Source organism: Nothoprocta perdicaria, unplaced genomic scaffold, assembly GCF_003342845.1.
Source record: "Nothoprocta perdicaria isolate Ctin4 unplaced genomic scaffold, notPer1 scaffold_14, whole genome shotgun sequence".
Lineage (NCBI taxonomy): Eukaryota > Metazoa > Chordata > Aves > Tinamiformes > Tinamidae > Nothoprocta > Nothoprocta perdicaria.
In genome coordinates, this window is record NW_020454538.1 from 1,862,689 (window position 1) to 1,922,346 (window position 59,658).

A 59,658-nucleotide genomic window follows, 5' to 3' on the forward strand; every position below is an offset into this window, starting at 1 on the left:
GGCCGGGACCGGGGCTGCCGCGCGGCGCCTCGCGCTGCCTCGGCGCTTTCGCCGAGCCCGGCCCCCGTCTTGCAGGGGCTGCAGCTCAGGGAGCAAAATAATAATAAAATAACACTAATAATCGATGCTTATGGCCACAAAACTGCTCCTCTCTTCCATTAAATAATAATAATAATAGCCCAATAAAAAGAATAGCCCATCCAGAAAGCTGCAGGAGCACAAGAGTCTGTGCACTGTATATCAAGCCCTAAATTAAAAAAAGGGTTTTTTGGAAAACAAAACTTTGAGATTTTTTTAAATAAAATTTCACAGGCATTTCACCCACATTGGAAATGTTACTCTCTTAAAAATATATATGTATTTCTATATAGACACAAAAATTGTTCAAGACTTCAACATGTAAAAATGTGCTTGTGCAAACACAGCCTGGAGGCCCTGCAGGGCACAGGGTCCCCCGGCCTGTGCCCACAGTCAGGCCTCGTGCAGGGGGACAGGCTGGGGACCCCAGGGGACCCTGCAGTGCCCCCCAGCCCGGGAGCAAACCCAGCACCTGGCAAACCCGGCTGCCTGATCCGCAACTGCTGCTCCGTGGGGACAGCCGCGCTGGCACCTGGGGCCGGTCTCCGTCCCACTGCAGTCACCGAGCAGCGTTTGGGGCTTGCTGGGGGTGTTTGCTGGTTTTCGTGTTCTTTTTACACACTGGAGGGGTAATTCCCACTCAAACACAGAAATTAAAACACCTATACAAATAAAATAGAGATAAAAGCACCAGGCAACCCACAGGACCAAGGAGCATCGGTAAGTTTTTCAATTGTAAGTGCTAAGTTACAACAGAGCAGGAGCTGCACACTCACAATACTTTTCGGAAGAGTAGAAAGGTGCAACTTAATACAAAACTGCGCAGCAGCCACAATCTGCTGAGCTGGAAAACCAAAGCGTGGAGCTTTCCCCTTCTGACTGACACGCGCGGCCAAGACGTGCAGAGCTCATCTGATCCCGACAAAGCTCCACGAGTCAACGTTGGCATCAAAAGGTGCTCCCCTGCCTGCTCAGAATTTCTCGCTTTAGAGGAGACTCCTCAAATCGTAATATAGATAGCAATCCACAGAATAGGGTTCCTACTAGTAACTCAGAAAAAAAACCCATCTTTTTCAATCAAAATATCTGAGCTTATCATTCACCAAACCCCACTCTTCAGTCTTCTAAGAACCCTAACGCTTGGACCATGAGACCGACCATCTCAAGCTATCTTGACTGCAGTGCAGGTCATCTCACATTTCTTTCCTATAAGCACACACTGGTGCACCCAACATATGTCGAGGAGGAGCTCGTTGGGCATCAGCACCTTGTTGGGCACCATGAGTACCTTCTTCCAGATAATCAGCATCCAGCTGCTCAGTACAAGCAAGTTTTTGCTGCTCCCTGCCAGGAAAATCCAGAGAAAAGCATACTGCTATCAGACACACTTTCAAGACACTTTCAAATACAACCAACAAAGATTCTCCTAAAGGTCTGGAGAATTCTGTCAGCACTCCTTAATTTCAGCCAGTTCTTAGTGCTCATTAATAAAACACTAAATGAGGACAAACATTAATAGACTATGACTCAACTGGACAATGACATGAGATACGAAATGGAAGCTGTTAGTCCTTCTTCTACACCAGGAGGAGACAAGGAAAAAAGGAACAAAATATGGTATGCGAACCTTCTTAATAGAGCCAAATTTATATTACCTATTTAAGAACAAAGCAGGAGAATTTACAAGAGCTGTAAAAGCAAAGCCGTATTGATAATTAGACAAAATTAAACTTGAGCTTTCTAAATTTGAAAGTTAAGTAAAGCAGAAGAAACGCATTCATCAATTATTTAAAAATACAGTACAATCTCTGAATGTTTGCAATAACCATAAATATTCTGTTAAATTCAACAGGAAACTGCAGATTTTAACAAGTTCAGAAGATCATTAGCCTAGTTCTAATCTCCACTTTCACCATGACAACGTTTATATTATAAATCAACAGCTGTGACCTAATGTTGAAAACACGCCAAAAATATGCATAGATTGTATCAATATTTGCACATGCAACCTAGAACATAAATTAGTTGATACTCAACAATTAAACCTTCCTCTCTGAAGTTGCAATATTTAAAGGTTAAAGATTAGACATGCTCCCTCTTGTGTTAAACTAAGAATACATGGGATGCATGCTGTTTTCTCTGACATGATGGTTGCTTGGCCATCTGTTCCATTAAGCAAAACCTTTAACTTGGGCTACTAATGTCTGACAAATCTTCACTAATAATTCTCCGCTTTAAAGACTGATCCAGCCTGAGCACAAAACTCCATCTAAGGAATTATTCCTTAATTGCACTGCATTCAATTAGCTATTATATAAAGAGCACCGATAAGGATGATACATATAAAAATACAGTGCGAGTAAGATTTTTTGGACAGAAATATACAAAACTTGGTGAATTACACAGGAAGTCACATGTTTACTCACTACCACCGTTACATACAGGCCTAAAGAGTTAAGAAGTGCCAAGTTCAAGCTGTTTAGTCACAGAAATAAGGTGGAATATTAAGCTCATATTTAGAGAGACATTTTGTGTTTACAGGCAATTTAAAGCAGATTATGCAAATGTGATGCAAAGAATTTGCAAAAAAAAAGGAGTGTCTTTGCTACACAAAGGTGCTTGCAATCACAGCAGCAGCTGAGCTAAGTTTCCAGCCCTCCACAGGATGAGTTCAGGTAAACCAGTCCCCACACGGCATCTTAATGGAGTCAAAATCCTCCTTACACAAATCCTCTTGCAGAATCTGGCCCCAAGATCATGTCTGGACTTGCATGTGAAACCCAGGTGTAGCTAATACAGCCCATTTCACTAATATACATTTAAACAAAGCCTTTGCACCTGGTGCGGGCTGGGCATATTACATTTAAGCTTATGTTTGCTGATTGTGGTCAACACCAGGCAATGCCAGGGCAGAAACGCAACCGGGAGTAAACAGGAATAAGCAGCTTGCAGCCCAAATCCGAGCAGGGCACTCGCCTACTTGCGCTCACACGTTTTCTTCCATTCACCATGAGCCATTCGGGCCAGAGGGATGTTTTTGCCGCCACTGGCCCCACATACGTTGTGAGTAATGGTTATCTAGCATTTTAAGAAGCACGGCCCAGTTAAGAGGGGTTGCTCTTTGCAGCTGTCGGAGTGTTGATCTTTCTGGCAACGTTGGTGTTTCTCTACAGTCTCCTACTAAAGCAACACAGCCACAAAGTTAAGGAAAGGCAGCTACAAGTGGATAAGGGTTAGAGGTCTTCTCGCCCAGCACCCTGTGTGGTACCACCACCAGTGCCCAGGGCAAGAAGCTCTGCAGGAAGAAGCAGCTGTGGAGCTCGGGGATGAGAGGCCAGCAGCTCGCGGCACCTCGCCGGGCTCGGGAGGAGCCAAGGGACAAAACTCGTGCTGAGCCCCACGGTGCTGACAGCCCCCGCGGTATCAGGGCAGATTTTGCACCAACACTGAGAACTAATACAAATATATACACAGGTATATAGATATGATCATATATATAACCTAACAGAGTGTGTGGAGAAGCGAGCGGCTTCCCGAGCGTTCACTGCCCCGCCGCGCTGCGCGGGAGCGGGCCCTTCCCACGCGCCCGGCCGTTACGCGCCCCGTCCCGCCGCGGGGGCGGCTGCGAGCGCGGCAGGCGGCAGCCGGAGGGCACCCGCAGCCCCATCCCGGCAAAACCAAATAATTAAACGATTAATAAAAAGTTGAAAGCACCCAAACTCTTCCCCTTTTCTCCCCCCGAACCCGGTGCCCTCCCAGCCCCGGGGAAGGCGGGACCGGGGCAGCCGCTCCCGCCCGGGCGCGCACAGTGAGCGCGGCGCGGCCCGGGCGCGGCGCCCCGCGGGGCGGCGGCGCGCGGGGAGCCGGGGGGAAGGGCACTCACGCTGTCTCCGCTATTTAAACCGCTTCCCGCCGCCTCCGCCTCACTGACTCCCACTCGCTCTCTCCTCCCCGCGGAACTTACTAGGGCCCGGCCCCCCGCCCTGCCCCGGCCCATATACACACGGCCGCACGCCGCGCCGCCGCCCCGCCCCGCTGCGGTCGCCCATTGGGGCAGCCTCACGCCCGTCAGACGGGACGCGCGAAGCCATTGGCTCGACCGCCTGCCTGTCAAGGCGGGGCCCGCCTCCGGGCCCCGCCTCCTCGCCCCGCCCCCCGCCCTCCCGCGGCAGGGGTTGTTAAACGGCCGCTTCGGAGTCACCGGCAAAATTTACTTTTAGGTCCCGCCCATTTCGGCGCTGCTGCAGACGCTGATTGGCCCAGGGGAAAGGCCTCTCTATTGCGGCCATGTGTCAATCAAGCCCTGAACGCCCCGCCCGCCTCGGTGTCGTCATCCTACTCGATTTGTCCGCGCCTCCAACCGCTCCCGCCCATTCCCTCGGGTGGACCAATCAGGTGCGGCATCTCAAGCTTAGGAGGGGATGTCAAAGCGTTCGGGACGGGGGTGTGCGTAAAAGCCGCTGCTATTGGTGGATTGCACGGTTCCCGCGGAGTGTACCACGCGGTAGCAGCGGCGGGGGGAGGCAGAGGGGCGGCGAGCCCGTTGGTGCAGCCCGCGCGCCCCAGCCATGGGGCGGAGGCGGCGCCGCAGTTCCCGGCATGCCGCGCGCGCGGTAGGTGGCTCCGCGGGCGGGGCGGGCCGCAGGAGGGCTGGCGCGGGGGGGAGGCCGGTGCCCGCTCCAAGATGGCGGTGCAGGAGTCAGCTGCCCAGCTCTCAATGACTTTGAAGGTGCAGGAGTACCCCACGCTCAAGGTGGGTGCCGCGCCGCCGCTCGCACCGGCGGCGGGCGCCGAGGCAGCGGCCGCCGCGCTGGGGCAGCGCCGGCGGGGAGCGGGGCGCTTGTCCAGCCGCCCACCCCCCCCATACACACACCCACCCACCCACCGCGGGGGCCCCGGCGAGGCCGGGCGCCCTCCTCCGCTCCCGCCCCCGCGCCAGGGCCGCCCGGCACGCGCCGCTCTCCCGGGGCCGCCCGCCCCGAGGGGACGGGGGGCGGCCCCGAGGCGGCGGGAGGCGGCGGCCGAGGGGGCAGGTGGGTCCCGGCGCCGGGCCGGGGGGGCTGTGCCGTTAACGGCCGTTGTTATCGCCGCTATCGCGGTGGGTCGCTGGGCCGCGCCGAGCTCGCCGCTGAGGAGCGGCAGCTACGTGGCGTTGTTAAGGGACGAGGGGGAGGCGGGGTGGCGGTGGCACAACATGGATCCCCGCTTCCCTGGCTCTCCCCGAAGATGGAGCGGAGCTGCGGAGCATAAAGGGCCCGGCGGGGGAGGCGGCGGCGCGGGCCCTGCGGCAAGGGCAGCGTTGGCGCTGGGCTCCGGGGGGGTGTCCGGCGCCGGGCAGGGCGAGCGGGGGCCGCGGCCCGGGGCCGGCGCGGAGCTTTGTTCCGAGCGGCGGCCCCGCGCCCGCGGCGGCGCGTCCTTTGTGTGGGCGCTCCCCGCGTGCAGGAGCTGTCGGTGCCGGGGGAACTTTCCCCCTTTCTCTCCTTTCTCGGTGCCCAGCTCGTGCTGCGCTCCCGCAGGCGCGGGGCGTTGGGCTGTGTTTGTTTTGCAGCGTTTCTAGCCATGTTCTTGCTCGGCATGTCCGCGTTCTCCACCCTCCCTGCTGCCTCCGCTTGGTTCCCAACAGCAAGGAAAAGGACAAAATGCTGATTCCAATTTTACCTGCAAAAGCTTCTTTCCTGTCCGCTTCAAGTACTTTAACCTAGCAGTATCAGCCTCAAATTCTAATATATCTTTAAAGAGTGTTCTAGTCCTTCCGCAGCCGGAGCAATGTGATGGCATTTAATGGTAAGAAGAGCATCTTAAGGCTGCATTTTAGATGTGCGCAAGTTGTTATCGCAGCTCTGCTTCTTGCATTCCTGAAAAATTACTGGCAGGGAGAATCAGCGAGTTTTTGTTTTGTTGGTTATGACTTCAGATGAGTTGTCAGAGTGCCAGCCATTTAAAAGGTAGAGATTATTTTGGACAGAATCTTAGGATATTTTTCAAGGGCTCTTCCCTCAGACATCTTAACCAAACATACAGAAGAGAATGGAATGTTGTTTGTAGTATTGGGAAATTAAATATTTAAATAGGGGGGGAAAAAAAGTGAAACACCCTTGCAGTGAAACTCTTGAAACAATTACTTAGGAAAAGTGTTGTTTATTGATGCTTCTCAGTATTCATTCAACTTCGAGGTTGTTCCTGTAGTCTTTAATGGTATCTTTTTTTTTTGTTTATTTGTTAAAAAGAAACAAAAACTATCTGCTCCACATCTCTTGGATATATCTCCTTGAATGTTCCTGAGTCATATATCAAAATATTTTAGTAGTGCAGGTGAAAAGACAGCAAGGGGAAATGAGTGCTAGGACTAAAGTTCACAGAATCGTGTGCAGGTCAAATCCTGCTCCCTTCTGCAGGAGCCAAGTACCTAAAGCTCTCTGGGACTGAGCCCATGAATTTTTATTTCTAGCTTATTCCAACTCTGTGTGAAACTAATACATAGCATTTTTTTAGTGGTTACCTGTGTGACAGTTAAGATATTTTCTTAGGGCTTTGGGCATTGGTATTTTTCCCTCATGTGGTTAAAATATAAAAGATCGTCGTCTTGTATTTATATCCTTCCTGTTTCCTCCCTCTGACTTCCTCATGCCAACATCACTAGATAATAGTTGTGCAATAGCTCTGTGCTTGCAGCATGTTCCACGGGGCGCCTTCCAAACCAGAAAGTGCTTAAAACTGCAGAGGGAAATCCCTGACACGGAGCCCAATGGTGGACCCTTCAGCACTGGAAGTGCCCCAGCCGCTCACCAGTACTTCAGCTCAAGAGAAATGAATTGCCTTGTTTAGCTGAACCCGGGGAAGCAGTTAAGTGCACAGAATAATACTTAAATATTTTATTCTGCTGTTCTCCTCCCGCCCGTCTCCCTTGCCCCTTTGTCAAGGACAACAAGGTCCTATCCTTTTTCCAAGAAGATGCATGATAGAAATGACAGAAATTGTGCTGGTCTCTCCTGAAAGCACATAATGTGCAAGCCAGCGAGTTAAAACATGAGTGAATGCTGACATTGTTGTCACAGTTCTTTGCTGAAGCACTAATAAAGAAGTGATGACAGGAAGCTAGATAATTTGTCCATATCTTTAGAAGCATAAATAATTGTTAGATGGAGGTAGCTACTTGAAGAGAGTAAAACCCCGGCTGAAAAGAGGGAATACCTGGAAACAGGGATGAGCACTTCTGCAGACACTCTTATCTGGGCTGCGGGCTGGGGGAAGGCTCTGATAAGCTTTGGGTTTGCTGGGCTGAGTTGCTTTGGAGGCAGCTGATCTGAAGGAGAGCTAAGCACCTTCCCAGAGCTGCTGGTTGGCTTGGAGAGTTGGCAGCTGTGGGAAGGAAAAATATTGGCAGCAGATTTAATCCAATATTAATTTCTGCTGGAAAAGTTTATCTGATTGGTACAGAGCGGAACAGATAGGGAAATAGATCAAAGGCTACGTTGTTTCTGACCTGGGTTCACAGAGTTGCCCAAGTCGGAAGGGAGCTCGGATCGTCTAGGCTAAGCCTCCTGCTCCGAGCAGGGTAACCTAGAGCAGGTTGCTCAGCACATTGCTCTGATGTAAGTTCCCGTAATTTGGTTTGTTCCTGTGGCCTCTTGCCCTTTCACTGGGGGCCACTGGGAAGAGTCTGCTGGTTTCTTTACTACCTCTTATCAGGTATTTACACACATTGATAAGATTCCCCCAGGTCTTCATGTTTTTCCAGGCTAAACAGGCTTGGCCTCTGCTGCAAGCCCTCAGCTGTGCCCGTGGCTCCTCGCTGGCCTTGCTGCAGGTGGCCTGTGCTGTGTGTTGGGTTGGAGCACCCAGAGCTGGGCCTGGCACCTCCACTCGGCCTGACACAGCCCGGGACCGTCGACAGCCCCGTCAGACCCATGTTCCTGCTGTCCACCCACCAGGACTGCTGGTGCTGGGGTTTGTTCTTCCCCACGTGCAGGACGTTGCCTTTCCCCATCTGTTCCCATGTTTCTGCTTCCCTGGGCTGCCCTGGGAGTGGCAGCACCGCAGCCCTCCTAACTCTGCCCGGAGCAGTTGCTGAGGGGCCCTCTCTGCCGTCTTCTGAGCCATTAATGGCCATACCAAACAGTTCAGGCCCACTGCTTTTTCCATTAAGTCAGAAAAGGCCCAGGATTTATTTTGGCTTTCATGACAAACAAAATGATTGATTGTACTACTTGTTTTTTTTCCTTTATAAGCTTAAATATAACTTGTTGGGTTTTAGCTTTAGTTTTTTTTTTACTTAGACAAAAAAGTAGCACCAATGGCCTATTGTACTTCTGTCATATGAAAACTTTGACAGTAATATCAGCAAAAGCAATTCAATGAATGTGGTTCAGGCAAACTGAGGAGGCAGGAGTCGCAGAGCACTAAAGGGCACTTCAGAATATCAGCAGGCAGCAGCACAGAGGATCCCTACCTGACTTGTGAGTAGCTGCTCAGGCAGAGTGGTGAATCAATAACTCAGGTCTGTGCTAGCTCAAGTGGACAGTCCTGTGTCAAGCTGGACTCATCTTCAAAACTGGGGTACTCGCCAGCTCGCTGTACATTAAATGATGCTTCCTGTCTTGCAGCATGACGAGTCATGAGTCCATGTCAACAAAGCAGCGTGACGTGTCTCATCCTGCTGGGCTTCTGCAGTCAGCCTCACGTGCCGCTGTGTTCCAGGCAAATTCTGATATCCTGGTACTTCCGAAAGCAACTAGAGTAGGTGCTCGATTCAGAGAGATTTAGTCTCATTTATCCCCTGCCTGTCTCTCAATGAAATACATTTTACAGTGATTAATGAAGGAAGAAAACACAGTATAAGCCAGTAAATAGTAGTGTTGGTGTAAGCTGGGGATGCTGTGTGTTTATCAGTGCAGTATTGTCCCTGTAGGAAAATACTGAAGACAAATATTTACAAGCGTTTTGCAGCACAGCTCATGTTAGGTTCTGCAGCCTCAGTCCTAAATTGTTACTGCTCTTCACATTATGGGGTGCTTGGACAGGACAGTGCTCTGTGATCTTCTCTGCTTGACTTCTGTGAGTCTTTTCCTACAGAAATACCGCATCCTTTGGTGGCTGGTATGCTAGGGGAGGGTCTTGAAATGTAATTGTAAAATCAGAACATCTGGGAAATCTTTGATTATCTATATAGTGCTTTTTTTTTTTTTCCTTTCTCTTCCCTAGAGCTGAACAGTAGAGGTAAAGATGACCTGGTAAATGCTTGAAACTATCTTAGTATGTAGGAAGTGTTCACAGCTTTCTGTGATGAGTGGAATCTGTTCCTGGATGATATGGACCACCCCGTATAATTTTTTTTTAATCTTATCTCTCAACTTTCTAAATCTTTCACACCTTTTTCTTACAGTAGTTGATCCACTAATCAACACGATCCTGCATTGTTGGGACTGTAAGCATAGGGGAGAATTATTTTGGCCGATGTGTATTTGCTAATGTGATGTGCTGGTAAAATCCATAGCCTTTGTAAGCTTAGGAGTAAGCTTCATTATATCCTTGGGCTTCTGTAGCATGTAGCCCAAAGATATGCTATATAGAACTGTTTAATTACTCAGACTAGGAAATAGACTGGTTTGAGGGTTTTCTGATTCCATCTGATGTGCTTAGCTTATTTAAGTAAAGCAAAGTTTTATTGTGATGTTACAATATCCAGTAGATCTTCACATTATACATTCATCTCAGCTTTCATTTTGAGAGTGATCAGTGGGTAAAATTTAGTTGCAAAAGATGTTATGAGCTTCAATAAGAACTCAGTTACTTGAGATGATATATCAAATAGAACTGTGATCATTCATATTTTCTCATATTGAACTGCTGAACCTATAACCCTAAGTTGTTTGATGAAATCCTCTTATTTCCTCTTATTTGGGAGCAGTGTGGTTAGAAATGGGTTCCATAGCCTATATGTTATAACCAATATGATGGTGTTTGGGCTTTGCAAGCACAAGGGAAGATACACTCTTTCATTTTAGAGGTGATACAGTGATTAAATTGAACAAATAGAGATGAAAAGAAGGGCCTAATCAAGTGCAGGGACTTGTTCTGAACCCAGAGCTGCTGTGTGGCCTTAGCTTAGCAGCTGAGCTTACCCTTTGGGCAGGGGGAAAGCTGAGCTTTTCCTCTGCACTCAGATATTTCTACTGAAAGGAGAAACACGAGGAAAGTTCTCTCAAAGAGCTGGGCCCAAGGTGGCAGCTGTGAATGAGTGTAACGAGAATGACCAGTCTCTGAGTCCTCGGTGTGCCTTGAGGCAGGCCTCTAAAATGGCCGTCAATTTGCTTATATAAGGATGCAAGACACTGTTATATAAGCCTAAAATGGCTTTTCTAAAGCACTTGATGAATTTTGTTGCTGAAGAACTTGTGCAGAGATTTCTAAGGTGTATAGATATGTAGCCAGAAATATGTTGCTAGCAGTTTGTATCAAAGGATAATATTTTGAGGTACTGTAATTGCATCTCTCGTGTAAACATTTTTAGATAGCAGATGGATGGTTGAAAAATGTTCACCATTAATTCTGTCCTGTGCTAAATTAGCTGTTCTGCGTATTATAATGATGTTTTCTTCCTAGACACAGCTGTTCCTAAGTGTCCAGTACTGTTGAAAAGCTGCCATGTTTATACTTAAGTGTTAGGCTTTACATTTTAAAAACATGAAGAGTGTTTTAAAAAGCATTAATATTTTGTAATTAAAAAAAGAAAACCCATATAATCTCCAAATCAATGGAGGCTTGTGAAATTACTTTGTGTCTTTTGCTTTGTGAATGAACTCTGAGAATTTATATTCATGTTTGTGTCTAATTAAACCTAGATCTATCTATTCGTTATTCCAAGTCTTGCATTTCTGAAATATACTACTTATCCTTTTTCTTAACTTTCAGTTCTTTTCCAATTTTGCCTAAAACTAACAAAACATATTATCTGAAGGGAGTTGCAAATCAGATTTTTTTTTTCTGTGAGTAGGTCATGATATTGTTCTCACTTCTAGGTGAGTTCAGTGATTTATGGTGCTGACTGAACTCAAATAGTCTAAGAAATCCAGATGAAGAAATAAAGAATGCTAATCTTAAGAATTTCAGTAATTCCACTTAGAAGTGCTTTAATCCCTTTGAGGGGGGGCTTGCAATAATTTACTGTAGCCTGCCCCTTCTTTTCAAATACCATCATATGTCGTGTTTGTACCTTCCGCTATGTTGATGGTGAGCGTGATGAACTAATTTGGCCTAAAGGAAACAGCTCCACACTCAAAGGTGTTTCTTTGCCAAGTCACAAGTTCTGATACTTACTCTTGTTTTTAAATTACTTAGGAAATGCTTTATTCATAATGCTTTATTTATTTATTCAGTTCTCCATACTTAGCTTGCTCTTGCATAAGAGCTATGTGTCCTTGCTTCTGGTTTTTGAAAAAGTTTCCTCACTTCTCACTTCTTATCTATGGCCAGGCTTAAAATTTTACATTAAAATAGCATATGCAGTTTGTAAAAGCTCATTTATACCTCTTCTTGATTGGTTTAACTTGGAGACCTGTGGATTTATGCAAATCTCTGGCACTTTCTAGGTTTTATAAGCTAACACAGTTGAGAAGAAGAAGCATCTTTTCTTCTGGCCCTTGAAAGGAGAGCGTAGTTCTGTAATCGTTTCCCCACCTAATCTGGTAGGATTTTTCTTAAATCTTCTTTCCCCCTCCCCCATCTGACTTCACATGCTTCAGAGCTTTAAAAATATCCCTTTCGAGCACGCTTATGCCTGTAATGGGGATCACTTGAAAAAAAATGCAATGCAAATATTTCTGTGTTTTGCTACCGTGTGTTTTGTGTGGCAAGGAGTTTGATTTGCTTTCAGATGGGAGATTATAATGTGAAATAAGTATTCCTGCTAATAAAATTATGCCTTGACTTTACTGATAAGTTTCCTGCATATGAATTGGTACTGCCATAAAGTTAGACGTGGTTAACCTCTTTTCCCAGAGATTGAGGAAATCAGATGTTCTTTTACAGAACTGCAAACCTATGTGAAACACACTTTTATGCTGCCTGTGCAGATGCTCTGCCAAAATCACAGCTTTTAGAAATTAATCTTTGAAAATTCCTGCTAACAGGAGGCTAGGGAAAGATTAATGGATCTACTTTCATTTACAGAAGTACAAACTTTTTCCTTCCAGTTGTGACATTTCTTTCTGAAGTACTGCAAACAACTGAATGCTAACCCAGGTTGGACCTGCACTTGTATTTCCTTCTCCTATACGCAAACTATATACTCGTTCCTATATTAAAGTCCAGCACAGTTGCTGAGTAAAAAATGCTTTAGTGTTCTGACATGGTAGAAGGATTTACTCTTTGTGATGTTTGATTGCTGTTTTATTTGTGCTTCTTTGGTCTCAATCCTGCCAAGCAGGGAGGGAATTTCGAGTGTTTGTGTGATCATGTGGTACGTGTGACCCCAGAGTTGTTTGAGAAGCTACTGTGGTGAAGGACCAGCATCAGTTCAATACAGATGAATAGAAGTTTTGTGTTTGGGCTTGTCTTTGCTCAGACATGGATTTTTCATGGACTTTTCACAAAATACTGATTACAAAAGAAATATTTGCAGTTTATTTCAGTTTGACTGTGTCAGTTTGGAAAGCTTGTTGCTTGTTGGCCTGTACCTGTAGCTCATGATGTAGAACTACACTAAAGTGTCTTTGGTATAACACCCTAAACTCTTACATAAGAATGGGGAATGCAACAGTTATTTGCAAATAAGCTTATTTATCTCTGCAAAGATCCCTTTCTCCTGTATCCAGTCCTCAATATAATTCTCTATTTGCTGCTGCTAAATGTGTTTTTCTTCAAGAACATCTGAGGGTTTTTTGGTTTTTTCTTTTTTTTTTTTTCTCCCCAGGATAATTGTGAAAGGAGGACAAAACAGACTTTGTTTCAGTGCTCCTAAGTAAAGCCCTAGTAGGGAGCTTAGTACAGATTTCATTTCTATCCTCTTCCAGTGAACAGCGTATTGATTGATGCAGAAGTACTGCCCTATGTGAGTAAATACGAGATAATAGAGGATAGTTAAGGACTTTTGTAAAGGAGAGTCCTTTCAGGCAAAGATATTGAACTACTTTGAAAAAACAATAATTTGAGAAAGGGAGATTTTGTTAATGGTCTTTTCATGTTAGTGAATGTGTTTTGAAACCATCCCTTATTGGGAACCCCTGGGAACACTTAAGTAAAGAAGAGGGAAGCCCTCGCGTGCCTGGGGAACTGGTCAGGAGATGGGAAAGGAGCAGCAGGAATTAGTAGCCAGGCTCTGTAATGGAAGGAGATTCCTGTTCGGGCTCTGCTGGAGTCTCCCAGGATTGGTGGGGTTGATGTTACAAACAAGAGCAAGTCCCAAGTTTGAAGCACTGTAGAAGAGTCATTCGAGGCTTAAGGGGTAGATGAAATTGGTGCAGGTAAATGTAGAATAACAAAGTATGGTGGAAGAGAAACCAATCCTAATCTTGTGTGAAATAATTGACTGAAGTTATTGCTAGATGAGATCTGGAGGGTTATAATAAATGTTTTCGGGGAACAATCAGCTTAATTAGGGACAAAATTGTCATCAAAGTGGGAAGGTGGAGAAAATGGAGAGTGTCGTTATTCAGCTTTCAGTAAGAATTTGTGCTTTGTCACTTGCTTGAATAGTAGATGTTATTCCTGTTTTTTCCCTTCCCTTAAGTTGAAAATGGATGTAGTACAACTGGAAAACCTTAACAGAGAAGCAGAAAGAATGATTGAGTGGCTTCAAGGAATGAGATAGAGGTATTTCAGCCTTCAAAGAGACAGCATGAAGAGCAGAGAGAGTGCAAGTTCCCTTTTTCTTGAAACAAGAACAAAAGGGTGTCAAATAAGGCTAGCAGATAAGGAGTCAAAAACAAAGCAATGTTTAAAGCAATGTTTCTTCACACAGTGCCTAAGGCTGTGAAATACCTCAGCACAGGATGTTGCAGGTGCTAAAATTCTGCAGGTCAGTGACAACAAGCAGAGTTTATGGGAATGAAGCAGCCTGTGGCCTATCTGCTCTCAGTTCCACTATGGCTGAGACTAGGAGTTGAACATCTCAGGGGCTGGTTCCAGCTGGGTCTGCTGGGGCGTTGAGCAGAGGAGATAATCACTGCTCTCTACCCACTGACCTCACTCTTGCTAATGCGACCTGATATGTGGTTAATATTCTTTGCTACAGGAGCTTGTTGCTGACTTTGGTCCAACTTGTTGTCGCTCAGGATCTCTGCATCTTCTGCAGAGCTGCCCTGCAGCCGATCAGTCCCCAGCCTGTACTGATGAGTGCGGTGGTGGCTGGGCTCTGTTCTTGGACAAGTTGAATTTCTGAAGTTCATGTTGCCCTATTTCTCTGGCTGGTCAGCTTCCCCAGCAGCAGCTCATCTGTCCAGCATGTCAGTCACTCCCCCAGGTTCTTGTCCTTTCTAGACTTAGTGAGGAGATGCTCTGTCATGGTTTGCAGCTTGTTGATGACAAAATTGATATTGAAGCTGGTAGCATTCTTCAAAAATCAAACACTTATAACTGGCCACCAGTTGGATTTTAAACCACTAACTGTAATTCTTTGAGTCAGACTTTTCAGCCTGTTCTTCAACCATGCTATATTCTGGCCATCCAGTCCATGTTTCCCCCATCTGCCAGCAAGAGTATGGAAGGAGACCGTTCCACAGAGCTTGCTGAGCTTAGCAAGAATGCCAGTGCTCTCCTGTCTTTTCCTGTCAGGTAATCATCTCATCACAAAAAACAAACAGGGTATCTGGACTATTCTGTTCATGGTGGACCTGTGCTGGCTGTTCCTAGTGATCTTTGAGCTTGGAAACGGCTTCTGTCAAAACTTGTTCCTTAATTTTCCCAGAACTTCTCCATCAACTTTCTTCCTCAGAGGAACGGCTTCCCTGACCCTTCTACCTCTTCCTCTTGGAAGAGGTGTAATACCTGCCTGTTACAGTCGTTGAGGGCTTCCTCTGTCACCATGACCATAAAAATAAGAGCAGCCTTGCAGTATCACCATCAATATCCTCCACTCTGCTCCTATGGAATTATAGATCCCTAGCATCTCCAGCATGGCCTCGTATTTTTCACTTGGAGTGGGATCCTGGGGGGCTTGAGAGCAGAGCTGGCCAGTGAAGGCCACGGCTGCATTTAGGACTGACCGAATCTGGCTTGGCCTTTCTTGCTAGCTCACCTGCTCCACTCTGCAGATGGTTTTTCTTTACCTTCCCTGTGCTGCTGCTGAGCCTGTAAAACCCTTGTCATTAGGTGCTGACTAGGCTGAACTGCAGCTAGGCCAGGAGGTTGAATACAAAGGGCGCTGATGGGTGAGTGTTGGTGCTGGGTTTCCAGCCGAGCAGCTGTGGCACCGAATGCTTTTCCCCATCCTGCCTGGATGGCTCTGGCATCATTTCTGCCAAGAAGATGTTGCCACAACTAATCTTTTCTTTTGTCACCGTGTTCTTGCACTGTTGCTGTGTGCTCTGCTTGGGACTGGGTCTTCACTTGGTCCAGAAACCAAAATGCTTCACGGATGAGAAGCCCCATCCTGAACGCAGGCGCTGGGCTCTGTGTTACCGCTGGAACTTTGCGGCGTTCTCGGGATTCCCTTAAGCCGCTTAGCGGAATTCAAGATGCTAAAAGCAGCATCAGAAAGTCCAGCCTGGTTATCTGACCGCTACTGTGTCAATGCCACTCGGGGGATGGGGCTTAGTTGGGCTTTGATCATTATAATTAAGAAACTTGTGTGAAGGGAAAATGATTTGTGTTTTGCTCTGCCTTCCTGTATTGTTCAAGACCCTGAAAGATCCCTCCCTACGGCGTGTGCTTTAAGCCAGTTTCTGAGTGTGCAGAGGAGAGCTTGACTGAGCCCGGAGTATTTATGGACAGTCTGTTTATCTGAAGCATGGGCAGAGTATTTGGTATGTGCCTGTAGATGTATGTAGAAATTTTTAAGGAGAAAAATGAAAAATGTCATTAAAATGCTTGATAGCAACTGTGAAGATAAAGCGTGTGGTGTGTTCTGTGCTGCTGTGTAAGGAGTTAAGTGGTTCAACTTCATGATCTTTTTTTTTTAATAAGCTTTTAAGAAGCACTTAGGAACTACCTACAGTTTGTTAAATGTAATAGAACTTGTTGACTATCAGGTTACGATATATACAAATGTTTAATACTTAACATTTTCTAATTTTTATATTCATTCAGAGGAACCAAGAAAGTTTCAGTAAGGGACTTGTTGCAAATTTGATAGAAATATTTAGTAGATAATTTCAGTATGCTTAAAGATACTCAAATTTTCTGTCTTATGCAACTGTAGATATTTCCTTTTATAATTTGAACCACCTGCTTTAGCCAGCGTGTCCTTCATGACTCGAACGAGTCATTCCTGCCCTGCTGCCTTACTGGCATTTATGGACTGGAAGCAAACTGGGGGTGGGCTAAAGGTGCAGCTATTAACACCCTTGCCTTGTTACCTGTCCTGTTAAAAGCTGCCTCTGACAAAGTCCTGCAGTTGTTGTTTCCTTCTCCCTCAACCCAGCTGCCCAACCACGGTGGAGCTCTGTCCTGCTGCTCTAAGTAGTGTATTTTTCCCCAGTTTGCCTAGGTTGTTATAACTTAAACCTAATGAAAAGAAATTTTGCCTCAAGCTGGTCCTGTTTTAGTACGTACTGCAGCATCTGCAGCCGGGGAAGCCAGTGAGCAAGAAGTGGCATCGATTATTGATGCTGACCCAGGGCGCTGCCTGCGGACGCTCTGCGTCTGTGCTCTGCCTCCTCCTGTGTGCTCCGGGCACAGGGCAGCTCGGGTGGTTTGTGCACTCTCATGAGCAGAAGCTGCTGTTGAGCTCTGCCCCAGTGCGTTTCTTACAGCATTGCTTCAAATGTGCTTTGTGTTCCTTTTTATTCTCCACTTTCCCCATGTCCTGTCCCTTTAAAGCTGTGATTCCTGGTCTGCATTCTGCAGACCGGTCCTGTTCTTAAGAATAGTTGTGTAATCCAGGCTGGGTACTATAATACCTGGGAATAATGGTGAACTCTAATCTAGAATCTTCCCAGAATTGCCTTTTCCAAAGCGCTGCTGCTTTACTTTTCCTCCCATATTTACACACTTTATTGCAGATACTTGCCTTATTTGAGGAAAAAATAAGCTTACTGATGTAGTGACTAAAACGTGAAAGAATTGTGTGATAAAGCAAAGCACTTGGAGGAGATTGACTCTTTCCTGGGCTTCAGATGCTGTGTAAGCTCTGAGGAATCGAAGGATCAAGCTGCAGCCGGGGTGAGGTGCTCTCGAAGGCACTGAGGCACTGCAATTTCAAAATTCTGGCCTTTGTAGCATTAGTCCTCTAAGTAAGTGTAAAAGCTGCTTCTGAATATAGCTTACAAATATTTTTTCTAAAAATTACTACTTTCATAATGACAATCGTGTCAATGCAAGTTACAGAAAACTTTGGTAAGGAGTGCTTGTACAGATCATAAATTGATAGTAAATATTTTTAAGTTATTTTCCTTTGAGATATCACCTGAAAGTTACATTTGGCATTAGATTTATTTAGTAAAACCTAGTGAAACCTCCAGGCTCTTTTGCAATGAATATTCAAATCTTTGGTGGGGAGGAAAAGAAAAGGATGAGACAGCTTTAGATATCTCATGCACCTCAGCACGATATAAATAATATCTAAGGATGTCGGTGGAGATAGAAGGCCTAGTTGTTCTGAGCGTCACATGAACACGGGCTGTGCCAGCAATTTGCACGCCAAGAGCCCGAGCATGGGAAGCAGGAAGTGCTGCTGCTCTTGGGCCGATAAGAGACCGAGGAAAAGGAGATTGGCGCCAAGATCTTCAAACTGACCAGATTTGAGTCCAATTGCATTGATTGCTGCACGGAGTGTTCTGAAAAACACTGTCTCAAATTAGGTAGCCAAGCTGAGATACCTCAGAGCAATAGCAGCTTCTGGCAGCGTTGACTGAAGTGACTCTCCAGAGTGGCGTGGAAAGCTCGTTAGCAGAATTCTTGCAGAAATTAAGCATAGTAGATGAAAGTAACTGAGGGAAATAATTTCAATTGATTATAAGACAAGCTGGAAGGGGGGAAAAAGGGGGACAGAAATTGTCCTGGTGCTGTCTGGCACCAAACCTTGGAGTTGGGGAGAGAAGCTTAGCTGTTTGCAAGGGCACGGTTTAGAAGCAGTCCCTGCAGGGACACCTGTTGGATCTGTGCAGCCCGAAGGTTTCATCTCCTCTTTGGAAACAGAGAAGGAAAATAAGAACCAAAGACGGAATAAAAGGTGCTTATATATGCACTTAAGGGCTGCTCATGTCAACTTAAGCTGAGTGTAATTGTTTGTTTGATTGCTTTAATGTGGTTTCAGTTTCTTTGGGTTTTGTGGTGGAAGGGATTGGGGAGAAGATGGGTAAGGGAAAAGTTGTTTTAGCCTAACATGGCCTGTGACAGAGAATTCTTCCATCTTCTCATTCTCGTTTGAGATGCCTGAAACATCTCATACGTTGTTTTAGCTCTTTGGAGTGAAAGAGAATCCCTGTTATATCTCATGAGGAGCATCCTTGTGTTATGCCTCTGCTGGAGGTGATGCTGTGTCTTGTAGGCTGTGCAGAGGGTTGGGAGGCAAATACTCTGTGTCGCCTTCCTTATTCTGAGCGAAATCCAGTTCCTGACGTGGTGGTTGTGCAGCATCGTCCTTCCTTCTCGAGCGCAACTCAAGGATACAGTGTATGGCATACAAATCATTGGAAAGAATAAAAGGAAACTTTATATACTTGATCAGAAGTGATATACTTGAATGATCTATAATCAAACATATGCATGATATGTGTCACTGTGATGAGAGTTTCCTGGTTCACTTCAATATGTGGAATCTGGTTGTTTGCTGTTCTATTCATCAAAGCCATGATTTAGCTAGCAAGGCTCTTTCATTTGTATTATCTACACTGGAATGTCTTTGGTTTCAAAATTCCTGTTACCATGAGAGCTCTTAAATAATAGAATTTCTTATTTAAAGTACTTGGACTCTCTTTTGGAAGTAATATCATGGGAGCAGTATAAGAGTAAGTGTCTAACTTGAACTTGCTGTATAAAATACTGGAAGAGGTTTTATATTCCTCTCATCTTGGTGTTTTTAGTGGATGTCAGTATCAGTTTGATATGGGTGGTGATGATGAAGTCATGGGACAAGTAGGAGAACTGGAGATCTTCAGCACTTGTGTGGCTCCAAGTTAAGGAATGGAGTTGTAGATGAATTTAACCATCTATTAAGTTTAAGCTGTGTAGACTTTTTCACTAAAAGAAACCTTACTTACCTAGAGCTTTTCTTGGCACTTAGGGCACTGCTAGAGTTAATACTAAAGATTGGTCCTTTATGGAAAGAAGCAGGTAGATTTCTTTTTATTTCCTTAAGAACTATTGGAGTGCTATGTATAACTTTTTCTAATCAGGTATTGTGTGACTTGTCTGACATAACTTTTCTCTTGTAAACTCGCAAGGAAAATAAGTTTTTAAAATATTCATGTTCTGAAGGACGATCCCTTATTTGTAGCTTTCTCTTTTAGAGGCACGTTTATGCTTTCTGTTCTCCTCAATCTGTTTCCATTAGTGCTCCAGAATTGCTGCAGAGGAGGATAGGGGAAGCTGGTATTGGCAAAGAATCTGTCTCAGCTTTTATTTGCTGTCCATATTTAGTCATAGTCCTCTGAAGTGTCACCTGCTTGCTGAGAGAGCTTAAATAAAGGCTTTGGTAGAACTGAAGCTCGACTAATAATATGTTACCTGAAACTCAGATGTTTTTAACTGTATCAAATAAAATGAGACCTCTTAAATACCAGAGTCGTCTTGTATATGCTGTGGTGGTTTTTTTAGATACACAAATTCTAACAACCTGATGTTGCCCGTTTAGGTGCCGTATGAAACCCTGAACAAACGGTTTCGAGCTGCCCAGAAGAACATTGACCGAGAGACGAGCCACGTGACGATGGTGGTCGCAGAGCTGGAGAAGACGCTGAGCAGCTGCCCCGCTGTGGATTCTGTCGTTAGTCTCCTCGATGGAGTAGTCGAAAAACTCAGCGTCCTGAAGAGGAAGGTGGGTGGCCCTCAGGGTCGCTTTGTTTTTGCAGAGTTGAAATGTCATTCACTTCAATTTTTCTTTCAGGCTGCAAGTGTTAATGGCACCATGAACAAAGGCCTTAGAAAGCCCAGCAAAATATCAAACAGTCCTGTGTCTTGCTTCATTTGTGCTTACAGGATTTGACTATTAGTTCATGATTAACTGTAATGAATCTCAGTTGGGTGATAGGATTGATGTACACTTACAGCCCTGAAGAGGTATTTCTTACCTCAGAGGCAAGTCGATTTGTATCCGTTTCTTGTTGGCAAATGGAAAGGTCTGCACTGTTTGCTTTGACTGATCACTTCATGGGGAAAGCCAGATAGAAGATGAGTTTGGAAAATGTGCAACTCCAGCGGAGATACTGTGTGCATTGTTGAGGCTTCTTTGCAGAAATTATTCAGCATTGTTATTTGAACACTCATTTTTAATGCTAAAATTTCAGGTTGGAAGGTTCCTAGGGAATGTTAATGAGAGCATTTAAGCAAATCTTAGCAAGAGAAGTTGTTCTAACTGCTAAGCTCCAGCATTCGTCTAAAACGTAGCCAAAATTTCAGGCCCCTGTCACATTTGTGTTGATTTTTTTTTCTAAGAATAAGTTAAAAATAGTGTATGATATTTCCATCTAAAAGGATGGCTTACGGGTTTTATGCCCTGCTTGAGAGCAGTGATCTGGAAGTAAAACAAAAGGAAGCAGAAGTGTTTTGTTAATACTTAAATAACCAATATAAATCTTACAATGAGACTTCAGCTCTCGTGTGAAAGTGTCTTGGAGGTTCATAACGTGAAAGTAACGTCATGCGGGTTGATTTGGGGTTTTCTGCCTGGACAGGTTAAGGAGGTGCTGAAAAGCTGATATGCGAAGGAAGTCCTAAATCTAATTGCTCTTTTTTCTATTTGCTGTCTGAATTTGGAGGTCCTGAAACATGCATTTTCTTCGCTTGGCATTTGCCAAAAAAAGACTGCTGGTTCTGAAAGAGGTGTTAGCAGATGCTGCTTGTAGCGATACAATGGTGTGGAGGAGTAAGTTATGTTCTTGCTAAGCCTTTTCTGGCAGCAGGGATTTGTCTGAAGGCCTTGCGGAAGGTTTTTGGTGCAAAGCTCCATTTTTAGTAGTTGCTTGTTTGTTTCTGCCTGCCTGAGAACCTGTGGGGAGCCTCCCAGCTGTCCAGAAAGGACAATGGGCAAAGAGGAATCTGCTCCCACAGTGAAGCCCTCTGGAGTCCGCGGTCTGGCTCCTGCTCCGAACCCACAGCTCCAGTTGTCTGCTCTGTAGACTCTGCCTGGAGCAAAGTATAATAGCTTTCCACGGGGCCTTTACACCCAAGTGGGGTCTTTGTTTCCTCCTTTCTGCAGGCAGGGGTCTGCTCAGGGATCTGAGGTGGCCATTATGGAGTTAGAGGGTTCTCTTCTTTGACACCCTGCTTGCTTTTCTATACCAGAACAACTTTTCTACATAGCAGATTTCTTGGGTTCTGAAAATTAGCCTTTGGGTTATCCCTTTATATCCTTTAACATGCTTGTTCCCTCATGTGCTATTCATGGCCAACAAGGCATGTCCCGATAGTAATATTTGCATCAAGGGACTTAGAGGAAGATCTGCAGCCTTTCTGAAGGCATGAGGAGAATTGAAACAGTACAGGCTTTATAAATCCAGATACAAAACCCAAGTAAGAGGAGTCACATGCCCTTAGGAATGAGAAGGGACTATGCATTTGTGCTTACTTGCCCAAAGTTCTCCTAATAGTTTCACAGAATTCACAGAATATTTAAGGTTGGAAGGGACCTCTAGAGATCATCTAGTCCAACCTTCCTGCTCAAGCAGGCACACCTACAGCATGTGGCACAGGGTGGCATCCAAGCGGGTTTTGAAGACCTCCAGAGTAGGAGACTCCACAACCTCCCTGGGCAGCCTGTTCCACTGCTCTGTTACCCTAACAGTAAAGAAGTTGCTCCTCACCTGGAGACGGAACTTCTTATGCTTCAGCTTGTGGCCATTACCCCTCGTCCTATCGCTGGCCACCAGTGAGAACAGCCTGTCCCCTTCCTCCCTGCATTCTCCCTTCCTGAACTTATACATATTAATCATATCCCCTCTGAGCCGTCTCTTCTCCAGAGAAAACAGGCCCAACTCACTCAGCCTCTCTTCATACGAGAGATAGTTTCCCGAATAACTAACTCAAGTTATTGCTTCTTTGCTGAAGAAACTCGTGTAAAACAAATTGTTGTGATATGTTGCAAAACAGAGGCAAATTCTATAGAAAAATAAATCTCTCTAAAGATGTAATGAGTTTTAGCTAAAATATTATTTGTGTGTGTATGTATATGCTTGAATTTTATACAAAGAACCAGACTAGAGCCAGACCTAAAAAGGGGGCAAATGTTCAGGAGTTTTCTCTTGCATAGGTTCTTATTCAGTTGTTTGCCTTTTAAGTATTGATTCTGCAAGGACAAATCTTAAAATGAACATGTTCAGTAAAAGCACCTGGGATGAACCTGTGCTTTTGGGGCTGTGTTGTCATCCATATCATCATATGGATGACGCTGTAGCTTGAATAGCTTGGGTACTTATAGGGAGGGCTGCCAAAGCGCACCCCCCCCCCCGCCCCCCCAAGTGTTTAATCTGTAATGTTGGCAAATGTGCCAACCAAAATTTGCTCTTTCTGTTGCAGTGGCCATTCTGGTTTTCAGACACAAGGTAGTGAGTTTAAAGTCACCACTTAAGTCAGGAGGAGTTCAAACAAACAAAACCAAACAACAAGCATGGTTACACAGGGCATCTGCTACCTGCAGCAGCAATGTTTCCAGAGTACTAAAGTAAAATAATACTGGTTTAGCAAAGTTTAATACAAACAAGCATAACTTAGTAATTTAACAATGAAGGTATTTAGTGTTAAACTGCTATGAGTTCCTTGAGTTCAGTAAAGATGCTGAAAGGTTAAATGTTGATACCTCTTTCATTAATGCAGAGATTGATTAAAAGGGCTCCAGTTTATTAGAAGTAGTTTAATCTGCATTGTTCCCCAGCAGAACTTAACCAGCGTTACAGTAGTTTGAGGAAGAAGCAGGCTTGGTTTGAGATGCACATGCTTCCAGTGTTTATCTGAGCTACATCAAAGTTCGTATTTATGTGTGAGAATCTCGAAGCACACTGAAACTTTTGTGCTACCAAAGTGTCTTTAACTGAGGGGAAAAATGCCATAGAAAACACCTGTGCAATACGTAAAGAATGTTTACCATCTGTTTTTTAGTAAGGCTTAGGTACTGCTTTAAAAGGAACTGCTTTATAGAGTTGAGAATTCGAGTAGCTCTTAATTTTTTGCTTTAAATTGCTACTTTTTAGGCAGTTGAATCAATCCAGGCTGAAGATGAGAGTGCGAAACTCTGCAAACGCAGAATTGAACATTTGAAAGAGCACAGTAGTGACCAGCCAGCTGCTGCAAACATGTGGAAGAAGAAGCGCATGGATCGCATGATGGTGGAACATCTCCTCCGCTGTGGCTACTACAACACGGCTGTAAAACTAGCTAGACAAAGTGGTATTGAGGTTGGTAAATGTGCACTAACTTGGGAAAAATACAGTGTTTTTTAATGAGGAAATTGAAAAAAAAATTACAAATAATATAAACTATTTGCTTTATTCCTATAGCTGCTATTCTTAGGTAGTGAAGAGCACCTTTGTCCTTCATGTTTCTTTCGTGTTATTTTTATAGACTCGTCTGGTTTCTCTATCTGGTATAAGTTGTATGTAAAGTCAAACTTAGCTTTAGTTCTGTTAGCTTAACAGAAGTTAAATGTTTTTCGGTAAAATCCTTTCCTTTTTAGAACTTGGAATAATTTTCAGATGTCATACTGTGTGTCTTGTTAGAGACCGTTAGGCCGCTCATTAAATAGTTAGTAGAGCTTCCCATCTGTCTGGGCACACTTAGGTGACTTGTGTAGGTGACCAGCCTGAGCAAAATAACATATGTTGATCACAGGAACACCTGCTTGCTTATATCATCCTACCATCCTATTCTTCAAGGCATTTTTTTAATAGCCAGTAAATCTTATCTTGGCCACAGTAACATTTTTATGTGTCTTTTGCTGATTTTCCTATCAAAATCCTGTGGTGGTAGTTTTTATTTTCATTTATTATCTAGGATGTTTTGATTTTTTTTTATAATTGCTGATGGAGATGTTCAGTCATGTTGTCCAAAAATAATTTGGAAATCATACACCTCAGCATAGCCTCTTTATGCAAAGTACTGAGCCACGCTGTGGTCCTCTAACCGACAAGGATGAAGAAAATTTTAAAATTAAAACTTTTTTTTAAGTAGTAAATTATTATTAGAGAAGTCCTTTGGTAATTTTAGAGTATATTTGCTATTTGATTCTGTGTATTTTTTTTTAATGTCGAGTCATTTAATGTTCCTGACTCTAGAAGCTGTTCTAGTTAAAACCTTCCTATGAAGGCAGGAGCTGCTGTGAGATTAGTGGTGTTGTGAATTACTTGCCCTTTTCAGGGTGACATAGTTGAACACATCTTAACACTTCCAGCTACTTGACACGAGTGTTACTTCTATCAAAAAATAACTGTTCTTTGCGTTCCTTTTTCACAACCAGAGAGTAATGTAGATACGTCTCACTGCTCGAATCTTGTTCAACCAAAAGTGATTTCAGTCAATGCCAGAAAAGAAATGGCAAGTAGTGGTTGAATGAAGATGGAGAGGGAGGAGAGCAGATCGGAAACAGGAACATAATCATGCGCTTGCTCTATGTCCTTGCCACAGAGATGGCTGTGCCTGACTAAAGTTGCTCTGTGCCCAGGAATCAATAAAAACACCCAAGATGACTGGCTTCAGATCTGTGACTGTAGCTGAATGATCAGCAGTTCTTCTACTTTTGCTGCTAGACTCTTCTTTGTTTGGAGTAGGAGCCCATCTCCTGCTTAATCATCACGCTTCTGTACCTAGCAGATCTGCTGAAAAGGCAATCTAGAAATGCTTTTTTTTCCCCTTTCTTAGCAATTTTTATTATGCCTGAAGAAATGCTCAGCTTGGGTTTAGAAGTGAACATGAAAGTCAGTCATGATATACCACAGAACTCTGTGATAGAGGGTTGCACTTGTTGCAGTCCTATAGTTTTCTTTAGCAAATGGAACAACAACAAACTTTTGCTTTTTCAAAAAAAAAAAAGTTTTAGAAACAAGCTTATTTAACTAGTGTCTCTAAGACTTACCCATTTTTATTTACAAGACATCAGAAAAAAAACAGAATGACATCAGAATTTATTTATACAGGTTGAATACCTTGAGCCCATATTGCTAGTTAAGCCTATATACATTTTATTCCATGAATGTTGAAGGTTATAATTGGGCTAAGCAGAGACTTCCTTCAGTCAAGACAGCTCCTCATCATTGTCATGAACTGCTTATGTCTGGACTCCCTCTTCCCCTTTACCTTCCCCTTTACCATGAGGACAGTTGGACACTGGGACAGGTTCTATCTGGAGAAGCTGGAGGCTTCATCCCTGGTTGAAGGGCTCAACACCAGATTGTGTGACAGGGTCCCCAGCGGCCTGCCCTGGTGGCCATGGTGACTAGACTAGATGGTCTTTGGAGGCCCTTCCTCCTCAACCGTTTCCTGATTCTCGCCCTCACCCCTTATTTTTACAAGGCTGTTTCCATTTCACTTGCAGCTGGAGAGTCGTAGATTAAACATCTTCCAGTAGCTCCTCGACCGGGCTTAAAACAAGCAGTCTGAGACTTACTCGTAAGTTCCTCATGTGGATGGGAATGCTAGGAGGCCTGCAATGCTACAGACCACTTCATGGGTGGAAAGGTTTAGAAGGTAATCTGCTTCAGTGTCCAGAAGGAAGCCCTTAACCAGTCCTTAGAAGGAAGTCCTTAGAAGGAAGCCCTTAACCTTGCCAGCAATAAACAGCAGTTTATTCAAACTGACTATGCACCATAGTGTCTAATTTTGAATAATTATTGGTGGACTGGGGCAAATTGTGGCCTTTCTTTAAATTAACTGTGTTCATATGAATGATGCTCTTGAATTCTTGCAATGGAAGAGGAAGGCTTCAAAGCCTTGCTTGTAAACCAAGAAACAAACGGCTGTGGAAGGAAATGCTGGATGTGGCAGTGATATATTTAAGTGTCAGAGCTATGAACTAGCTTAAGTGGGGAATGTAGCATTTATAAAGTGATGATTGGTGATAAAAGAAATAAAGCACAAATATTAAATATGTGATATAACTTTAAAGAAAAGAAATGCTGCTCGGGTAAGTAAACCGAAATCTGAGTAAAATTAAAATAAGAGCTGACAGTCAAGGACGGAAGCATCTCGTGTGTGCCAAAACAAATGCAGGGGAAAGGGATCTAGGGTGGATTTTGTTTCCTTGATGTATTCTGGCTCCCTAATGATGTGAAAAACAGTTCAAATTGAAGATAGAAACCAGAAATCAAGTTTTTGTTATTGCATACAAATGAAGCTCATCAGTATTAGCTTGTTGACCTTAATAGTGATAATGTTTTGACTATATGACCATGGAGTGCAGCATGGGTATAAAAATACATATTTTTATTTGCAAATTCATGTGTTCAGCTTAACTGGCAGAGTTGTCTTAACCTGAACTTTGCTATTCTATATTCTGCTGCATTGAATAGTTTCTAATTTCTGTGCCATTAACTGGTAGGTCACTCTGGTTTTGGAAACATGGTTTTCTAGTGGGGAGTTGGTGACTGTTCACAGAGATTCATCATTAGACTTGTAGCTCTCCTGGGTTTGATTTTATTTTAATTTGTTCCTTGTTCTAGCCATTTTTAATAAACTGGAAAGAAAAAAACTTACCATAGGGTTCTGTAATTAACTATGTAACAAATAGAGTTGGTTTTGCAATATTGGTAAAAGCAAATCCTGGTTTTTAGACTACCGGTCTCTTACCATAAGCTGTAAACCCTCTTTTTGTCTTTGATTAGTTCATTAAATATCCTTGCCATAGAGCCCCCGTTATATGAGATCATACAAGCAGCAATATGCTTTTTTATTTTAAGAGTGGCATGAACTTAAACTAAGGGTCCATGCCGCTTAGAGGAGCGTGGATGGTGCCAAGGGAGTTGAGCCGTGCGCAGAGTGAGGGCTGGAGAAGCTGCAGCCCTGGCAGCTTCTGGAGCTGCAGCTCCAGTGGCCTCCAGCGCTTCCAGGTCAGTGCTTGCTTTATGAAACACATTCCTCAGAGCTCTGCAAGTATTTATTTCTGGCCACACTGGGGCAAAACACGATGTTGAAGCTGCCATTTTTGCAGGCAGCTTTCCCTGAATAACCTTGTTTGTTTGTCCCGAGGGCTCTTTTCCAAAAGAGAAAATAAAGAGGAAGGGAGATACTGAAAGTGCCATGTACTTCTGAGCATTGCAAGCAGGAGCGAGCACTTCACAGTTGCATTTTGAGTCAAAACTGTTCATAGTGTTCCCAAGAACACTCTTCTGATGAAAACGTGGTAGGTTTTAGTCTTTTGAAAGGTCACTTCTTGGTCTCCAACTTGCAAGGAGAGCAAACGCCTTGAAGCCCCAGTGCTGAGGGAGGCCCTGTGTTTAAGCAGCAGCTTCTCTCTGCCTTCCCAGCTGCCTGGCCTGGAGTATTTTCTGCCTGTGTGGGATAAGGTGCTCTGGGGCCACCAGCTACATTGCCAACATCTGCACACTTGTGCTGAGTAACAGAGCTTTAACTTGCTGCTCTTTGCCAGCAGGAGCAATTGCAGATGTGGTTGCAGAATGTGCAGAAGGTGCTGCTTCTGCTTGGGAAGGCTGATCCGAACTCTCTCTTTTTGTCCAGAAAAAGCTCAATTCTGCTTCCAGAATGAGTAGAGTGAAGTAGTGCCCTAGCAGATGGATGGAAGAGACACGTGTGCTCTGTGTGATACTACTGTGTCTGCCAGTCTCTTCCCTAGAAGCCTGAAATGGCCATTCAGGCTTGATTTGTATGGTTAGATGGAGTAGGAGTGGATTGCAACCTCAGGAAGACCTGATAAATAGGCTGCATTGTAGAGAGCTGAAGAACATTACAGCAGTAAATTTTGTTTTCTGTGAAGGAAGTGGGTGCTGGAATAGGAGGCCCGTTGGTCTTACGATGTGATGAGAGGTTGTAACTCATACCGAGTGTTTAGGAAAACTGTCCTTTGAGAGAAGGAGGCCATACGATGCCTGCATTTAAAGTTAGGCAGAAGCTGAATAAATACTCATCTTGAAGGAAAAACCTCATAATGTACACTTAGAAATCTTCCATGTTTGGTAGGTTCTTGAACATTGCATCCAAGAATGGCTTGTAAGCCAACGCACAAATGCATATTAATGTAATTCATCAAAACACATTTGTACTCAAAAAACCCTTGCATTTTACATAGCTAAGTATTTAATAGTGTGCAAAACACTTGCATGTAGCTTGCTTTGCTGCCAGGCACGAGGTAGATGCTGCCTTTCCAAACAGCCTGGACAACAGAACGTGGTTTTCTCTGAAGCCTTCGGTTGTGCCCCAACCGAAACTAGAGAGGTTTGAAAGGGCCCCCAAACTGTTGCAGCTTGTTTAAAGGTGCCTGGATGTACCTATTTTGAGTTACCTTAATGCACTAGACTGCAGCGTGGCAATGCAGAGACCAGTTTAAGTTGGCACTTGTTCCTGTTGGTGTGGCAGCTTTTGCTAGATTGCTGGGATGAATGTCTGGGTGTGTTCCTCTGTCTGACTTTCCAAGTGCTGTAATTCCCAAGCAACTTGACATCTGCAGCTTGTCTCCAGTCTCCTAGGGATTGAGAATTATGAAAATGTAGAATGGTCAAAATCCCTGCCAAGGAGCAAACCTTCTCATTGGGAATCATTTGCATTGTCGGAACCCAACAAAATGAAGTGCACTGCAGTGTTGAGCGTCTGTTTTTTTCAGTCGTTCTGTTATCTTCAGGCAAAATGGATGACCTAACTGTAAACAGTGTGTCATAAGAAAGCTATTTAATGACAGAATACTATTCTGGAACACTATTAAAACGTGCTGATATGCAGAAAAGATACCCGAGTTGGTATTTTACCTAAAGGGAGAATGGTGGTGTCACCTGCAGACGTGTGCCTAGGCAGTAAGGTTCATCTCCATCTACCAGGAGAGGCTGCTACAGAGAATGGTCAAGGCAGAACAGAGGCCAGAACAGCAGACAGCATCTTTTCCATTTCTGCCCGTTGTGGGAGCTCCAGAGGCTTCGTTGCACTGCACTAGAGCTGGTTTCTGCAGCGCCAGCAGCTCCGGGCTGAGGTGCAGCCATTTTCTGAGCTGCAAGAATTGCTGATATCCTGGGTAAACAGCCTGCTGCCGCTGCTCCGAGTGTGAGCTGCCACCACGAGGCTCTAGCAAAAGGCAGGAGGTGAAAACATTTCTCTTTACTTGGCAGGATAGGTGTCGTTTTGGTGACCGTGCTTTAAGAAAGCTCTTGAAAAACTGGAGGGAGGAGGAGGTTGGAAAGTATAAAAACCTGGGGTGAAGGAAGACTTCACAAAAAGAAAACTGATCGCTACAGGAACAAGTATCATGTGCCACAACCACTTAATCAGGTGGAGAATCATAGGAGGAACCTGCACACGGAATTTTAAGTCAGAAAAAAAAATCAAGTTTGAAATAAGACCCAAGTTTATAATATGATTTAATCATTGGAAGTGGTTGCCAAAGTAAGTGTCAGCAGCTCCTAATGGCAGCTAAAGACAGGGTGGTTCTGGCAGCTAATCAGTGTGAGCTACTGGGGTCTTTCAAGGGAAACCAGGTAGAATTAACAGCTCTGGGCTGCGCAGAGGTAAGTGAAGATGCTCCCTTTGAACGCTGAGCTGCATACACCGTGGGATACTGTGTTTGCTTTGTAAACCATGGCTTTTTGGACCAACTGTTGATGAATCTGTGGTTTGGCTCTGGGTCTTTGCTTTTCTTCAGTAACCAGCTCTGCAACCGGCTTTTGAGCAAGACATTCCATCAATTACTCCGTTTATTTTCTCTGTAATCTTGTTAATGTGCAGCATTATAACACTTAATAGCGGCTTAATGAACTTCAGACAGTATTATTTTATGGGCAGAGAGCAAGACAGCCTCTTAATGTTAATTTGTGCCATCTTCAATAGCTGTGACCTTGCAGTATTGTCACCTACGCCATTGTTTCTTTTAATTTGTTCCCTGCTACCCAGCTGCAGTTTGTGTGTGCCCTGAAGTCGCTTTGAAGGATCCGTTCTTGTAACCAGAAGACTTGTCCTTCCCTGTACAGGGACAGAGGAATCCCATAAGGTGTTTGAATTCTTTATTTTTTCTTCTCTTTCTCTCAACCCTCACTTTTCTGTCCATGTCTCCAAGTTGGCAATGTTACTGCAGAGCATCCTCGTTTTCCTGACGTGTCTTTTGCTCTTCCCTCTTTGCAAGAATACGCTACTGACGCCCTTCTGTACGTGGTTTTGTACCTTGTCACTCCTGCATCTGCCTTCTTCCCAGGTTGTGCAATGATAATCATAGCAGCTAGATAATTCCCTGACTTCCTGTGTATTCATCACCCAGGAAACTTGAACTCTCACATATAATACGGTATGTACTAGTATAGAAGACTAATGTGAACTTCTTGTTTGTAACTGCATTACTGAGTTCCTATTCCAGCTTTATAGCTAACTCTTGTGTTCTAAATAATATTGAAGATGCAGTTGCCAATTCAGCCTGACTAGTCTAGGATGCAAGTATTGACTGAAAAAAACCAAAGCTTTTGAGAAGTTGTTTCAGAGTGGTCATCTCAATACGTGTTTGCTGTATGCCACCCATGAGTGGTTGGAGTGCTTGCTCTTCTACTGAATGCCAAGTGCAACAGCAAAGCATTTTTAAATGTGAACACGGTTCTGCTGTGCACATAATGTCTACATATAGTCGGTCTTTTTAAAAGAGTCACTGGCACATACGCTTTTGGTAAGAAACCAGTCGTTGCTTAGGGCGTATTGTCCCTGCCCAACTTCTTATTCAGCTACTAAGCAATTAAATATTTCCAAAACATATATAAGCAGCATCTTATGATGCTATGACTTCACTGTTCTAATGAATAGAAGTCTAAATCTCTAGATATTCTGCCACAACAGTCTGTTTTACAAGTGTTGGTAGATTCTTTCCACCAAAGTAGCTTGCTTTTCTGCAGACCACTATCCTTTCCTCTCTGCATTGGATTTTACAGCTTTCTCTAGTCTTGCCATGAGCCTCACTTCTCTTCTTAGATGAACTAACCAATTCTGAGGAAACTCAAGGGGGAGAGGAATGTGTCATTACAAATAACTTCAGCAATACTTGATATTTTCAAATTATTTATAATTAGATTAATTTAGTACTTGTTTCCAATTGGTTTTAAGCCTTCTTAGAGTCACACTTCAAATATAAAATAGGCTGATTTCTTAATCTAATGCATAAATGTTCATGCAAATTTTAAGGGGTTTTATCACAGATTCTTCATGACAGTTTTCCAGGCTTGTGGCTGGAGACATCATAAAATAAAACTACTTCAAGTGACACGTGAGGCTAGAGATTGATGGAGGTGACTATTGACCTGATTGCTCCAGGTCTTAAAATATCTTACATAAACTAATAACTTCAAATGGATGCTGCAGAAATTGAAGCACGAGCTGCATCTCTGCAGGAGAAGAGGTGCTGCTCCTGTTGTGTTTTGTGACATGCGCTGAAGTACAAGGTTGCTGTTTTGTGTGTTCTTTGCTGAAAAGAATAAGCAGGGGGAATTTTGGCCAGTTTCTAGATCCTGAAACTACGCAGTGAAGAGGTAAATCTTTAAATCTGAGAATGAATTAATTAAACCACTGCTTGCTTTGCATTTGAAGGAGACAGACTGTTCAGTGATTGTGTATTTTAAAATTGTATAATGAAGTTCAAAATTTTACATACTGTGAAGCAGGAGCTCCACTTCTTACACATACACTAATCTGTAAATTGCTCTTAGTTATTACTGTGAACAAATGAATAGCTCGAGCTGAAAGTTCTAATGTACCTGATGTGAAGTCACAATGTAAAAGACATTTCCCTTTTCGAAGTGAGAACAGACTTCTGTGGCTTAAGAAAAGTCTCCTGCATCCACGCAGATGCTTAAACAGCAAGTCCCAGCCTTACTGTCATGATTAAGAAACTCCATGTATATCACTGGAAGCAAACTTTAAGATGAATTTACTGAGTGTTGTTGAAGCTTGATACCTTCCTTTCCTACTGAAATGCAGTTGTTTTGTAGCAAGGTGAATAAAATTTGCCTGAGATCTTTTGAAAGAGTTGACTGTGCAAATACTGGAGTATAATATGAGTAGTATCAGTAACTCTGAAGTTAGAAACTTTGCTTAAGTTTTAAGAAATGCCCCTATGTGCATATATGGTTGCTAGTTTGTTACTTGCTTCAGCTATGTAATAAGCATAGCTGTATTTAATTTCAAATGCACATGAAACTAAAAATCCTCTTGCTGCCTTTTGTATATGTCATCTTGTTTTCCAACTACTGTTCTTCAAATAACTTTCACCATGTTCTTGTGAAGCTCTTGCCTCTTCCTTGCTCCAGCACAACTGTGCACTCATTGAATTCTGGACACCTTTTCATGTTCCTTTTAGTTTTCATTCCTGAAACTAATTTTAAGCAGCAATTATTTTCATTACAAAGCAGCCATTCCAGGAGTCCTGGGACTCTAGTGGAGCTTGCCTTCCTGCAGGCGTGTCCTATAGCTGATGCAAGCCTTATTCCAAACATCCCAGCTGTGGAGAAAAGCTTCACAGGTCTCTCCTGTGTGGATTCTTTGATACCTGATGGTTGGTGAGTGTACAACTTGCCCTGCAGTCAGGGCAGGTGCTGGAGTCTGCTGAAAAGAGGACAGTGCTCAGGGGAGAAACCTGGTGAGGAACAAGCACCTCGGAGGCCTCTGCTCCATCAGCCCTCGGTTGTGCTGACCAGAGACTGCAGAGCTGTTCACAGGAGGGGACAGGCATGGGCACGCTTGGGATCTTCTTGTGAAGAAACCAGCCTTGGAAAATAGGTGCTCTGCAGGGATGTAACTGCTCAGTATGCCAGGAGTGTAGGAATAAGCACAAAGGAATCCTCATTCTTCATAGCATTTTGTACCTTGGTAATTGGAGTTCTGTGCAGAAGCAGAGGGTTGGCAGCCTCCCTCCCTTGAGGCACTTGCCGCTTAGGAAGGAGCGGGGATATTTTGAAAGCTATATATATGTAAATGGGGCAGAGCACGACGATGGAGAGGAGTGTTCTTTGTTTAAATAAAAGTCTGTCTGATTTCACCTAAGTGTCTTTAGAATTCCGGTGCAGTTTTCTCAAATACTGGTTTTCTCGGGAGTTATAGAGCTGCTATAATGTAGTTAGATAGTCATTTTATGGCAAAATTCAGCCCATGCTTGCATAGTTAGTCTTCTGATACCTGTTTAGTGACTGCTGCCCAGAAGGGAGGTGAGGTTGACTTTAGTCCAAAATCATTTTTTAAACAGAAATGATAAAATCTAGGTGGTACTTCCTTGCTTGCACCAGAAGGAAGAGGAATGCTTATGTTATATGCTACCTCACCACCTTTTTAATGTTTCCATAGTTGTCAGTGATTCTTAAGCCAGAATTGCTTTCCATTTTGGGCCACTTGAAACTATTTTTTGATAGCTTTAGAAGCATAAGTCAGTGGAGGCTTGATGTTAATTCATCTTTCAAGTCAGATGTTCTACATCTAGAAGCAAGTTGAGGCAAGGTAGTTTAGCCACAACTGTGGTGAGGAATTTACACAGATGGCTGGAAAATTTGTGGTCTAAGTTAGTGTGATAATAAAACTGACCTCTGCAGTGTTCTCCTGAACTTCTGCAATCTGGGGATTCAAGAACTGCAGCTATTTAAAACCTCACGTGGAAACAAATCCTGAAAGAAAGGAAAACTTTCTGTTGTTGCAGAAGATAAGTAAAGATCTCAGAGTGCTTTTTAATTTACACAGAAGGCACAAAATATTTGGCATAACGCTGAATGTCAGTCAATGTCTAGAATTTCTTCTAGATTTTCCTGAGCACCCGCCAAACAGGTGGGGATAATTCTCTAATACTGAGAATTTGTTTACACCTAAAGCTGCATGTAAGTATACAAAGAGTGTTTTCTTAGCTTATTAAATTATACATTGCTTTGGAAATAGTGAGCATATGTTCAGTGGGTGCTCCTGGTGGTGCAAGTGTGCGGGAATTGCAGAATTGGTGCAGGCAACCTCTGGTTTGGGGTCCTAACATGGGTGTTGTGACTTGAATGTAGAGTTCTCCTCACAACTGCCAACACTGGTTGGCTTTGCTTCTTGCAAAACATGGAATACAAGCAATTCTCCAAAAAGTATCCCAAAAAGAATGGTACTGAGCTGTGTAGAGGAGTTGTGCTCTTTTAAATAAAGCCCAAGCTCTGTTGTTCCTCCTCACCCTGTATCCCTACTCCGAACTGGTGAAATGTATGGCAGAGAAGGAGCGTCAGGATTAGCCACCACCAAGAAAGGAGAAAGGGGAAAACATGGCCTGATTGCACTGGGGTCATGAGAGATGTATGGACTTCTTGTGAAGGTTTATTGCTTAATTGTATCTTAGTATTTTTTCTTCTATCAATCTGTGTGCTTGGAGCTTGTTATCAAATGCAAAAGCTCCTTATTTCTCTCCAAATGGGCTGCTTAGGGCTTTATTTGTATTGTTCCCTAACTTGGTATCTAGTCAGCGAAGAAGAAAATCCTATTTATTGGTGCAATTTAAATGTGATTAAAAGAGTTCCTTTCAGAACCAGCAATTAAAGAAGTTTTCTTCTGTCTTCTGGATGTATATTGTCTAATAGAGACAGTTGCTAACCTTTAGCTTCTGTGGCAGACACAAACCTAATTAGCATCTCTGCACCAAATGGAATCTTTTTATTTTAAATTTGCAAAAGGAGGTTAGAGTTATAAGTGTTTGTCTCTCCCAGCAGCAATTACAGTCTTTTTTGCTCACAGTTGGAGGTCGGGCTCTATGCATTTATCAATGATGTGTTAGTATAATAATTTCTTTTACTAGCACGTTGACTTAACATAAGGATGTATTTTTTTAAGAAAAAGAACAAAGTACTATAAAAAGCTAACAAACAAGATGAAAAGATGCCTTGTCTTATGCTTGATGTATCTACCACTAAGTTCATGTGGAGGAAAATTCTTTTGATTTGGCTTGAAAAGCAAATGCTGATTGTTAGAAGAACACATGCAGTTCAGAAGACAAGCTTGCTTTGATGATGCAGTGATACTTTAATGCTTTAAGGAAAGGGCTCTTGTGTGCCCATATCAAAGTACAGTTATTTTCAGATTTGTCAGGCTAGGGTTGTACCTATTTTTGTAAAAAGGTTCTATTTTTCTATGGTATTAGGAGTTCCTGTATTTATGTGGCAAAAGTGAGGGATGGCTGATGAAATGCAAGATGTGTCTGTGATAACTCTGACATTGGTGCTTTTTTGTGGCTCAACAAACAACTGGAAATGCCATCTATTTCTGAGAGGAACGTTGTTGCTAGAGCTACTGTAATATTTATCATATTCAGCATATTTTAACTGTACAGATCTCAGCCTTTCGCCATGAAGTGTGTGTGCACTTAATTTGCAATACATTCATTTTTATATTAACAAGCTCTTTTAGTCCTGGATTACTGTTTGACATGTACTGGATTGTGTGGTTCCCTGGGTGTTTCTCTGCAAGTGTTAGGTCTGTAGGATGTTCTGTATCTGCAGGCTGAGCTATGTTGTGTTGCTAAAGCAATTGAAGATAGGGCTTGCACCATTAAAGAAATTATTGGAGGAAAGTATTTTGATGACTTCGAATCATTGTAGGATTTTGCTTAAATTCAGTAATAGTAGATACCTAATAAAGTATATTTAGGTTCTCTTCTTTTATGTAATTCTTAGTCACATCAGCAAATGTAAGGACACTTCCGCATTCTAGTTGATATCATTGACCAATTTTTGAAAACCCAGGTATCATTGGGAATGGGAACTGTATTACCACCTTCTGTGAGAAGTTCTAGAGCTTAATCATTACTTTTAGCTCTGTTCTGTCAGTAGATTTGGAAAAAAAAGTCATTATCTCATTACCAAAATAAGTTATTGCATGTAAACGTGGTCCTTGAAAAATACTATAAGGACATATGTGTGTATGACAAGTATTGCCCCATAAAAAGGTGTCCCCAAAACAGTCTATACTACCTCAGGCTCTACTACCTTATATTTTCTACCTCTATCTGTTCAAGAATGGATTTCTGTGTAAAGGATCAGTGCAACTTAACCAGTCCTGCCTGTCTTTTTTGTTTGTTTTTTGAAGGACCTGGTAAACATTGAAATGTTTTTGACCGCTAAAGAAGTGGAAGAATCATTGGAAAGGCAAGAGACGATGACTTGCTTGGCTTGGTGTCATGATAACAAATCCCGGCTCAGGAAAATGAAGGTAGGAATAAGTAACAGGCTAATGTTGCACTTGAGTTGCTGTGGTTTTCCCAACTACTTCAATATTTGACATGGTCAGTTTGGTTTAAGTTGTTAGTCCTGAATGAAGCCTTGTATAAAAGTGAAAACAGTTAAATAGAATATTCATCTATTAAAGTTATTGGAGCTGAAGTGGTTTACACAAATGTCAAACTTCAAACTAAGCATAAATCATTTTATGGATTCAAATGTTATCTCAACAAATTACACTCAAGTAATGTTGTTAACTTGCTTTTTAATATGATTTACAGCAGTCTAAATGCCGAAGTATATAAAATCCTGATGCATGTGGATTTAAGCGTGTAGCTTGTTCTGTATCCTGCTGAGAATGTAGCTTATGGTTTCTATATGAAGGTATCTTGAAGTACAGTAAAGAGGGGTGTTGCTAAACTTCATGTCCTCAAACTTAGCATTGTGAGAGAAATTTAAGACAGATTTATGTTCTGGTGCTTTTAAGGGTTGTTTAAAAAAAAAAAAAAAAACTTTAGGAGAACTTTAGGAGAGTGAACGTAGCTCTTGTAGCAGAGTAACAGATGTTACTGTTGAACACGTTTGAGGTTTTATTTTTTCTTCAACAACAAAAGCAAAAGCTGGGTCTAAATAATAAACTCAGTTTAAACAAACACCTCTTTAGCTATTGAATATTGTGCCCTGAACGTACTCTGTATTTGTTCCTCTGCAGTTCATCTAAATTCCCTTGTATCTTAAATTTTGTTTTTAAAACTCTTTAATAGGGCTTGCAGAAATCTGTTTTTAACTGATATTAACCAAAATCCCTGCCTCCCTCAAAGATGTTTGTCTTTTTTTTTTTTCTTTTTTTCTTTTTTTTTTTTTTACCAAGCACTTTCTTTAACCAAAAGTGTTTGAGTACACTTAATGGTAAGCAAGGAGTGACGGTCTTTGTCACTCGGGGCGCCAAAATGAGAATGAACCGAAGATGGGACGCAAAAGTAAATTGACCAGTGATTACTGTAAAGAAAATGATGATCTTGTTATGGAAACTGTTAAACCAGAATTGGTATGTAAACATTCCTGCATAATTATACTACTGGAGAGAGGGGGGGAAAAAAAGGAAGAAAAACACTTGTGTAATCTTAATGCGTTAATACAAGAAACGAAATCTGAAAGTCTTATTATTTCATCATCAATCTTTAATAAAAATAAATAAAAAAAACTTCCCCATCCCTCTTTTGAGAAAAATTCTATTTCTGCAAGCCCTAATCTTTATCTAAAATTTAAGACTGAGCAATCGGAGTCAGAAGAAGAGAAATCACTCTGTTCCTTTTTGCAACAAATGGCCATTTCTTCTGTTTCTGGTTGCTTAGCTACTGATCAGCGTTAGCTTCCTAAAATCCTGGCCATCACCTTAGTGCGAGCTCCCGCTGCAGGGGAGGCCGTGTTGGCTCGGGAAAGCGCCCGGTCCCGCAGCCTGGACGTGTGAGCGGGCTGGGCTGGTGTCAGGAGCCGCCGTGGGGCTGCTTGACGGGCACAAAGCTGCACTGCAGGCGTCCTCATCACTCCTGTGCAGGATCGATGCAGCTGCTGCCTTGCAGCTTACCTGGAGACTTGTAAAAAGCAAGAGTAACTGAAAATTGTTTGAGGATATAGCGGGGTTGGGTCGGGGTTTTTTTGGGGTTTTTTTTTTTGGGGTGGGGGTGTTTTTTTGTGTGTGTGTGGGGGGGGGGTTGGTTTTTTTTGCTCTTAAGTAATGTTATGTTAAGCCCCAGGATTTAGTATCATTGAAAAGATCAGTCACTCTTCACTCTTTATTCTTATGGAAACACATTTCAAATTTCAAATGAAGATTTTTTGTATCAATTTTAAAAAATGGAGTATTTTAAAATATCCTACTTGAAAATTCCAAACAGGAGAGAAGAAATCTTGCTCTTTGCTAGATCCAGACTTGAGTACAGGAAAATGTCAAGTTGGAAAACCATTTATTTTCTATGTCTTAAAGTAGCGCACTGCAATGCGTATCAGAATACATAATTTCTATTTCCAAATCACGTTTCAGTTTTAAATTGTAGAATTGGAAAAAAAACTCTAAAATAAGTAATTATGGCAATGTGTGCATTAGTTACCACAAGCAGTTAACTGATTTAAAAAAGAAAAAACCTGGATTGCTTGAATTCCTTCTAGTGTCACGGAGGAATTTTGATATTATTGTGCTGATAGACAATAAACAAAAGGCAACTATTCATTATAAGCATGAGGGAAGAAAAACACTTGCTGAGTAAAGCAGGATAACTTAAGGAATATCTTTTTTTTGAGAGAGAGCCAGAGGACTTTGATTGTTTTTGTTTTAATTTGAGGTAATAGAACAGTTGACTGTGTCCCTGTCACTGTGTCCCTAAAGAAGCATAGCAACTTATTATTTTATGAGGGGAGAGTCTTTTTAATTCTACATAATCAAATTTTTTATAATTTTTTTTTTTGATGGAATTTGATTTAAAGGGACACTGTCAACTTCATTAGGCTTCACGTTTTACCTTTTTCTGATACCAGGTAAATGCCATTTGGTTTCCATGTTTGGAGGTTTGTTTCCAGCCTGGCCTCTAGGCCTCACAAGAGGGAAAGAAAGAAGTCTGAGGGGTGGGAGTGGGGAGGACCCTGCAGCAACCTGAGCTCTCTGCTCCTTCGTGTTAACGTGGCAGAGCTTTCAGCTCATGCTCAGAGACGTCCTCCCTGCAGCCCTCTGGACAGACCTCTCTGGTCTGAACTGCCACCTGCCCCAAACTCCTGGTGATTCTGCTGCTCTAAACTGTGTGGCAGTACAAAGGAAGCCGCTGTAACTCTCACCTGCTTCCCAGGTGGTGATGATGCTTTCGGCCATTAGGAAAACGTCAAGCCTTGCTAAATGTTGAAACTGTGCAGGAGGCGAGAGGAGAAACATTTTGTTTGCTTTTGGGGAATTTGTGCCAATGCCTTATCTGTCCCATCAGCATTTTGGCTTCTTTTGCATGAATACCTGAAAGCAAGCAAACAAGACTGCATGTTATTAACACTGTTTTCTTTTTTGTTGTGCACACCTAGTACTTTACATACATAACCTACTGTGCAGTGCAGTGTTGGCACCATCTAAGACCTGTTCTTGTCTTTAATCTCAGAGCTGTCTGGAGTTCAGCCTAAGGATTCAGGAGTTCATTGAACTCATTCGGCAGAACAAGAGACTGGATGCTGTGAGGTATGAAATTAGGATGCTTACCAAACAGTTTTCTTAACCAGATGCTATTATGCTTCATTAGAAACATGTGACTTGTTGCAGCACCCAGAAGCTCCTCTGCAGCCAAGGATCTCGCTAGCATTGCTGTGATCAGTCTTTGGATTTAAGCTGGGGTTGAATATTTAAAGGCATAACATCATTCCAGGTGCACCTTTTTAAAAATTGTTTTGACTGAAAATCTCCATCTTTTTTTATATTCTCAACATCAAAGGTCTACAAGTTGAGCTGTTCTACAAACTAATGTATATGCATAAACTTATTTTCTGGTGGCATACAATGTAATGACCATACTTACCCTTAAGTAATTTTCAAAAAGTACAAGTAGCTTTTTAGCTTCTTTCCTTGCAATTTAATTAAAAAAAAAAAAAAAAAAAACTAAAGCTTGATGGAACGTTAACCTGGAGATCTACCTTTTGTGTTGAATGGATGCTTTGAAGCTCTGTATTGTCTTCTCTGTTGGGGTGGCTATGTTGAATTATCCCTGTGCATTCCCCTTTGCTCCCAAATAAAGCAGCTCAGTATTTCTCTGGAGCCCTTTTAGAGCAGCCCCCCTCTCTGGCAGGGCAGGAGTAGGAGGAGTGCCAAGGGGATGAGTCGGGAGCTGACAGTCGACCCTGGTCCCAGCCTCACTCCAACCACAAGACAGCTAATTGCTCTGTGTGTCATATCAGTGCATGAAGCAATTTCTGCTTGTTAGTGCTCCTCGTTTGAGGTGCTGAGATACTATTCCAGGGTAACACAGAAAAGCATTTTTTGCCAAATTGAGGGATACTTTAATAGCAGGTTCTGAATACCAGGTGCTGAAAACTCTCCGGAGCACCACAGAGGAGGCTGAAGAGGCTGAGGAAGAGGAGTTCGCGCAGGGCAGGGCGAGAGGGATCTGCAGCAGCTTCCAGTCTGTAAGAACATTTCAACACGGCCACGAGACAAAGCTTACGGCAAGATTTATTTCTTGGCCACTACTTTCTAGTGATGCCACAGTTGCTGCTTAGTGTTTCAGGCAACTTTACATTGAAGCTGTCAGTCTGAGTGCCTTGGCTACTCTATATATGTTGCTGAAACTGGCAGGAGGCCACAGTCCGTTGGGACAAGTGCAGAGCTTTGGAAACCCAAGCATCATAACTCAGGTGCAGAGCATCAACCCGCTCAGTCCTCAGCTTCAGACAAACCAGAGGGCTGACCCTGCACAGAAAAAGAAGCCAAGGTGACCTGTGTTCTGGGCTGTCCTTGTTTTACGCTGCTGCTGCAGCAGGCTGAGCTCTCACTGTAGCTGGGCCCTTCTGGCCAGTCCTGGAATATCTGCCAACCTACCGAGTACCTCGCCCCACTGCTCCCTGCTTATAGCATCATGCAGGGTGGAAAGAGTAAAGCAAGGCCAAGATGTAGACTTTTTAAGAGCAGTCTAAGCAATCCATTGTAAGTGGTTTTGAACCTCCTTAGAGGTATTAACCTATTGGGGAATACTAATCCTAATTCATAGTATTTCTCAGCCTGTGTTCTCCCACTTCACTTGTTTACTGCTGGGAATTGCATGACTTATTTGAGATTGGTTTGGAGTCGAGGAGTTAGAAGCTTTCTTTTTTTTGCCAGTGGAAGGTTACCTGTCCTCTCCAAGATCATTTCAGGGGTTTAGCTTTGTAAGTAAAGACTTACTTTGGAGAAGAAGGAGGGGAAGAAGGCAATTTTAAGCTAACAATAAAACTGAGCTGGAAACATTGTATGTCAGTCAGTTTTAGGGGCTCTTTTACCTTTAGATTGTGGAGGAATTAGATTGAATTAGGTAATCTGTTGTACTTGAGGCTTTTGGTGGCACAAGACAAACCGTAAGGTAATAGGAAGGGTAATGAGAGTAGCTCCAAGAGGAAGATGAAGGACACACTGCTTGTTTTTATGGTAGGGCATGGCTTTAATATGAAATTCTAATAGTTAATGCCCATTGAAATTATTGTCAATCTATCAAAAAATTTAACTGATATCCCATTAAAGAGCATATGGATAAGTAATGGTTGTAATGGCTGAGAAAGCCTATTAAAAATACAAAAAAGAGGAGGCAGTGCAAGTATGCTGAAGAACCAGTGTGATCCTAACAGCTTTCCAAGCGACTCCCTTTGTCTTGTAGCTTGTTGCCAGTTGCTTATTCCTTGATTCGGATCCAGTGCTTTCCTGCCTTGCCCTAGTTGCACCTAAATCCTCCTTTTGCTCACGCGTATACGTGCAGCTCTGTGAGCATCAGCTCCTTCTGGCATGTGTAGGCCTTAAGTTTATTTTTGCCCTGTGCTGCCGTTTAGGTATTTGCACCTGCCCTGTGCTTGGCCCCTTGCATGCTGAGGAATTTATTTACGAGGAGGGTGATAGACGCTCAACTACTTGATCTGTCTCCTGCAGCCCACGATGCTCTTTCTATCCCCTGAATGCTCTGCCTTTGTGCTACTTGCCTTTATTGTCTGCTAATGTCCCTTCTTTGCCAAATGTGCAGTCATGCATCTTAAAAATGAGTAGCTGCTGCTCTAAACTTATTTTCTTTGAGCCGTAGCTTCCTTATGTAGCCTGGAAACCAGAGGGCAGGGGTAGAGCGGGAATAAGGAGATGGGCTGAGAACTGGGGCAAAGTGGATAAGGTCATTCTGTGTTTTATTGTTGCTGCTGGAAACTTGTTTCCTTTTCCCACCACTGCACTAGTGATACTCACAGTTGCCCCCCTCGTCGTTTTAGGACCCAGACCTCTTGGTGTGGAGTAGCTTGTGCTGTCGTTGCCTTTCCTGGCTTTAGCTTACTTCTTCTTTAGAGCTTTCTTCCCAAATGTGGCAGCTGAAACATGTAGAAGTACTCGCTGATTTAAAATAGATTCCAAAGACTAAATGTTACTAGAGATGAAATATTTATACCCCTTCATGTCTATTGAAATTCAGAGTCGGCCAAATATTTTTCTGTTTGGCAATTATAACTTTCAAGTGAAAATAACACTGCTTTGATATTTTATATATATATATGTGTATATATTCTTTTTTTCAAATCTGCAAGATAAATGAAAAGGAACTACAGAAGTTCTTCTGTGTCCTAATTCCTTTTAACAGAATTAATTCATATTCAGTGAATTCAGTCACATTCCGAGTGCAGCATTTCAATGTTCTCTTTAAAGAACACAGCTTAGCCAATGTTAATGTTTTTGCTATTTCCTTCTCCTCTGCTTGAAAAACGTGATGAATAAGGGAGTATGTTTTAGGAAGGTGTAGCATAAATCTCTTTGCTTCCAGCAAACCATTGCAACTTGTGTTTTTATTAGCTTGCTTCTGTTAAGTGCCTGCAGCGGGATTCTTTCAGCATTGTGTCTGTGGTGCAATAAATAGGTCAGGCATCCATTAGAAAGCGGAGAAAGAGGCTGTTTACCAAGTAGTTTCCTGTCCGAGTGGAACTCGGAGAGCTGACATTTTGTTGAAACGCAGCTGGTGTTTAAATAAGTTTGAAAGCTTTGCCTGCTGCCTGCTGGGAAGCTCCAGAGTGACATATTGCTTTTAGGGTAAAATTGATGTGAGCTTTAAAAATACATATCTCATTTAATAGCGGTGTTTGCATTTCTGTAGCTTTTTGCAATGTGATGGGTGCAAACTGACCTTGCTCTGAGGTAACTTATTGGAGTGGTCTTGAAAGTGCAAGTTTCAGGAACATACTCAAAATATTTGTTTAATGCCAGGCGTGAATGTCACTGTTGCTGAAGTCCATCACACTCAGCTTGCAATTCCTGCAGTCTCCTCTTCAGAGCCAGGACCTGTCACATGTTGCAGTGACAGTCAATTAGTGATGATGTTAATTTCACACTTTGGGAGCTTGAATTTTGTTTTGGAGAAACTGCCAGGATTCTGCTGCTTTGCTTTTATGGGATGGCAGAGAAACCTAGCAGGTGCTCAGCTTAAAGCTTAACAAAACACCGCGTGGGTTTATTTGTTCTTGGAATATAAAGGACAAAAAGAGGTAAACAAAAATAGTCAGTGGTGGTGTAGAGAAGGAGAAAAGTGGGGGACAGTGTGTTCACTTTAGTAAACTCTCCTCCTGTATGAGTGAACATATACAGCTACTTTCCCCATTATCTCTTGGATCTGGGTTTGATCTGGATTGGATTTGTTGTGAACAGCTGGATAAGTATAAAGACCTTTGAGGCACTTTCCTGGTGGTGCTGATAGTCTTTGAGATCAAGGTGCTCAGTGGGTAACGGAGCAGGAAGGACAGTGCCCTTCTCGGGTAGGACCTTCTGTTTGGGCTCAGTTCCTGCTGCTTTCTGGTGAATATCTTCATGTAGGAGGCAAAACTCTCTGTTTTTTGTTCATGTGTTGCCCCAATAGCAGGAAATAAATGATAAACTCTGAAGTTTGCAGGAATCTTCTCTCTTGCATCTGTCAAACACAGTGTATGTTTGTTGTACCTATTGGGGTTGGAGAAACAGCTATTTCGAACCAAGAAGAGTAGGCTCTGTCTGTCCAGAGCTGCAGAATTGCTCTGGGATGTGGAACACCAAAACTCCCCAGCTCCTCCTCAGGGACGTGTTGCAAACTGCCCAGCCAGGTGCCCTGGTCACAGCCCTCTCTGCTGTGACTCTGCCCATGTGGGCACTGAGGGCAGCGAGAACACCCGGCTAAACAGGGCAGGGTTTGGCTGGTGCCTCTGCCCACTCACGGGAATGCGAGAAACGGTTACACATTTCTCTGACCATAGCAGGTCTCCAGGATACACATCCTCTGCACGAGGAGATACAGCACAAAAACACATGTGGTAACGGCTAGAGAAGAGTTTCACATTGTCAGGCCTCAGTTAGAGCCTGCCCTTTCAGAATTTGGGGAAAATCAGGGCACTCTTCTCCTTCGTGCCTTGGGGAGCTGTCGCTTGAGGAGACACCAGGCTCAGGTTGTGCAGTGTTGCCGTTCAAGTGAAGCAGTTTGCAGCCATGGGGCCTCCTTACCTTGGTGGCAGAACTCCTCCTTTCACCCAAATGATGGGTGGCATAAAGGTTAATAGAGATCTTTCTACAAGTGATTGTAGAAATCCTTAGACATCTGCACAATAAACTTGCTGAGAGGAGGAGACACTTGGCCTTAAGCAAAATGCTTCTTTTTGGTTCTTCAGAAATGCTGTCTGGGGCTGTGGTTACATCTGCACCTTTTGAATTCTGCTCCAAGCATCGCTGTCTCTCCTGCTTTCAGAAAAAAATACAAAAAAAAGGGGACACATTCTGTGACATTTTAGGCTTCTAGGGCTACTGCTGTCACAGAATGGAGAAGAGCAGAAAGTTTTAACTGAGACCTTGAAGGCAGAATTGGCTAAATGAGAAGGGAAACTATAAGTAAAGGTGTATGAGCAAATAAGAGATTGTGATTTGCCCACTGCTCATGTGTGCACATCTAGTAGGATGAGTTATTTATTTGGTGGTAGGTCTCAAGTCTTGCTTTGTCCAAGATTTCTTTCCAAGAGCTGCTGTTTCCATGAGTAGCTCCCCACTAGCACCTGCCTTAACCCTGCCCAGGTACGTTCAGGCTGCCTGGGCTCTTCTCTCAAGCCCTGGGGTTTGTACATCTGCCATCATTACACAGTGATCACCCGGAGAGCAGGATTTACCTTCCCAAATTGCTCACTCAAAAGTAGGAAGCTGGGTGGAAATGATCCATCCTCCATCCCTTCCATTGCTTCCTGGCTTGGGTGGGGGAGGAAATGGGAACGTGGAAGCGCTGCTAGAGAAACTGTTCTCACGGTATCAGTGACCGCATCGGTCAGTGCAGCACAACTTAAAACCAGAAAATAAAGCTACCTGCTTTCTTTTTTTTTTTTTTTTTTTTCTCTTTAATGCATCTCATAAAGTAGGCAGTTGAGGAATACTGAATATTTCTGAAACTAATTTAACGTTTTAAAGAGATATAAACAACATTTAAGGCGGTGAACTTTTTACTGGGTGTTTGTGCAAACTCAGTGTCTTCCCCATAAAACAAACTGGGGAGAAATGCAGCACAAAAGAACTTTCTATTTTTACGTAATGCCAAATTCAGTACAGTCCTTCATTACTCAATCTACTACATGACATTTCTACTCCGAAAACATGGATTTGGGCCAAAATGCTGAACTAATCCTGCAGTTGAAAGGCTAGAGGACTCTTGCACTTCATATTCACAGGACAGACTTCTCAAGACCTTTAAATTAGTAGCCCTATAGATTTTGTGCATTTAATACCAAGCTTTTTTCAGAAATTTTGTATAACTTGAAAAACTTAATGCACTTAGACCACTATTAGGTATAAAATTGTTTCTAAATTCTGTATTTCAGACATGCGAGAAAGCATTTCAGCCAGGCTGAGGGAAGCCAGCTGGATGAAGTTCGGCAGGTGATGGGCATGTTGGCTTTTCCTTCGGACACTCATATCTCCCCCTATAAGGTAAGTTAATGCTTAAAGCCAGTGATACAGCAGATCGCTAAAGTGGGCTTTTTGTTTGCAGGAGAATAAAGTTCTATAGATAAAACATTTTTCTAATTGCGCTTTTGAATTCTGTTGTCCTTTGTTGTTAGTCAATCCAAGTAGTGTTTGGGTCATTACTGCAGTTGGATCTTGCCAGTCATGGAAGGGCTCCCCTGAGCCAGGCTTCCCACCGACACAGGAGACAGGTCTCCGGGGTGGAGCCCGATGCACAAATAAGCAGCACAGGGATGGGGAATTGCAGGGAAACAAGGGATGGTTTGGAGCAGTGTGCGGGGCCAGGCTCTGGCCAACAGCAATTCTTAGTTGTGCTTTTTTCAATTTATGTCCTTGTGGTTCAGATAAAAGAAAAGTTGCCTTTTAGCCACTTGAATGCAATATTTTCTATTTTGAAAAGTACGTGTTCATGCATTAGAATTATACAGACTAGTGCAGATACTGGTGGCAGTAACTTTACCCAGATTTGATTTGAACAAAATGCCCTGGTAGCTTTTTCTCCGCCATTTCAACCGAGTTTCATTAGGTGCTAATTGTATGTCTTCAGGTTCTGTGCTGTGGATTTCTCTTGAGTGTGTTTATTTACTTGGCTTTGGAGGTGGAAGGTAGATAAGAGTTGAACTGGCAGAAAGCAAGACAAGAATTTTCTAAAATGCCAAGCCAATGTATGGCCATACTAGTATAAACATGTTTTAAGACTATTAATGGTGAAACTAATTGCATTTGAGGAAAAAAAATGCAAGAAACAGAACTAGCATGAATTTCTTTGTCTCAGACTTCACATTTGGTGTGAGGTAAGAGTAGGAATCACAGATGTGTTAAAAGACGGAGGCAGAGTTCAGGGTGGTTTAGCTAGTTAGTGAGAGAGGGAGGAAATAACAATCCTGTGCTTTGCTCCAAGAGATGCTTTGGGGAGAGCACTGTTAGCCAGCTGAGCTTGGGGTGAAAGGGAGAAAGAAAGGACAAGTGCTTCTCTGCTTCTTCAGAGAGCTGCTGTCCAAATGTAGTTTCACAATTCTGTCCATGTCAGCTCTTTGTGCTTCAGCAGGATGCTTCAAGTTTCTCTTAAATATATTTCTCTTAAATATAATATCCCTCAGGATAAGGAACCTTTATAAATCCAATACCCCCAAAATCTATCATGATGCTGTAAAACTTCTGCAGGTCTGCAGACCTTGGGGATCTGCCTCGGGGGGCAGTGTCAGCACAGAGGCTGCAGCGGGAGGCAGCCCTGGAGCCCTTCCCACCCCATCCTGCTTTTTGGGTGGACCCCCCCGAGCCAGGATGGGCTGCACTGCAGAAAGAGAAGCATAAAAACTAGTCCGTGTCATGGTAGCGTTGGCGCCCCAGGGTTTCTGCCTGCCACACGTCTGGAACTGAGGCTGCTGTTCTGCGCCTTTGCCTATAATTCAGTCCTCCAGTGACTTTCCTTGAAAAATGTATTCAAGAAATGCAATAATACACTAAAAATATGTATGTTCTGCTTGCCTCGTACTTGCATGTACAGCTGACAATACTGCACTTATTTTTAAGACATCTCGAGATAACCCATAACAAGAGGTGCAGGTTGCAGATACAGAGCAAGAGGAGAGGTAGCAGGAAAAGAAAGGATTAGAGCTTGGCCTGTTGCACACATCAGAACCAGGATGTTTTCAAGAGGTCTCAGTTTTTCATAGGATTTTTTTCTCAGCATTTTTTTAGTGTTCAAACTATGCTTAATTTCGGGGGGCTTAGTTCTTGTTTCCATTAAAATAAGCCACTTCAGCTACTGCTGCTGGTTTTTTAGGTAAGCCACAGCATTGCAATGTATATTAAAGAACTTTTCCCTTAAACGCGCGCCAAGCTTTTTCTTTTCGCCTAGCCAGCTTCTCAAGCCTCCTCTCCTCCCTCCATCCCAACCCTCTATCTGCAGGGAAACCAGAACTTCGACACCCCTTTGCAGTGTAGGCACTTCAATAGACACCAAGCAGAACTAGCCTGACTTGAGGTAGAAGCGTCCGTGGCTGTTGCTGCGCTGGTGGTTTTAAAGCAAAGCTTCCTCAGCGCTAGTTCTGCGTCCCAAGTTCTCCAGCCCTCCCAAACCCAAGTACGGAAATAACCCGGCCTGGGTTTAGCTACCAGCCTTAGTCCATGTGGTGGATGGAGACGGGAATCTGCAAGGAGCTTGTGGCTGATGGAGCAAGGAAGAGTGTGTGAGGAAGGTCCCATGGACCTCTGTGTAGGTAACTGCCTTCTGCTGCCCGTGCTGTGGAGCTTCTCTCTGAGCTAAGGTCTGACGTTTTAGGTAGCTTGTGTGCACGTATCTTAAAAGGTAAGCTTGGATACTGTGTATTATTACACCAGAAACTTTGTACAAAGCTTTATTTAGAGTGTATTTCTGAGAAAGCAGTATTCAAAGGTACTTTCTGAGTACAGTGACGAGGGTCATGGGCATGTCCGGTTTTATTTGCAATTCGCTCCCCTGCGTTTGCCCCATTTGCCCCTCTCCCTAGACAACTGCACTGAAAACAACTTATAGCTGTGTTGTCTCTGACAGGATCTCTTGGACCCCGCTCGATGGAGAATGCTGATCCAACAGTTCAGATATGATAACTACAGGCTGCATCAGCTGGGAAACAATTCTGTTTTTACTATAACCCTCCAGGCAGGCCTTTCAGCTATAAAAACACCGTATCCTTTAATGCAGATTAAACTGTTGAGTGCAAAGAAGTCCTTCTGCAGGCCCCTGTCTTTCAGAGATGCTTCTCAGAGCTCAAAAAGGAAATCTGAAACTTGCTTATTTTTGCTTAGAACTTGTTTAAATGGAGTATGAATCGGCAGCTGTATTAAATGAAGGTATTAAGCTTCAAGAGAGCCTGTATTTTAATGAATTTACCCCACACCTTGGTGTATTAAGGAAGCATTGATGCTACTAATGTGCTCCAAGTCAGAAACTTTCTACGGAGGGTACTAGACATCTGCTGCTTCTTGCTCTTTCTTGAAAGAGCTAAAGCACCTGATTTGTTTTTGCAGGTGCCCATTAAACTTGAATCCAGCAGTTCTGTGGGCTGTGTAACCTGGTTGTTATCTGCGGTTAACTCTTTTCCCGGTGTGCAAGATAAACGAGCTAATTCTTGCTGCATTCCGTGCTGTTGTTCTTTAACTTGCTGTTAAACAGACAGTGTTATAAAGAGGATGGGAGCTCCAAAAACCCAGACTGCCCCGTGTGTAGCAAATCCCTGAACAAGCTGGCGCAGCCTCTGCCCATGGCACATTGTGCCAACTCCCGACTAGTCTGCAAGATTTCAGGGGATGTAATGAACGAAAATAACCCTCCCATGATGCTACCAAATGGATATGTCTACGGATACAATGTAAGTGCTTAAATCAATGACTTACTAAAGTCCGGAAGAGCTGTGCTCGTAATAATGTTCTGTATGAGAATAAGAGCTTTCTGTCAGAAACTTAGAAGCATCAAAAGTATTTTTCTATTAACAAAAAAGTGGCTTCTTATACTTTAATGTATAATAATTTCTGAATTGTTATACAGTTTTTTAAGAATTATTGTGGGTTTTTTTTGCAGTGAAATAGGTCTTTAAAGAGGCTAACCTCTGAATGTATAAATTTATAAAATAAATTCAAATGCCCCTGGAAATCCTCCATTCTGGAGCATAAATATATAGAGTGAGGAGCTTATATGGGAAAGGGATTCTGACCTCAGACTACAGTACCTGTATTAAAACCAAAACAACAAAAAATATTTTCCGCTAACAACAGTTAAGTGATGCTTTGATCTGCATTTGCTCTTGTGAATTTTATCTTTTTGCTTTCGTTTTTCGTTTCAGTCCCTGCTTTCTATTCGTCAAGATGACAAAGTAATTTGCCCGAGAACCAAAGAAGTCTTCAACTTCTCACAGGCTGAGAAAGTCTACATCATGTAGGTCCATAAAACGTGCTGAAGTGCCGCTGGGATTTGACACAGTGAATATTGGCATACCCTGCCGAGGGGGGGGCCTTAATGTGTGGCAAAGAAGCAAAAATCCGCCGCCTTGGGGATCAGACCAGTCGGTGGCATTATTGTTTCTTGCGACCAAAGATCAATGAGCAACAATAAACACTCGTTATGAGAGGAATTATGACTTAAGTTTGTACTTGAATAGAAACAAAAGCAAATGTTGATTGTTAAGGTTTTGTAACATAAGGTCAAAAATTGGACTCTTCTCAAAAGTACTTTCATCTTCTAAAGGATTAACTTTCTTTGGAGATGGACACTTGCACTGGGGGAAAAGTTACAGCTGATCTGAAATTAAGTCCATTTTCCTTCCCTGTTTTTCACAATTGTCCAAGACCCTTTTGTTAACAAAGATTTCAGTACAAGTATGTTCTCCTTTGAGCAACTCCTTGCCTTCTTTATGATCCTCTCGTGAAGTAATCCTGACCACGAATCATGTAACTTATTTCCATGGGAAGATGTTGAGGTCACTGACACAAGACTGGCTTCTCTGGAGGATCAACTAGGGACTGGTTTGAAGGAGTATGAAGTCTTTTTCCAAACCCAAATAATTTAAGGAGGTTGCATAAGTATCAAGAGAAACTGAGAACATTTCAGGCAAAGTACACTGCTTGTTTAAATGTTCTTTTTCCAGTCTACCATAGTGTTAAAGTCCTTCTAAAGTTATTAGTTATGTGCATAGGGTTCAATATGAAATCATTAGTGCTACTGCCTTATTTCTTGCTTTGAGAATGTACTCACATGAAAATGAGCTGGTATTCTTAAGTGTTGGGCGAAGTTTCTGAAGATGCCTTGCAGGATGATTACATAATTTTAGGGTCTAAATAGTATTCATTACTGAAACTAATAGTTCAATTTTAATGACTACAGAACACATCCTTATGACTTTTCAAGAGAATTAAACCATTGTAGTTTAAACAAAACCATATTGTAGAGGTTTGTATCTAGCGCTTATTTTTGCATGTTGATGTTGATTAGCTAATAAAAGATTGTAAATGTAAAACATGTTAATAAAAATTGTTTTCCATTTCTTGATTATATAAAGTTAGCTGCTTTGTGTTTAAATGTAAACAAACTTAATTTTTCCGTTTTATAAGGGTCTCATAAAAGGAACAACTTCCACATGTCTTTCCAAGTGTTCTGCAAAATTTAAAAAGGAAAAAAAAAGTTTAATCCTAGATGTTCTTCAGCCTTTCAGAAGCAGAGCATCTCAGGCTCTTGCTTTTAGTTTAAAATACCTGCTTTTGGTTTAAACTTTTCATTTACAACAATGACATTACAAAGATTCATGATGAATCTGCCTTCTATCAGTTGTTCTCCTGTCATTTCCCCGGAGCTTGTCTGATGTCCTGGATCTGTCCAGCTGGTGCTGTGGGAGAGGGAACGTGGGTCTTGTGCGTCCTAGGGTGCACCAAGGAAAGAACTAGCAGAGTACATTGCAGACTACTTGAATTTGTGTTCAGCACTTGTATGCAGTCCATTTATATAGTTGCAGTCTGTATCTGCCACTCTGAAACTGTAAATCCAGTGAGACTTTTGAGGAGTTATGTGTTAAACTTACTGAAAATGGGGCATTTTACCTACTGATGCTTCCGAACAGGTATGTTTGGAAGAGAGAGTTGTAAATGGGTAAAAGACCAGGTTTCCTGCACCTCCTGATGGAGAAGTTTGTTTCCCTCAGCATTTCGTAGATGGAGGTTGGTTCCCGAGAATACAGGTCCCTGAGGGCAGGGGGAGGTAATTTGCTCTCAGTGGAGCATTACACTTCTCTTGCTGCCTGGTGCAGCACGAGGCAGAAGCACCAGGGAGAGACCAGGGCTGGGACGAGCAGCCCAGGTGTCCCCCATGTAGGCCAACAGCCCTGGAGCAGGAAGCAGCACCAGGGGAAAACGCCGAGAATGGAAACCCGTTCTACAGAAATGTGTAAAAGTCCAGAGAGGAAGGGGGGAAAGGGAGAGCGCTTCCTGTCAGCCTCAAAGAGCTGTAGGAGTTGTAGAACGGGGAAATTGTTGCTTTTGCTTCCTCCTGGGGTGCTTTCAGCTGTCCCCATAGCCTCATTACTTGTTTTGGAGACCTGCAGCTGAGGCACCCGCTTTAATGACAGCCAGACTGGTCGGAGGCTGCGGCAGCCGCCCCGCGGGCCCCTCTGCATGGGGGCGGCTGCCGGTGCCTCCCGGTCTCGTGCTTGGTGTGGCCTGGCCAGCGTCTCCCAGGGCAGCAGGACCTTGATTCCTGCACGAGCTGATGGGAAAACTTCCCTTTGGAAGCTGTAACATGGATGGATGCCGGGCAGGGCTACAGGACCTTTCTCCAGCAGCTGGAAGCTCCAGCAGAAACCTACGTAATGCCAGGCAGGAAGGTCACAGCATGCAGGAGGGAGCAGCTCTTGCACAACGCTGCCCTGAGCAAGAGTGGAAATTTCAATGGGTGAGGCCGTATCCTGCTCTACGGAATGGTGTTTCACCTGCCAATTGTACGTACAGCCTGGTGAATTATTGGTAATACAGCATTTTGCATCAATTCAAAATGACTGTGAACAACTAGAGATGAATGCCTATTTCTGTGTGGATGACATGCATTGTAGAGATGCCTGGCACTATCCCGAGCCTGAGGAAGTGACACCAATTCCTTTATTTAAAGGATCAAGTTTCAGCCTGTAGGATGAGGGGCCTTTTGCCATAGCTCCAGTGAAGGCCAGCTGCTCAATGAGAGCTGGGAATGAGCAGTGCTCTCTGGCGCTGCGAATTGCCCTGAGCTTTGCTCAGCCTCGCCAGTAATCCAGGGAAATGGGGCTTGAGGCTCTGGATTTGAGCTTTGGTATTTTGAAGTCAACAGCTTGTCCTGGTTGTGGTCAAGACCAGTTCCACTGATTTTTCTCAGTTACCCCAAGCCTGAGAATTGCCTTAATCTTTCTTCCTATTTGATGTGGTCCAAATCACTAGTCTAGAGTTGAGGATTTTCTCATACAGTGAAAGGGGAGAGGTTTTGGTCGTGTTTGCTGGCGTATTCCACCTCAAGGGTTGTTTTCCTTTTCTTGCCTGGTTCTGAGCAGTGAGGGATTCTCTGTGGCAGGACCTCAGGCGTGTGCTACAAATAATCCTCATCTTTACAGGGAGAACACTTTTGAGTGTTTTCCTAGCAATCTAGATGATGCTTTCTGTGCTAGTGCACCGAGTAAGCTCCAGCACAGCCCATCAGGATAGGTGAACAAATATTTGATCTTCAAACTGATGATGACATAAATTACAAGTTTTCTTTTATAGTAACCATATATACTTTTACTTGTACCAGATTCTGCAATGTATATAATCCCCAGCTATGCTGAAGGGCAACTTTCTAAATTACTATTTTAGAGAACTGACCCATTAAATAACTTTGAAATTATTTTTTCCTTTTTTTTTTTTCTTTTTATTTGAGATGAGATCTCAGATGCTCAGAGGATCAGAATCTGTTCTGTGATTCCCTTCATTAATCTATTTAAGTGTTTCTTAACCTATTCTCTTATAGGATCTGTAAGTAGAACAGACCCTCTGTCACACACAGGCAGGGGGAACGAGCTGCCCTCCTGCCCAGCAGGAGGGAGCGGGAAGCCACAGAGCCCTTTGGATCTCTTTGGATCTGGTGACTGAAAGGCTTCCATGGCCACAGGCACAGAGCCAGCCCCCAGCAGCTCTGCTTTATGCTGGGTTCCTGGAGAAATTAATCAGAAATGGGGACTAGTCGGTGAAAAGAACCTGGAGACCTACTGCTCACTGAGATGCACTCCTGACTTCAGTTCCATGCCTTAAGACTGTAAAGGAAAGTTCTTAGTCTGAAAAAAAGAAAAATTTCCCCTATCTTTGCTAGCTGTTGGTTACTGAACTTCACTAAGTCAGCTTTGAGTGCGTTGTTTCACCATAAAGCCTCGATATTTGCTCGTGGTAAAATTATTGGAGATCTGTGCCCTGAGTCAGAAAAAAATCAGTTGTAGATAAATAGGCCCCACAAAAAGAATGAGAAATAGTAGGGGAAACAAATAGGCAAGATTGGACAGGGAGAGCGTCCTTGTGGTGATGACTCAAAAATGAAAGCAAAGTGTCAGGGTGGAGTTGAGAATTGCTGAAAATCCAGCTGAGATTTCTTCCATAGAGACAAAAGTAGCTGCAAAACTTGGGTGTGCAGGTAAGGGAAGCAGAGAGGGGAATCTCTTCAGTATTGCAGGGTAGAGATCCAGCCTTAGCTACACAGCCACCTAGTTTCTCCCCTTGTATCTCGAGTTTTGCTTTTGCTGGAGAAGCTGCTGTTAACATGGGAGAAGGGGAATATGCTGAGAAAAAATGAAGTAACCTAGAAAGAGAAGTGGATGAAGCGGGGCCAAGCTAAAGAAACCAACGGTCCCCTCACACTCCTCCCTGATGAGATGCAATAGCAGCGTGTGTTACTCTGCCCAGTCTGGCTGTTCTGGCATTTCATGAACAGAGAGCAGCTACCATGGTAGCTGCATCCAAGGAATGGGAGGAATAAATGAGCTGGAGCTGCCTGGATACTCGTAACAGGTGCTGCAATGCAGAGCATGCCTGAATGGTGTCTGTAACAAAGGGAAAGGAAGAGGGTTCCTCAATATAAATTGTGCTGCATGGAGCTCGTAGCTCCTTTCGTTGCCATGAAGCTTCTTGAACAAGATCGAGGCAACGTGCTCTCATGTGGGATGTCATCAGCTGACTTGGAGAAGGAGGGAATTGGAAATCGTGTGAGGATCTGGGTATGGAACCACAGAATCACAGAGTGGTTGAGGTTGGAAGGAGCCTCTGGAGATGACCAAATCCAACCCGCTGCTCACACAGGGACACCTGGAACACGTTTCCCAGGACAGCGTCCAAACCCTCAACCTCTGGCACCTGGACCGTCTCCTTTGGGTTGATCTTATTCTCTGTTAATTCCCTGTAAAAGCAAAGGCTGCACAGGGCTCTGGGAACTCACCTCTGATTTTCTGTATTGTGCTCTGTCACTGCAGTACTTGCACTGCACTGGTCCTTATCCTGTCAGGTCAAACTGTCGGGCGTCAAGGAACTCATACTGTGCTGCCCCAGGGCTGGACAGCCCCTGCTCCAGGGAGCTCCTCCGATTCTAGGAAGGACTTTTTCCTGATAGATGCAAAAACAAGCCTAAGGAGAGAAAAAGAATAAGTCCAATTTACTTTAGGACAAATGCGTCATCAGCTAACTTAAATATTTTGTTCCCCACCCATGGAGATGAAGCAAGATTATGTAGACATTCCCAAAATGGAAATAAAGCTGAGTGTACAACTTCCTTCCCCTTTTCTTTGGAACGGAGGAGGCAAGACAGGAGCTGGGAGTAGCCCAGCTCTCCTGGCAGCATGGGCATACCCAATGGGGAGGTCTGCTCTTTGGTTTAGAGCAGAAGTGATATTAAATATTGTATTTAAATACTTATAAAAATGGAGGAGATAGGCTCAAATAAATAAATAAAAAGAGAGGAAAGAAAATAATTTGCAAAAGCTCAAGTTGCCCTGGACAGCTTGTACTTGTCATTCAGGTCAATGCCATGGAGCATTTTATATTACCTGTTTTGAAGTAGCTCCTCGCTGTGTGCTGTGCCCAGGCTGACAGGTAATGGTTTTCAGCTGGCACCAGCCCTGCTCCTCCATCTCCGCCGCGGCCAGCGGGGTGGCTGTGAAGGAGGTCGAAAACCTGCGGGCAGTTTCTGAGCCGCCATCTCCTGGTGGCTGCCTCTCGCTTTGGAAGAGGCCGCTTGTTGTGTGCTGAAGGAGAAGGGCTGTTTTCCCATGGGGATCGTTACAGGGTCCTTTCTAAACCTGCACACACTCAGCTGTGGGGTTTCTGCCGCCGTCTCTGCGTTCTCTGTGCCCAGGTGCCCTGGCCATGGGAAACGAGGCCCGTGCCTGTGCTCAGGGGTTTCCTCGCAGCCTCCAGCTGCCGCCACAAAGCAGCTCTCCTCTGGAGCGCCCGTGCAAAGTGCTTCGCTTGGCTTAACTTTGCCTTCCATGCAAGTGCTGATCTGTGCTCTTCGTGATAAGACAGGCTGCTTATTCATGGCAAGATGGGAAATGTGATGGAAACTCAGTCCTCTCCATAGCCATGAGGAGCACCAGTCTGTAGAGCTGGTTTCCACCACACAGAATTGAGAAGAATTCAGGCTGTGTGTTGAGGCACCACAGGCAGTGTCTGAGCAGTGTGGGAATATCCCTTGTGCAGGACGAGGCAGCTGCCGCCCTCATCATCACTCTACGGGCTGGTTCTGCTCTCCTGTAGTGTTCTGGGAGAACTCTTGCACGTTCCAAGCCTTGCTGTTCTTCAAGATCCTTGCAAGCGGCTTCCCGCCTTTTCCCTGGAGCCGGGATCAGGCTTGAGGCCTGTCCTCGCAGACAAGAGTGAAGGCTCGAATGGAGGCTGCCCTTGGAGCACTTGCAGCTTGGCCTCCCTCGGCTGCGAGGCGAGGCGGGTGCCAACCCTTCCTTGGCTGCTCCTCTGCTTGGTTTTGCACGTGCTGCCGCGAGCTCCCTGCACGAGAGCTGGGGCCCTGCTGTGTGTTCGGCAGGAAGATGGGGCCCTGTCGATCCCTGGGTGATCCCTGAAGGCCCCGGCACTCCCATGAGCCCCAGATCCAAGTGCCTGACTGGGAGCACGCGGTGCTGGGAGCAGCCGGAGGGCCCCGGTCCGAGGGGAGGCCGAGGGGCTCATCCTGCCACGGGGCACCAAGCGCCAAGGGGCTCCCGGCCCGGCCCTGCTGTCCCCATGCTTTGAATCCCACCCAGAGTCACTGCCCGTCCTGGACCTTCAGCAACGTGTTACCCGCTTCCAAGAATGGGGAATAAGGGGGTGATATTTTAACAGAGCTTGTATTCGGTTTAGCTGGTAGGTACAGGAGAAAGCCCAGCAGCTCTTTCCTGTCCTCCTATTTTTCACTGACTTTTTCTCAAGAAATACAGAAAGTTTTTATTATTCTACTATTAGTCGTGCCATAAGGTCAGACACACACATTTACTGTCACTTTCTTACCGCTTTTTGCCATTGCCTTGCAGCTATTTAACACTGCTATCGCCACAGTATGGTTCAATAAAGTATAAACATATTGGGGAAAAGCTTATCATCATCCTAGTATAGTATGAACTATTGGTTTTGAAAACATTATGCTTGGAAACTATTAAATCCAGAACATGCCACAGTATTCCAGTTTGAGACCAGTTGTCTCTCTATATATTTTTTAAGAGAAAATTATGATAGAAAATTATTATGATTGCAACTTCCACGTTTGTTTTCCTAAAGCCTACAAAAGTTTTTAGCTGTGCCTTTAAAATTGGGAATTCAGTAAATCCAAAGCTCCCCTGCGCGTGAACGGGTTTCTCAGCGCTGCCGTTAGCTGCTCTGGCCACTCAGCGTTTCGCAGCCAGCCTGCGCGCCCGCTCCCGCCGCCGCCCTCCCAAGGAAGCAGGGCTGGTTTGCCAGGCCCCTGTCGAAGGTGCTTCCACAGGTTTTCTATGAAGCTTTGCTCTTACACAACTCTCACAAAGCCCAAATACCTTCCCTTGCTTTTAGTGGTTTAAAAATGTTGTTTTTGAGAGAAAAGGCACAATGTATCGCCAGGGATATTTGGTGCTTTTGTGTTTTGCTTGGACATTTTCCTCTACAAGCACAGAGAGGCAGAGCGGGTCCTGCCTCTGCCTTGGGCTGTTTTTCTGACAAAACTGCTCTCTTTGATTGTCATTAAAAGGGGTTTCCCTTATCCAATAATCAGGACTGGGCTCTGCAAATAAAACCTCTTGCCTGCTATTTCTCTGCTCATCTCTGATCATATTGAAGTCCTCGATGTGATGAAATCTTCCTTGCCGGGCCTGGAGGCGGGTGGCCTTGCAGGGAGCAGTGAGGGGAGGTGCGGCGTGAGTGGCGTCTGTGCCTGCGTGTTACATATATTTGTGTATGTATATGTTTGTGGGTGTCCTCATGGGCGATCCCGAAGGTTTGCATGCAGGACGCTAACTCCTCTGTCACAGGTCAATTTGACAGCAATAAATATCCTTCAAAAATTAAAAAATAAAGCAAAAAGAAATACAAACAGCAAGAGCAGGAGCCGCTGGCAGGGCCCCACCGCGTTCCCGGCGCCGGGAGCCGCTGGCCGCTTCCGCTTTTCCTGCATTGCCATCTGCTGGGAGCGGCGCCGGCCTCGCGCAGGGAGCGCCGCGGACGGCCCGTCGGGAGGGCGCCCAGGTGGCCGCAGCCCCCTTGGCACCGAAAGCCGCCCGCCGGGGATGCAGGCCAAGGGCTCTGCAAGGAGGGCTTCAACAAAAGTGTGGAGCGTTTTATCCTCTCCATGGTCTCGTGAGCCCAAGCACTCACGTCGGCTTTCCTTGGTCCGGGGAGCTGTGTTCTTGGCGGCCGCGCTGCTCCCAGGGCCGTTCAGGCAGCTGCAGGCCAGGGCATGGACACAATATTTACCGAGACCTACGAGAAGTCCCAGTCACCTCGCTCGGACATGTATTCACCAGGCCCTTTCCTGTGCTGTCCTTATAGATATAACGTGTCCATTTTAAACCTCCAAGTCCCGGGTTTGTGTTTAGCCTGGGGCAGAAGAGCTGCTTCCCAGAGCTCAGGTGAGGCGGCCGCGGGCCCTGCAAGGCACCCTGCTGCAGAGCAGCCTCATTTCACTCTGAGAAACAGCATCTCTGTAACCGCTGTTTGTTGTGAAGAGAGTAACTAGGCGAGCAAAACCTTTGGGCTTTCATCTACTTTCTTCCTTGGAAAAGTTGACCCTGTTTATAAGAGGCCAGAAACTCTGTAACCATCCTGTTTACCGAGGTTGCTGTCGTTGCTTTTCTGGTACTTGGCATCAATTCACTGCTAAGGCTCTCATGAGAAAACAAGTGGTGCTCCATGTAGATTCCCTTTCGTGCTGCTGGAAAGCACCCCAAAACGAAGTGCCCGGCGGCCGCCCAAACTGCCGGCCTCGCGACAGTGCCCGTTGCACTGAGCTCTGTTGGGAACCAGCCTGACAACTTCTGCACACGCCTGGGCTCTGCCCAGCCTGGTTGTTCTGCAGCGTATGGAGGTGCAGTTGCCTAAAAGTAAGTTGGGGAATCTCAGCGGTGCCCGGTCTAAAGCAGCTCCAGGTTGTGCCTGACACGTGTGGCTGAAATGAGACCTGTCTCTGTACAAGCCCTTTTTGCAGGTGTTATTCCTCAGACTGCCCCTGAGCGCTGTCAGTGACGGGACGCTCGGCTAAACGCACCT

General features: G+C 43.9%; 1 protein-coding gene across 3 annotated transcripts; it reads left to right on the forward strand.

The window, feature by feature from the left end:
- The first annotated feature begins 4,671 nt into the window (after window positions 1-4,671).
- MAEA (macrophage erythroblast attacher) lies at window positions 4,672-51,348 on the forward strand. Of its 3 annotated transcripts, none has more exons than XM_026034107.1 (9): window positions 4,672-4,691; window positions 20,027-20,209; window positions 23,577-23,780; window positions 36,592-36,714; window positions 39,860-39,936; window positions 46,278-46,386; window positions 48,959-49,092; window positions 49,580-49,775; window positions 50,247-51,346. In XM_026034107.1, the coding sequence occupies exons 2-9, from the start codon at window positions 20,102-20,104 to the stop codon at window positions 50,340-50,342; spliced, it is 1,047 nt and encodes a 348-aa protein (XP_025889892.1). In that variant the 5' UTR covers window positions 4,672-4,691; window positions 20,027-20,101; the 3' UTR covers window positions 50,343-51,346. The 3 variants fall into 3 exon arrangements, with proteins under 3 accessions (XP_025889892.1, XP_025889890.1, XP_025889891.1); XM_026034105.1 differs by lacking the exon at window positions 4,672-4,691 and adding an exon at window positions 4,743-4,831 and having other exon boundaries at window positions 50,247-51,348; XM_026034106.1 differs by lacking the exon at window positions 4,672-4,691 and adding an exon at window positions 11,713-11,762.
- Window positions 51,349-59,658: the final 8,310 nt, after the last annotated feature.

Bases quoted from the DNA above. Each gene is read 5' to 3' on its own strand.
- MAEA (XM_026034105.1), top strand. From the start codon at position 4,763: ATGGCGGTGCAGGAGTCAGCTGCCCAGCTCTCAATGACTTTGAAGGTG. The intron at 36,715-39,859 runs GTAGGAATAAGT...CTTTAATCTCAG, and splicing joins CCCGGCTCAGGAAAATGAAG to AGCTGTCTGGAGTTCAGCCT. The intron at 46,387-48,958 runs GTAAGTTAATGC...TGTCTCTGACAG, and splicing joins CTCATATCTCCCCCTATAAG to GATCTCTTGGACCCCGCTCG.